At 32.7% G+C, this 72,089-nt stretch overlaps 1 pseudogene; it reads right to left on the reverse strand.

The window, feature by feature from the left end:
- Positions 1-18,807: 18,807 nt before the first annotated feature.
- LOC149561078 (putative LRR receptor-like serine/threonine-protein kinase At1g67720) lies at positions 18,808-35,335 on the reverse strand (annotated as a pseudogene).
- Between the last annotated feature and the right edge of the window lie 36,754 nt (positions 35,336-72,089).

Here is a 72,089-nt window from a genome sequence, read left to right on the forward strand (position 1 = left end):
TCTAAACTTCAATTTTGTTAAATAGAGATGAGGTCTCCCATTTATGGCCTTGTTGGTTCATGTATCCAAGTCAAAAGTGTTTCATGTGGGAACAAAAGGTATATCATGTTAGCATCACCGGTCATGTTTAAAAGTTTATAAGCCACTTATTAAAAAAAACATTAATTCTAAAAAAAAATCCATGAGATTTGGACTTCTAGTAGTCTTGAATTTAAATTTTGAAATAATAGGGCATCAAATTGAATTGATTCACCAACATCATTAAGTGATAAATTGATAAAAAACACAACATAGCACGAGTATCAAATTACCTCCTTACTATGAGGATCTAGAGCATTTAGCATCTCCATCAATACATCATATATACCTCATGCATTTGGAATCTCTATCAAGCTGTAAAAAATGGTTTTTAGAAGTGAGATAAACTCTTTTCCTTTGAAAGGAGGCTTCAATTTTCTCAACATCAAATGATCCTTCAATATAATTAAAATCTCTTAAAACACTATGTTGTTAAATGCACAACATTAATTTCAAATTTTAGTCTTCATCCATCAACATTTCAATTGTACAAGTTGCAAGAAAGTAATACCTATTCTAGTAGCATACAAAATAAGATAATAAATCCTACAACAAAGATTCATCATTTAGGATACCAGAGATTTGTTATGCTTCTAGAAATGAGTTTATGATGCTTTGAGAGATGAATTAATTTTCCTTTCTTTTTTTTTGTTAATTAATAAGCTACTTTTAGTTCCAGATGGCACTTAAGGTGTATACAAGTCTCCTTATCTCATTGATATTGTTGATAAAATGGACACATGCATTAACATTTATAAATTGAACTATGTTTTTGGAATAAGTGGCTAGGCACTTTTGATTTATTAATGTCATGATTGGTAATGATATTTCACTAAAGTGAAAGGTGTGGCAGGCATGAAATAGAAAACATGGGAAAAAATAATTAAAAAGCATGTTGACTAGAACGAAAGGCACTAAGAAATCCACAAATCAAACCAGCCAATATGATTCCCACCATTGTTAGAAGACAAAAATCAAAATATTGAAGATGCTAAAACCTCTCTTGACATGTAGACTCTTTTAAAATACATACCTTGGACCAGAAACCTCAGAAGCCATAGATGCCTCAAGTTCAACTCCATCCTCAAAACCTAAAGGTACATGGCTTTGAGTTGAAAAAGAAGCTATTGGTTGCATATGAGGTGGAGTAAATATTGGAGTAGAGCTCTTTGTATGTAGTGGATATTCTACTCATGCACGTTGTGATGAAGATAGGATGTTACATCTTATTTTATTAAAACGGATATTAAGAAGCATGCCAATTCTTTCAATAAATTAGAAAGATAGTACAAGAAAAATTACTTTGAATCCAAAAAAGTGCACAACCATAGTTAAACTAAATAGAAAGCCTCTTTTAACACAATCGTGTACCCTAAAGTTACTAAGTAAAGAAAACAACATGTATTGAACCATGTTATCTTCAAAAAAATTCAAAAACAGAAGAAAAAAATCATTTGTGTGAAAATAAAAACCTTAAAATAATCTTACTGCAGAAGATACTTGAGCAACCGTAACACAATTATTGTTGTTTTTTGGAAAGCCTTAAAACATCTACAAATGTAGCAAAATAAGGCCGGAAATCACATTTTAATATGCAATAACAAATGATTCATGATTAAAAAATATAAAATCTACCTTGTTATTGTGTAGACAATATCTGGAAGGCTAATCTGTTCGACAAAATCCTATTGGTTCAATAGTAAAGTTCATTGGCCACTCTGAAAAATCCTTCATACATTAGACCAATGGATAATGAAATTCAAGAACACATCCCCATAGGCAAGATAAAATTATCCTTTTGCTAATCTAGATCCTCTTGATTCACTACTCCACTTCTATAGTCTAAATCATATAACATTTAAGAATCAAACATCAAGGTGTGAAACAAGTCTTACAATTATCATGTATTTGGTTGTGTTTTTCCATTTTTCTTCTTTGGTACAAACAAGATTGTAAATACTAATATAGTTTCCAGGAACTACTTTAATGATATTCCAAGTCCTCAATGTCCACTAAATATGTTCAAGCAAGTAGAAGCAATAGTGATATCAAACAAAAAATATGCAAAGTCAATTACTTATAATAGAGGGAATGGAATACTAAAAATCAAACTATCACATGCATAAGTAATTGTTGTGAAATTTCCCCTTGAGAAAGGGCTTCTATTTAAGCATTAAAAGCACCAAGCATCAAACTTCTACAAAAGAATCTCTTGCATTAAAAATGAACAATTAACATTTACAATTAGAGGGCTACATTTTTTATGGGTTTGAAAGTTATTAATGTATCTTCTTTGGTGGGCCCAATAAGCATCATATACTTGACTAAAATTAGTTATATAAGGAATCCTATAGACCACAATTCTTTCCAATAGTTCACAATGGACATTGTGTTGAGATCTGAGACATTGATTTAATATCTTTCAAATAGTTATCCCTAAAACATTGTTCCACTTAATATATGGACTATGGAAATCTTAGGTCTTTTCTATCTACAATACAAAATCATAGAAAACAATGAACACCACTTGTACACACACCATTCCAATGAGACATTTACACAATAATGATTTGCCTATTGAGACAAGAAGAGCCAAAGGATGGAGATTATTGATGCAATTTCATTGAAAATGTGTCTATTTTTGGAAAGTCATCAACCACCAATCATACCAATCATGGGAAGTGAATTGAATGTATTTTAAACAATGTAGCATATACTACTCTATTCCCCAACCCTTACCCAAAATATAGAAACCTGAGATGCTTTGCCTAAATCATTGTATAATTCCCATATCAATGCTCCAAGAAATCTTGAGATTTCTCTCAAGGGTAGCACTTGATTTCATTAGAGGTCAATTTATAACAAGGACTTGCAAAATGTACCACATATCCTAACATTCCATGACTATGGCATTTATTATTCTCTGAATGTTTGCAAGCAATTTTCCGCTTGTGTTGACCTGCACTACCAACTCTCATACTAACAAGCTTCAAAATTATTTGTAGATTTTGAGAAAGGAGAAGTTTTGCCAAAGTTGGAAATTTCAAAGTGGTAAGAAAATATTCAAAGTTATATTAAATGTAAATCATGCATAATCATAGTAATACAATGTGAAATAATGTTAGTTCAATGCCAATTGGTCATAGCTTTCAAATTTTCATATACCACATTATCATACAAAATTAAAATTGTTGCACTCTCTCAAGTTACGATACTCAAGGCCCTAGAGCCATTGGGCTCTAAAATGACAAATAAAACTTCAAACTAAGAATATGCAACATGATATTAATTACTAACTAATATCATTACGCCAACATCACTGCTCCAATGCATCCTAGAATAGTTTAACAATATACACTACTTCCAAATAGAATTTAAAGTATGTGAGCTAGAAAGAAAATCTAGGTAACAAAAATGAGTGTCAATATCAAGGTCAATGTTTTAGCCTACCATTTGGCAGAGTCAGTCAAATATATTCAACCTACCCTTGAAAAACATGAAATTTTTTGAACATCCTTAAGATTCATTTTTTTTTCCTTACCTGTAACTCGTGGTATGTAGAATAATATTGTTGATATCTTCCATTTGGCCCCCAAAATGCTTATTCTCGTGTATCTAGCAGGACCAAGATCTTTTCTCTAGCATTTAAATTAGGCTACAAAATAAAATAAAAATAAAACCCACATAAAGGACTATTGAAAATATGCACTAAGTGCACAAACCGAAAATTGGTTAAGCTACAACCCAGAAAAACATGCGCAAGTTACACAAAAGCTTTTTTTCTAAACCTTTTTCTTTACTGTCTTGACCAATTCATGTAGCACATCTCTCTTGACAACTTTCACGTGAAAAGTATCACCACAATTTCTTGTAAGTATCTCTAATAGCTACAAAAATAACCAGGCAAATATTAAATCAAAGTTATCCATCAAAGTCAATCATAAATGAGTTCTTGCTACAGTATTTTTTTGCACTCATAATTCAACCAAATATCTCAATAATGATAACTTAAAATAAATCAAAATGTATATAGAAATTTATAATATTATTCAATACTAACCATCAGAGAAAGAATTCGGATCTTAGGATTCTTATTGGCAATGCATTTCTTAATTTCTTTGATTACTTCCTTTGCTTGTCTGTTCAAACACAATCATATTAATATAGACCCTTCATTAATATCACCATATCCAAATGTCCATTTATAAGAAATAATTTAGAAGAAAAAGCTATTAACCTGCTCTATAAAAACCATACCAACATCTCTTATGTGAACTCTATTCATACAACAAAGATGGGATTACATTCTCTGAGCATAGACTACCATTAATGCATAATATAGAGAAACTACTAATCAAATAATGTCAAATTGGATTTACTACAGAGGATAATAGTGTATCAATATTTGCAAAGAATAATCAAGAAATCTGAACCTAAGGTGGATTAAAGAAATTTAGCATGATTCTATGCTGTGTAACTCAGAGATGAAGGTATTTCCAAATATTTTGTATGACTTCTCATGTTAGACAAAAGATTATACAGACATGTCTTATAAATATAGCCAAAATGGAATATACAACAAAAGGAGTAAGATTTCTTTGTGCCATTCAAGGTTCTTGGATAGGATACATGAATAAAATGAAATGCTCTCATTTCCTTAAAAACTCTTGAAAAACATATTTGATTGTGACTACCATACATGTTGATCTGAGCTCGCCTGGCTCTCAGTTACTACAATGATATAGTTTAAGATTACTACTGTAACTAATAAGTGGTGATGTAAATGAGAAAATTTGGATAACAGTTTCTATATGTTAGGTGTCGAGAAGCATCACTTTACAATTTAAAAAATAGTTATACCATACATGATATTTTATTTTGTTTCATCTTGAAAAAATTGAATCATTCATGTAAACAAACCTAACAAGCTCTCCTATGTGTTTATACTTAAGTTCTAATCTTTCTTTTCCAGCTTGCACTAGAAGACTCTTTTGAAAAGTAATTCAAAATTATAACATAATTATGAGTTACAGAAGCATCAACTATACCAAATCCTTACATTTTTGGCAGAGTGAGGATGTATGGAGTTAATAAAATGAAACAGATGAGAAATGGCAAGGGGCCTGGCAAGAACTGCTTCACATGTAGCAGAATCTAAAATAAAAAAGGAAAGCACCCTGGCTGCCTCAACTTGAGTGAGTGGTGGCATGGAAGGAGAGGATAGTGTATCAAATAACTAATCGACCACTACCCTTGCACTATCAGCCACAATGGCACTCCTCTTGCTCTCATTTCCCCCCACCAAATCAGCCTGCAACGCTACCACTCTCATCTTCAACCCTAACTTGGCCTCCTCATTAACAGACGACAACATCAACTGCAAGGATTTCATTAACACCACCACCGCCACACTCATCTCCATGCACCCCCTGTACAAAGATGCCCCTTTCTCAAAAAACCTTTTCCTTTGGCTCCTCAATCCCGTGAAACTCTTCCTCCATTTTCACCCTCAACAACAATAAGTTTTTCCCACTTTTTTTTAATTTTAACATATGAAGCTTGTGTTGGTCAAAATTTCAACCAACATGGGCATGGATTTTTAAAAAGATATTTTTCCTTGCATATTCCAACCAATCTAAAACATTTTAATAGATGGTAGAAAAATTTTGTCTAAAAATGGGGTCAAATGTAGTAGTGTTTGATTCTTCTTTCACTACAAAACTCATTCAATTCATTTGAGATGAATTCCCCCCCTCTATCTGAGTTGAGGCATTTCAAATTTTCCCTATTTCTTTCTCAACTTTGGCTAAATATCATTTAAAATTTTGAAAAGCATCAGACTTATCTTTTAGTAACACTACAACCATCATTCTAGAATAATCATCAACAAATAGAATGAAATATACATCTCCATCGTAGCTTTCCGCACCTATTGGCCCACAAAGATCTATGTGAACTAGTCCCAAAACTTCTTCAAAATTGTAGGACTTACTTTTCAAACTTCTTTTACTCATTTTACTAATTTGACATTTTTTGCACATGCCCATCTTAGGTTTCTTTAGATAAGGTATGCATCTTACTTTGTTGTTCTTTCTTATGGTGATTAGGTTAACATGATACATTCTTTTATGGCATAGCCAAATTTTTTCTATCTAAGATACCAAGCATGAAATTTTAGTAATATTTACTTTTGTCTAACTGCTAGTTCCAACTAGTTTTCTATTTTCCATCCAATAGTTTATCTTTTCCATTCATTAATTCAACTTTTTATCCTATATTTTTCAACTGTGCTATACTGAGTAGATTATATCTTAATCCTTCAACCCAATAAGAATTATTATATTTTATTCTACCAGTAAATTATATGATTCATTTTCCTTTTCCTTGTACATAACATGGTTCCTTATTTCCAAATCTAACACTTCCACCATCATAGTGCTCCAAATGTCCAAAATTAGTTTTATTACCAATCATGTGATGAGAACAACCACTATCTATGATCCATGTATCATTTTTTCTAATATGAGAGATAAGTTCAATCTTTTCATTTTCCTCATTACTGGAATCATCTTTAACAACAATATAAACCTCTTCATCTTCATCATTATCACTATCATAATTTTTGGCAATGTAGCATGCTTTCTTACTTTTTCCTTTGTAGTCCTTGTAGCTTTTCAAGTCTTTCTTTCCTTTGAACTTGGTGAATCTTTTCTCATCTTTATCTTCCTTATTGGAAACCTTGCACTAATGTGGTCAACTTCTTCACATGTGAAACAAATCAATGGAATTTTACCTCTAAATTTTCCTTTTCCTTTTGCTTCTCTTTTTACTAGAAGAGTTTCAGTGACTTCAAGAGCTTCATCTTAATCATCTTCTTCTTCACTATCAACTTGTTTACCTTTTGAGTTCCCTCCTTTTCTACCAAAGGTTAGTTTTTGTATGAATGTAGATTCAAGATTGTTAGAAGAAGGAGCATAGTTATCAAAGTTATCCAACTCAAAAGAAATCAATCTTCCCACCAGAGTATCTAGTGTTACACCATGTGTTGGATTACATCTCATCTCTTGAATAGCTAAAAATCTAATTGCATAAATAGGAAGAAGAGCTCTTAGTATCTTGTTCATTACTATTTCATCATCAATTTTACCTCCTACAACTTTGATTGCACTTACACTTTCCTTGACTTTCTCACTATATTGGCTAATGTTCTCACCTTCTTTCATTTTCAATATAACAAATTTATCTCTTAAAATTTCTACCTTGGCTCTCTGCACATTATTTTTCACCTCTAAATACTTTCATTGGTTTCTCCCACATTTCAAATGTGGTAGGACAATCTTTAACTTCATCAAATTCACAATAGTTCAAAGAGGATGCAATATCAATCATAATAATATTGTGATCCTTTTCTTCTTTTATTTCCTCCATAGTCATAGGCTTGGTTGGTGACACATATTTATTTTCCATGTAGAACACACCAATATAAATAGAATGCTTGATATATGTAGCTTCATCAGCTCCTACTATGCTAAGAAGTTTTCTCTATTTAGCTTTAGAATCTGCCTTTAGTAAGACATCTTGATCTTTAGCTTAGGTCCTTAAAATCCTTTCCTATTAGAACCAACTTCTATGATACCAATCATTGGAAATGTAAGAGAGTAATTAAGAGGGGAGGGGTGAATCAGTTACCACAAAAAAAAAAAACCCTTTTCCATTAGATATCAATACGAATGTCCACTAATCATGCAATATTGAATAGCTTGGTTAACACTATAATATTACTAATTCTCAGTTTTAAAAAAATATTAAGATTTATTAAACTATTTTATCCTTTAGTAACTTAGTTGCAAAAACATAAAGCATAAGAAAATAACATGAACAAAGATAACACCATGATTTAACGTGGAAACCCAATTTGGGAAAAACCACCTTGCAACTAGTCACAATAATTTTCACTCTTCTGAAGTGAGCCCTATTAGGAGCCAACCCTATTTAACATTAAAAAACATATTATTAAGTATGACCCTATTAGAAGTGGCCTAGTTAGAGGTCCTCAAACAATTCAATCTTGAAATGATGACTTGTTAGAGGATTTACAAAATGACTATTAAGTCAACTCTTTTAAGATATTTCTTTACTACTACAATGGTTAAAAACCAACAACAATTTTACCTAATTTATGAAGCAACTATATTTATAGATTCAGATCTTTGTTTTGGCTTGACCTATGGATCCTTCCTAATCAAATATTATTTTTGACTTATCTTCAACACTTTCCTTCTCTGCCTTACCTTTGCTCACATATCCATCTTTTTCATTATATTCTTCTTACATATTATCCTCAGAACTTGAACTTTATTATATATCATAAGCAAGGAAAAGTTGGTATGAATAACCTTTCAAAATATCAATAAACATCCAAATAGTCATCCTCAATTAATAAAATATTTGACAATTAGATTATAGCATCACTCAGTCAACACTAGGACTGAACACTAGGACTAAACACTAGGTTGATACTATGACTTCTTCATTGATCAACCACTCAGTCAATACCAATCTCTTGTGATACCGGACCACTCGGTCAATACTGCAAGAAGTAATCCTTTCATTAAATAACTTCTTGGTTAATACTAGAAAGTCTTCATTACCTGACCTCTTGGTTAATACTAAGATATACAAGGTTAATACTACAAACTCAACATTGCTCGATTAATATTATTATTTGTGTGAACATCAATGAAAATATACAATTGAAGAGTTGTTTCCAAGAATTTCATACTTGATATATAAGATTACATATTATGATATGATCATACATACCCCAAAGTTAGTAGATTCTTATGTGCTCTCTCTTTCCTTGTGTTTGCATTTCACTTGGTATGCTATTCTTCTTAGGGGCATCTCATAGTGATTTTTTTTTAGTGGGTGTACGTATGCTTCCGTTAAATCCATTTCTCCTTTTAAGGTGTTTTGAATCACTTTAATATGGGGGCATACAATTTTCTCATTCCTTAATGATCATGGGGTAGAAAATATTATAGCTTGAGGTACTTTAGCCTTGTATTCTTGGTATGATTTTTTATTTGTCTTCAAATATATGCATTGTCACTTCATCTTTCTTTTAATCTCTCTTTCCTTTTATGCATTATTAGTTTGCTATATAACTATTGACACTTCCTAGAGGATTTATCTCTTTGGATCTCTCTCTAAACTACTAAGAGTCTAAGAGGCTCAATACTTTCTTTTTTATCCTTCTTTCAACTACTAACAGTCTTGGAAGCCTAATCCTATTTTTGATCCCTTAAGGAAACAAGCATCCTTATTCTTGGGTCATTTTTTTATTCTTCTTTTTGGGACATGGATTTCCTTGAAGTTCCTTGAAGTTAGACCATTCAATTCATCCTTGATGGGTTGAAAAGCATGCTACACACACTTGCTAAACCATTCAATACCATCTCCTTTTTGAGAGCTTCCCCCAATTTATCTTTTCCTTTCCTATGTGTTTACAATAATTCACAAAAACCTTTTTGGGTGAGTAAATAAAACCCTTCATTGTTTTATCTCTTTTATTTTGATTATGGATATGATAAAGACTAAAGTCTCATGGGAGCTTGATTATTTCTTTTTCTCCTAAATCATGATAATATTTTCTCTTGTATTTTGATCTAATTTACTATGAGTTTAGGGTAGTTTATACTCCCACTAAAGTGGGTGTTACATGTCCCATCTTAAAATGAACACACTTTTCTTTTAAGACCTTTGATCACCCATCTCATAGTGACTACCTAGACCATGGATGAACTTTTTCTCGATGCCCCCTTTTCCCTATTTTCTTCGACTTTCTTTCTAAATCTTTCCACCTCTCTCCTAAGTTCTATGTGGCTCAGCCTTCTCCCACCCCTTAGAATAGGTTTACCTAGTCCTAGTACATTGACCTATGTTGACCTCTTCCCCAAGGATTGTGAGGCTCGAAGCCCAAAAACCATTAGGGTTTTAATTTGTAAACTCTTGCTTTCTAGTTAGCTTGTATTATTTTCCTGCCTAAAACCTAGTATGTAAGGAGACTTAGAGGCTTCACCTTATAATATACATACTTCAAGACACTTAGAACATACTTATATGAGAGTCACACTTATAATTTTCATTCAAGGAGTTCAAGAATTGAAGGAGTTCCAGCCTTTAGACTACACTCAACTTTGAAGATAGACTACATTAAAATATCAAATTCAACATCTATAACATACAAGAATAAAAAATCCTTACTAATAAGGGTTTTTACAAGCAAGGTGAATATTTTAATTTTTTTTTTTTTAGTCACTTACTTTTACATTTCTCAATTAAGGTTGATAAATGAATCTAGGGCTTGACCATGACAATCTCTCACCCACCAAATAACAAAAACCATTATTTTTTGTGCGTAGGAAAAGGATATTGGAATTGCAATCATAGATTTTAAAATGATATCCTAAGAGGTTTCTCAAGATATTAGTTTAAATTCATTAGAGTGCCCCTAGAACATGGCAACTTCACTAGAATTATTCTACATAATTACCACTAATTTGGCTCATTCCATGATGCTTTTCCAAAAAATTAAGTTCTAATTTTTTTGGGTTTTCCATTATGTTTGAAGATCCATAGTTAGATTCCAATTTATAGATCTAGATCCAAACTTTTCAAAGATAAAATACATCTTCCCCTGTGCATTTCAAGGTGAGCCTTTCATATTGTATTTTCCTTCATAACTATAGCTTAGATCTATATCTTAATTGGTTTGATTGTATAGACTTATCATCTAGATCTAAATTATTCAATCAATTAGTTCATTTTTTGATACATATTATCACACACAAGCCAAAGAGTTCATTTCCTTATATTTCATTCTCCATTATCATTAAAATTGAGCATTGGCATACCTTATCCTTATATATTGCCTAATTTGGATTATATAGAGGAATCACATTTGTGGATTATCTAGTCTTTCCCTTCACATATCCTTTGAATTGTTTAGTGGAAAAAATTTGAGGTCTACATCGTATTAAAGCATCTCCCCTAAGTTTCCCCTAAACAATTCTATATCTTTCGCTTCCAGTTTTTGAGCTATTTCTCTCATTTTGAAATAAAAAATTGCAAGTAACAATTATCCCAATATTTGCACTTATCCCAACAATTGTAAAACATGTCATTGTGGCCTTTTCCTTTGGTTATTGTAAGTTAAGTATGACATTCAAAGTGTTTAGTGTCATTGAAGTTGTTGGGATAACCATTTCTTCATTATTTTTAGTTTTAAAGTGTTAAAAATAGCTTAAATAAAAGAAGGCAAAATATAGAATGAGTTATTTCTGTTGTCTAAATTTGGGGCTTTCATGATTGGAATGGAGTGTTTCTTTGTTTTAGTTCTAAAAATGGGTATTTTTGAGGCTACAAAGTGAATTTACTATAGAAAAAAGGGGCTAGAATATACCATTTTATAGGTGATATATAGGGATTGTGGTTGTGAACCAATAAAAATACTCAAGAATGTTTTTTGGCAAGGGAATGATTTTTAGATTGGAAACCACAACATTCCAATAATCATGACATCACTTCTCATATTTTTCCTCTCAACATTTCTTTCTTTAATTTTTTGTCAAATATTATTTTAAGTAACCTATATAAAATGTCAAAAGTTCACAACATACCCAACCTAGGTTATCAGTTTATTTCATCACAAGATCACAACTATTTTCCTTAATTGCAATATAGCCTACAAAGATGTGATAAATTATCCCATTTCTAATTGCACATGCATAATTAATTTGTTAAGAGGTTCTGGGTCCCACATACTAGTGTATCATAATATTTCTCTTGTATCCCCTCATTACCAAGGTACACTATGTCATCTAAATAGGTTCAAAAAGGTGTATTGTGAGATTTATTTACTCTTATCATGTTACCAAGTAATTTCTTTTTGTACATGAGTTTGTTGTGACATGACACATAGTGTTGCAATATAATGTTTCTCATGTATTCTTGTGTTACTGATATGTGTTATTCATTAATAAGCAAGTAAGGGGTTATCATTTTACTTCATCACAAGCTAACAAATATTTTCCTTAACAATAATTTAGGCCCATGAGGCCAAATTTATAGAAATTAGTTTTAGTACCTCACTTAATTATTTGCAACCATGCCAACTTGTTAACCACACAATAATGCAAAGATAAGAAAACCATGAAGTTCCACCTAAATATCCTTCATTGCTCAGAGTCCAAAACCTATCCCTACATGATAAGTTGTAAGATAGTGAGAAAAGACATTAGAAAAGATTCCCTTACTAACCACCGCAAATGTACATTAATACTTTTATCAGTTCCAAAAGACAACCACAAAACCATACAACCACTAGCTATAATGTGCCTTAAGCTCCATAAGGGTGCAATAAATACTTTAAGTATAAGTTAAAGCATGTACAAAATAAATAGTAAATTGTTAGGGTAAGAAGAAAGAGAAATATGGCCATAAGAACATGGAGAAATGACCAAAATATTTTGACATTGAAACAACATAGTATGCCAACCAAGAACACACTAGGAAAATCAAATATGATGACAAATACTTTAACTTAGTTCCTAATGTTGTGTCTTCTCATTCAAGTGGAATTCATTTGGGTACCAACACAAATGCCAATATTGACATAATAGACATTATATTTCACCCATTCTAGTGCTACTTTCTTTAGCTTGATGTATAAAATACCATGTGTCACACCTACCCAATGAATATAGCCATGTTTCAAAAATGGAGAAGAACATCAAAAGAATGCATGGAAGAAAAATATAGAGCCAAAAAGGGAGATAATAATAGGGAGACTTTGTACAGTGTTTCCCAATGATGTAGATAGAATTTACATTGGGTTAGGGTATAACTACAAGAATAAAATATTTCTTCAATAATATTATGTATGTTCAAGACAAGATTCCAATGTTTGTATACATGAATAAAATCTTTGTAAATGTTGCATTGTTGGGTGTTGCAAATATTGATCCATTGGAAACTAAAAATAAGGGAATAATTGATGCTAAATTTAATAAACGACAGGTTCAATAAATCATTAAGAAAGGGATGTTTATAAAGAAAGGTGCATGATAGAGAAGGTGAAGAGAAACAACAAATGTAAGATAGAGAAAAAATATATTAGAGGGAGATGGGAAAGCTTATGCAAAATAAATAGAGTGGTTTTGGTCTCATTGGACACCCTATTGGATATTAAGTGCAATTTTTTGTAACAAAACCTTGAAGGAAAAGAGAAATCACACTAGTGAAAATAGTGTATAATCTAATGGCTTGGATATTTAAACATGGATAATGCTATGATCATTCACCCAAACAAAGTTTGGAGTACATATCCTTAAACATACAAAGCCCTTAGAGAACATACTACACTAGGCGAGAGGGAGAATAAAAGATTTCATGTCCCTAAATGGCGTTAACAAGGCTAAGAATTTCAGTCAAGCAATATCAATAGTTTTAGGTAGAGTTGGTAGAAGATATAGATTGGTTATAAAAGGAAAATATAAGTGAACTTAAATCATGCTCAATAACAATAATGAAACTTTTATCCCTTTAGAGAAGTGGGGTACACTTGCTACAAATATGCCTCAAACCTTGGATGTTAGAAATGATGAGGTACATATATTCAAAACATGAAGGTGATAATACATAAATTTTATAGAAGGGAATATGTGATGCTTCATATGTACACCAATAAAATAAGCTACAAGGAGTAGGATTATAAAAACCATCTTGGATATGTTAATCTATTCTTTTTCTAGAATTTGGGGTTTGTATTATTAAGAAAAAAACTTTGTAATTAGTTGTGTATTGTCATTGAAGGATGTGTAGTTTCCTTTAGGACTATTCTTCCTTATATAAGGAATTTTATTCATAGTTTCAAGAGATATTGAATCAACAACTATTATTGTTATGAATTACTATTATCAACACCTTCAGTATTCCAACATATAAAACTTTGATATGTTATTTGCAGCATTTGATATCAAATAATAAAGAGACCTCATTGTTGTTGCACAAGAAACATTTGTGTATACTTTATTTATGCTTTCATTTATATTTGGTTAATATAATCATTATTCCTCAAATAGTTTACATTCAGTGCTATTCTCTATTTCCTTTCATTTATTCACCAAGTGGGATCTATAAGATGACCTTTGCTTGGTATGAATAGATATTTCAAGGAAATATATTTATACTTAATCATAATAATAGTAGTATAGTAGTTATAATTATCAAAGAGATCGTAGAAAGATTTACATTAGGTATAAACTCAAAAATTAATTGGCAAAGTATCATTTAAAAAAACCATCATTTGACTTCACACCAAAAAGAAACAAGACATGGTCCCACATAGATGTACTTTAGAGTTCATTTTTAACTTCACTATAGGATTCCTAGCTAGTGGATCAATTGGAAGACCATACTTAGATAAATAGATAGAAGAAATCAACTAGCTTATTTTCATTCATAGAATCTCATTCAATGGTAGGGTTACCCACCTAGGTAATATCATAGCCTAAAATATGGGAAAATGTAGCCAAGGTTAGCCCAACATGATTCATTGGTCAAAGCTATCTATTAGGCTTGAGCATAGAAGCCAAGCTATCCTTAGAGCCCAACAACCTATAGTTTTGAATTACATAAATGTTTTTAATTCATTTCTTCCTCTAGTAGTTTTGAAACATTTTTGAGAGCTCAAAAGATTTTTAATATTTAACTAAGGTAACTTGTGTTAATTTTATATCATCTAACATATAGAATCCCTATTTTTAATAACTATTGGATGATCCTAAATAAATGCCATAAATCTTATTTCAGGAAAAACTTTTAAAGGATGCCAAGTTTTTGAGAGACTTTATAAAATAAAGATATCTGCCTTACTTAGTTTTATATCATCTGATATATACTAACTAATTTTTTGGAGCCATTAAATGACCCTATATCAATAGCTTAGATTCCTTTTTAGACAAAAATTTTAATAAATAGAAGGTTCTGTTTAATGTCTTTGAGATAGAGACAAGTTTTTTGGAGATCAAAGAGGAGTAACTAAGAGGGGAGGGTTGAATTAGTTACTACCAAAATAAATCCTAGAACTCTTAGATGTCAGTACAAAATGCAAACAGATAACAAAATACCGCTAAAGCTCAGTAAACACAGAATGTTGTAACACAGTAATAACTAGATTATCTCGATAAATGATTAACATATAAACCTTTAGATGGTATCTATGATTACCATTAATTTAACTTAGTTGCAAACACATAACGGAAATAACATGAACACTTTTGAAACCAGGATTTAGCATGGAAACCCAATTTGGAAAAAACCACCAAGAGAAACTAGTTACTGATTTTCACTCTTCTGAAGTGAGCCCTGTTAGGATCCAACCCTGTTAAAGGTTACAAAACACACTATTAGGTGTGACCCTATAAAGTATTTAATCACCTTATTACAAGTGGTCTAGTTAGATGTCTTGAGAACAATTCAATGGAATTTTTACCTTGTTAGAGGATTTGCAAATAATTGTTAAGTCAACTCTATTAAGATATTTAGATCACTGCTACAATGGTTAGAGAGTAACAATAAGATGACCTGATTTGAATGCAACTAATTTTCTGATTTTAGATCTTTGTTCTAGCTTGTATTTGATCCTTCTTGATTGAATATGGCTTTGCTGCACCACAAGGATATTCTACTTATCCTTCAAATTTTCTTCCTCTTCTCATCAATATATCTTCAATCACATCACCATAATTTGCACATTCACTTCTACTTTTCACTTACACACTTTTAAATCACAACTTGACCTTATACTCATAACTTTCACTTTGTCAATTTGGCTGAAATACAACTTACAATAATCAATATTCATCCCCTTAGTTGGCTAGAATCAATAGATAAGTCAATCAAGCTTAATACAACAAAATAAGAAAATATTTCATTAGTCGACCCCGCTCGATAGAAATCAACTCTAAAATGATTTTCTTTGTTAACCAACAAAAGATTGGTTAATACTACAAACTTACAAAAATCCTTTACTAACCGAGTGAGCTCGGATAGCACTAGTTCCATTCAAATTTCCTTTATTACCCAATAGATCTTGGTTAACACTCACTTTCTACAACTTTTCCTTTGATGCCGAAGTGAACTCAATAGACACTACCTTCTAAACTAGGCAAACAGAGGAATGCTCAGCAGACACTAAGAATTGTCTTCACTACCCAAGTGAGCTAGGAATATACTGACTAATAATGATTATGACGTTTGTGTAACATCAAAGACAACTCATAATTAATCAAATGTATCCAACAAAGTGTCCATTGTTAAATGTATTTCAAGCCAACGTTTAAATGGACAAAACGTTTCATATAAAGTCTCTAGAAGAAAGACAACTATTTAAACAATGTGTTGAATTTTTTCCCTAACCTTAAATATTGACCAAATAGTGGCAAGTATAGTTGCTAATTGCAACATACTTTGGAAATTATAGGCAAAAATATTTAATTTATCATGTTGAAAGATCTAATTATATTGGAAATCTTTCAACTAGAAAAGAAATTATTTTGTATTACTATAGGAAATTTTCCTATGCATGGGACCCAATTTTTGTAAAGTGTGGACATCATGGCCACTAAAGTTATCCTTGGTTGAAATTTCTTATTCATACATTACATATTTGAACTAAATGCAAATAAATAAAATTTAAAATTTTTTGTAGAAAACATATATACAAAGAAATGTTTTTTGTTTTAGGGGAAAGTGGGAAGATGTTGTTACGAGCTAATGTCAAATATTCTTGAGGCCTTGATCAATAATTATTAAAACATAGTTGACAAGTTCACATAAGCAAAAATTGAAATCTTTACACTAGTACCTATCATTATTAGTTAATTGTGTATTATCTTTGATGTTACACAAAATTTCATATCATTACCAGTCAGTGTATCCCAAACTCACTCAAGCATTGAAGATAGATTCCTATGTCTATCAAGCATTCCATAGTTTGTCTAGTTCAGAAGACAGTGTCTATTGAGTTTACTTGAGCGACAAAGTAAAGTTTGTAGAAATTTATTGTTAACCAACCTCACTCAAATAATGAAGGAAATGTTGGATGGAACTAGTGTTAACGAAGCTCACTTGGTTATGAAAGGAACCTTTTGAATATGCAATGTTAACTAAGTTCACTTGGTTAACACAAGAAAATCAGTTTGAGTTAATGTCTACTGAGTAGGGTCGGCTAATAAAGGATTTTCTTATTTTTGTATATTAAGATCAATTGAATTATTTGTTGGTTCTAGCCAACTAAGGAGATGAATATTAATTATTCATATTCAAGCCGACTTGACAATGTGTAAGATATAAATATAAGGTCAAGGTGAGGATTAGAAGAATAAGCATAAGTGGAACATAATTGAAGATTTGATGATTCTTATAGGAAGTTAATTAGAAGGATAAGAATAATATCCTTGTTGAGATGCAAAGATACATTTGATCAGAAATAATTAAGTATACAAGCCAGAATTGACATTTGTAATCAACAATTCAGTTGTATCAAAAATTAGGTCATCTCATTGTTACTCTCTAACCATTGTAGCAATGATCTAAATCTCCTAATACAGTTGTCTTAATAGCTATTTTTAAATCCTCTAACAAGATGGCATTTCTATTGAATTGTCCAAAGCCCTCTAACAAGGCCACTTCTAACAGGGTGATTAAATCCTCTAATAGGGTCACACCTAAAAGTGTGTTTTGTAACCTTTAACAAAGTTGGCTCCTAATAGGGTTCACTTCATAATAGTGAAAATAAATAATTAATTACAATTGGTGGATTTTCCCAAATTGGCTTTCCACGTTAAATTTTGGTGTCAATTGTGTTCATGCTATTTCTTTTATGTATGCAACTAAGTTAAAAGAAGATTAACCACAGATAATATCTTAAGACTTTCATGTTGAGCATTTGCCAAGCTATTTTAGTGTTTACCGAGTTACAAGAGAGTTTAATTTTGATTTGTATTGACATCTAAGGGAACTAAAATTTATTTTTGTGGTAAATGATTCACCCCTCCCCTCTCAATTACTCCTCTTATATTTCCAACATTTCACATAAGTGGAAGTTTAAATCTTTACACTAGTACCTATCCTTATCAAACAACAAATTATGATTATGCAAACTCGTTAAGTCTATTCCCTATTCTTAAAAATGTATAGCCTAATTAATCTCAATTGAACCATTATCATGTTATTGTGGATAGAAAAAAAAACATATATATAGAGTTATAAACTAAAAATAATTCAAACACAAGAATAACTAATTATCTTTCTTTTGTATGTACTCTAAAATATCATTCTTCTAATCAATCAAATGACAATAAACAATACAATTCCTTAAAATAAAAATACAACATTCATAATCTACTAATGATTTATAGATGAACTTCATCATCCATTACTAAATTCTTAAATAATAACTCTTTAAATAGAGGTCTTCATATACATCAAAGAAAATTACATAACTAATTCTAGAAATTATAAATATTTCTAAATTTCAAATTGACTACACAAATATTTAATATTATTAATATGTCTATCCCTATCTAGAAACATGCATAAACTTTTTGTCTGGAGAAATTACAGATTTTACAAAGCAGAGAAAATAGGTACTATAAGATCTTATTATCTAAGGTTTGGCATCTCACTGGTATTAAAAGAGGCAATGGTATGTGAAGCAGAATAATTGTTATTACCACATGCAAGTGTCACTACATCTTCCAACTCTTTAACCACCGCGCTCATTTTGGGCCTTTTTGTTGACTCCGTTTCCACGCACATGTAAGCTATCTCTGCCACTTTCCAAGCTGATTCTACATTATATCGACTACCTAATGAAGGTTCCATAAACTCATCTATTTTTATCACATACAAGTAGATTGTGTGCCTGATACAATGATTTTTTCAATGCGTTGTTGATGAAAACATCCAAAATGATTGAAATCACTAAATTTGTCTATAATTAAATGGATTACCGATTGTAGTATTCCATCCTTGGGTGAAACTCCAAAAATAATCTCTAGTAAAACCACTCCAAAACTGTAGATGTCACTTTTATCATTTAGTGATGATGTTGCAAAGTATCTACAATACCATCCACATTTGTAGTGTATTAGTTATTTCTTCCCAATATTTTTAATTAGATGAAAAATGCACCCATATTTTAAACTAAGAAAACATAAGAAAAAAGTAATATAATGTTGTTATGTGAAATACTCAAGATCGAGATAACCCAATGTCCCTTTCACTTCAATTGGTATATAACCACTGGAGCTCTCTATCAATTTTGATCGGCCAAAGTCAGCTAGCTTGGTAGACATTTTGCTATCCAATAGTATATTACTGCATTTTATTTCTCTATGTATGATTGGAGGATAGCAACCCTAATGAAGGTAGAGAAAACTTGTATAATGTGTGGTTTTTCCCATTTATAAAAAATAATTAAAAATAAAGCAACTGGTCGAACCACAAACACCTTACCATCTGCAACCTATCTAGCAATATTCAATCTCGTAAGCCAATCAAGTGGACATTCCAATTTGGCCATGCCTTAGGAATTTATAAGCAGTAGATGTGTTTCATAGTAAGTTAAATTATGATATTAATAGAATTCAATTGTGTAATTTGTTTGTCTAACTCATTACTTTGTATTTTGTGATACTAGTTCACATGAACCCATCTCTTATCAAAATAAATGATATACTTAACACTCATTACATCTAGATGATGTTAGAAATAATAATTTCTACTCTAACCCATCATTGAATGTTTCTAGAAGTTTAGGTTTAGGTTAGGTTTAGGTTGTCGGCTATAGTAGTTTCTAGAATCTTGTAGATTATTGTCTTGTCGACAAATGTCAGAGATTTCTAGAGAATGTAAACTTGCCTATAAAAGGAGTGTTGTGTACTCATTTTTAATCAATCAAGAAAAAGATAATCAAATATTATGCCATAGCACATTTATTGCGTTTCATATTTTACTATGCCTCTGCCCACCTAACAAGTGGTATCAAAGCATTTATTTCTTAACATTTATTGATGACTTTACTAGAAAGACATGGGTTTACTTTCTTAAATACAAATCTGAAACTTTTGGCAAATTTAAAGAATTTAGGGATTTTGTTGAGAAAAAAAGTGGTTTACCTATCAAGGTAATGAGATCTGATAGAGGAGGACAGTATAAGTCAAATAAATTTTTAGATTATTGCAGGGATCATGGAATCAAAAAACAATTTACTACCAGTTACACACCACAGCAAAATGGTGTTGCAGAGAGAAAAAATAGGACAATAATGGAGATGGCAAGGAGCATGTTGAAAGGTAAAAATCTTCCTAATGAGTATTGGGCTAAGGTAGTTTCTTGTGTTGTTTATATTTTGAATAGGAGTCCAACAAATATTGTGAGGGACATGGTTCCACAACAAGCATGGAGTGGTAAGATTCATAATGTTTCTCATCTCAAAGTATTTGGTTGTATTGCATATGCACATGTTCCTAAAGAAACTAGAAGTAAGTTAGATGATAAGAGTGAGAAATGCATTTTTTTTGGCTATGATGAGCAATCTAAGGAATATAGGTTGTTTAATCCTATCACTAGAAAAGTCATTGTGAGTAGGGATGTTGTATTTAAAGAAGATGAATCTTGGGATGGAAATATAGATACAAATGTTACAAGTGCTAGAACAATAGCATATGATGAGAAGGATAAAAAGGATCATGAAGATAAAGAGGATCAACCAAGTGACCAAGAAGGAACTCTACCACAAAGTCCACAAGGAGATCACTTAGAAATTGAAGTTGAGCATGGAGAATCTTCAAATTCACAAATAAGTAATAATTCAAACCTTATACTTGCACAACTGAGATCAAGCAAGAAAACTAGAAGGTTGAGTGAGATTTATGAGCAAGGAAGTAAATTAGATTTGCAATCAAATTTATTTTTATTTACTCAAAATCCTATATATTTTGAAGATGCAATTAAGGAAGAACATTGGATTAATGCAATGAATGATGAAATAGAATCAGTTGAGAGAAATGATACATGGGAATTAGTTGATTTGCCTAAGAACAAAGATTCTATTGGTGTAAAATGGGTTTATAAGACTAAGTTTAAAGCTAATGGAGATGTAGACAAATATAAGGCAAGGTTAGTTGCTAAGGGATTTTCACAAAAATATGGGGTTGACTATAATGAGACATTTGCACCTGTAGCAAGACTTGAAACTGTCAGCATAGTATTAGCTATTGCAGCTCAAAACAAATGGATGTCAAATCAGCATTTTTGAATGGATATTTGGATGAAGAAGTCTATGTGTAGCAACCACCAGGATATGAAATAAGAGGACATGAAGAAAAAGTTTATAAGTTGAAGAAGGCTCTCTATGGATTGAAGCAAGCTCCAAGAGCCTGGTACAATAGAATAGATTCATACATAATAGAGAATGGATTCAAGAGAAGCACCAATGAACCCACATTATATACCAAGATCAATGAACAAGGTCAGATTTTGATTGTTTGTTTATATGTTGATGATTTGATCTTCACAGGTAATTTATCTATTGACATGTTTAAATCAGCAATGAAAAGGGAATTTGAAATGACAGATCTAGGATTGATGAAATATTTTCTTGGCATTGAAGTTACTCAAAATGACAAAGGAATTTTTATTTTCCAAAGTAAATATGCAAAAGATATTTTGAAAAGATTTAGATTGATAAATTGCAGTTTAGTTTCTACACCTGTGGTAGTAGGCACCAAATTAAATAGAGAAGATATTGAAAAAGATTTTGATTCAACTATATTCAGAAGATTGGTTGGTAGTTTGATGTATCTCACTACTACTAGACCAGACATTATGTATGGAGTGAGTTTAATCTCTAGATTCATGGATTCACCAAAGACCTCACATTGGCAAGCAGGAAAAAGGATTTTGAGATATATTGCAGGAACTATGAATCATGGCATTTTATATTCCACTTCAAATGATTTTCAGTTAGTTGGATATACAGATAGTGATTTTGCAGGGAATATTGAAGATAGAAGGAGTACATCTGGATATGCATTTCATCTTGGGACAGGTGATGTAGCCTGGGCATCAAAGAAGCAACCTATAGTAACTCTCTCATTAGCTGAAGCAAAGTATGTAGTAGCAACAACAGCAGCATGTCAAGCAGTATGGATGTGAAGGATTTTGAAAGACTTAATACAATCTCAAGATGGACCTACTACAATCTATTGTGATAACAAGTCTGCTATTGTACTTTCAAAGAACCATGTGTTTCACAAGAGATCAAAGCACATTGACACAAGGTATCACTTCATTAGAGAGCTGGTTAATAGGAGAGAAATTAATCTACAACATTGCAGATCAGAGGAGCAACTTGCAGATATCTTCACCAAGGCCTTACTACAAGTACAATTTGAAATTTTGAAGGAGGCTCTGAGAGTTGTAAATATTAAAGAAGTTTTGTAATAATTGATAGTAGAAACTAGGGGGGAGTGTTAGAAATAATAATTTCTACTCTAACCTGTCATTAAATGTTTCTAGAAGTTTAGGTTTAGGTTAGGTTTAGGTTGTCGGCTATAGTAGTTTCCATAATCTTGTAGATTATTGTCTTGTCAGCAAATGTCAGAGATTTCTAGAGAATGTAAACTTGCCTATCAAAGGAGTGTTATGTACTCATTTATAATCAATCAAGAAAAAGATAATCAAATATTGTGCCGCAGCACATTTATTGCATTTTATATTTTACTGTGCCTCTGCCCACCTAACAGATGATGGTCACAAAGGTGAAACACCATAACTTCACTAGAGATCACCCATCCCATTACTACTCATAAATCACATATAATTAAATTTAACTCAAAAAATTATATAGTTAACAACATCACAACATAAAGTACCATATAGATGATCAATCAATGTTCTGCATGGCATTTACTCATAGACCAATGCCATAATGGGTTGTCTGCAATGCCCAATAAGATTTACAAGATTCTTGTGATATATTCTTGACAGCATAGCTACCTAAAACCACAGATAACACTTGTTAAAAGAGAATTTGGTACTGAAGGGAAACAAATGGTAATCTTCATAGAAAATTTGTTCTTGAATCTATGCAGGAATACTAACCTCATTCTGGAATTCTTTTTGGCCTTGATTAGAATCAATCTTGTGTATTTCGACTGCGACCTCATATCTTGAAAGTCTGCTATAAAATACACATCCAAAGCTTCCCTTACCAATGAAAGTGGAAGAGTTATTGGTAGAAGTTTTAATATCCTCCTCTCTGTATTCTACAGAAAGCGTGTGATAATTGTTTTCATTTTCCTCATCCGAGCAAGAACAAATAAATAAAAATTATGCTCTCTATAAAGGTCCCGACCAGGGGAAAAGAAGAAGAGAAAAGCATTTCTATGCATGTTTTTTTAAGCAGACCACAAATTGCAGAAACAACTGCAATTACATGTTTTTCTGATGGAGTTGGAGAAACATTTGTGTTTGGAAATGGGTGAGAAAGGTGTTTGTGCCTCCACAAGAAAATTCTAGAGAAGATGACTAAAACTAACAACACCGAACATCTAATTGGTGTTGGAAATATTAATTTCTACTAATTGTTCAATGCTTCTAGATTATTAGGTTTAGGTTTAGGGTGTGCCGGCTAAAGTATTTTCTAGAAGTTGGGTCAGCCGTAGCATTTTCTAGAAACATGTAGATATTTGGCCCTTGTCGGCTAATGTAGATGTTTCCAGAAATAAATTAAGACCTCTATAAATAGAGGCATCATGTAATGCAATTGGCAATGGGCAAATGATGAATAAAATATAATATATTTTATTGTGTGGCAGCACATTGTGTTCTATGTTTGGTATTTTGTATTGTTTTGTGTTTTTGTTATTTTTCATGCTGCCCACCCAACAATTGGAAGTCCGATCACCCAGCCTTTAATTTTGTGGCTGCCTGCCGGACGAGCATTTTGGGGATCAACACTGAATGTACAGTGAATAATAAGAATGTATATGAGATATTAACAATTCAGTCTCCTTTTGGAAGATAACATACAAGAACATGAAACATCTATTGCATTGATGACGAGGAAAGAAAATTGGTATACCGAAGTTCCAAGTTGGTTCTCACTAATTCTTTTGAGACTGTTCCGTCCAATTTATTATCTTGTAAAAATCTTTTCAATAAACCGAAAAAGCTCTATAAAAACACCTATTTAATAGCGCTAAGCTATATCAGTTATATAGTGAAATGTGAGGATGTAATTAGATAGAGTAGCTGGTAACCATACAAATGATTTAGCTTTTGAAGCTTCTCCAATGATACTGGAATTTGTCCAGTAAGTTGATTATTCTGCAGTTGCCTTTGTGAGGCCAAGATAAAATATTAGCAAAGATACAGATAATTCTGGCTCTCTAGTCATTCACACAAGGTATTTCAGAGGTGTCTTACAATATTGTGAAATTGTTCAATGAACCGAGGTCTGGAATATGGCCAGAAAACTTATTGTTTCCTAGCAACTATAACCAAAAGCATAGAGTTAGCAACAGTACATAAACCACAATTATTTGTATCAAAAGATCGATTAGCCTTCTCACGAGAAAGGAAGTTAGTGAACGACAAGGTTGCATGGGTATCCATATGCAAATTCTTAAGTATTCAGGTATATGTATTTGGGTATATGTACTTAAGTACTGGGTACCCGGTGAACAACACAACATCATAGTTAAAGATGTTGATTAAGAATTTTAGTATTTGTTAGTGTTTTTTGTTATCATATTAGCTTGTTGTTTATCAAATTTAATTCAGTACTTAATCAATTTGACACTCTTATATAACAGTGATTTCCAGTAAATTTTATCACTGTTCAAGTCAGAATATTATCATTTGCAATATGTCATTGTTATATGATTTTTTATTTTCTTATTCATGTTTAAAGTCTACCTTCTCTATTATACATCTAAACATTTAATATATATTATTATTACATGCATATTGCAAACATATGAAAACAATACATTACATCTCCGAACTGTATCACTACTAACAACTAAAAGTCCCCTATTTTTGGAAAAGGCGTACTCACACCAATACCCAAAGTACCCATATAGCCCCATCCCATGAAAAGTCTTACCAGCTGTTATATTGCTATTAGGTTCGCTATATTTGAAGGTATTGTACCTTCCAGATTCATGCTTGTTAGATCTCTACAAACAGAAACAAGGTTCTTCAAATCATTATAGAAATTAATAGTAAGGTACATGTTCGAGTGAACTGTAAAAATACATTATGATGACTCTGGGAGGATCATCTTGGCTACAGGTTATCCCCGTTGATTGATAACCAGCTGGCAAACACGGATCTCCTCCTGTCCAGTCGTTTGAAACATTTATTGTCTCTGTTTTGTTTCTGATTGCAACAACTAGGTTCACAAAATTAAAATTTGAAAAGAGAGTAAACATTTATTAAGACAGAAAAGATTACAATAAGGAGAGCTCCATAAAAAATTCTGTTCTGATCAACAAGTTCATCAAATTCTTAAACAAATTAATAGAAGTTACCATCTTCTGAGTTCATGTCCAATTTCATGTACACTTTTGCTCCATTGATGAATGGTTCCAACTCCAATTGAGAATTGGGTTTCAATGTTATGTAATGGGATAAGAAGTCACAAGTTTTAAATCAACTATATGGTTACCAGCTACTTGTTGGAATATTAAATGAAGCGTACATTTGCCCCTTGAGCCAAATGCTCACCTACCATCTCTGATGCCTAGAACAGACAAAAACATAAATACGGTGGGTGAGATCTTTTCGAAATTAGAAAAGAAGGGGGAAATGGAATGTGACAAAAAGGAATGTTTATTCATTCATTCAGAGAGTTCAAGCAGATCAAGCAGATCAGAGAGAAGTTGTAGAACTGAGTAGAGAAGGAAGAAGGAAAGAAGTTTGTGCCTGCAATTGCACGTGTTTCCCCTATTCACTTTGTAAGTTTTTCATTGTTAGATTTGTCCTATTGAAGTAGTGATTTCTGCAGGCACCATTGTATATAGCCATTAGAGTTGCAAGTTTAAAAGTTTATTGAAGTTTGAAGTATTATCAATTTAGGGTTATTTTAGGGTTTTCTAGTTGAAGCCGAATGCTCCCAAATTTTGTAATAGTTTAATGAAAGATTAAATAGAAAGAAAGCAAACATACTTGAATCTATCTTCCTCTTCTATTCATTGCATTTGACAAGTTTGTTTGAAAGGTTAAAGCTTTGGCTTTCTGATTTTAATGGTGAAAGCATTCATGTTGAATTTCTCTAAGTTATAATATTTCAGTTGAAACAGAACACTCGACACCTACTGCAATTTTGTGTGCTGAGCTCTTCAAGTGCCTAGCATTTTCTTTGTGAGCCGAGCTCACTCGGCATCCATTGGTGTTGAGCTTTCTCCTTTGTGTGCTGAGCTTACTCGGCACCTGTTGCCTGTCCCTCAGCACCATCAAGTGTCGAGCAAGTGCTGGAAAAAATTGGCACTCGGCACCTTCATGTGCTTAACAGTTTTCAAGTGCCGAGCAAAGATTTTAGGTTTAGGGTTGTGATTATTAAATTAAATTTTAATATATTTCTCACATGGTATCAAAGCTTTGAGGCCCCACATCCAAAGTGACTTAGGGCATTTTTTTCTTGAGATATTTATCATGGCAGGAGATGGAGGAAAGATATGGTAGCAGCCACCATCCTTTAATGGGCAAAATTTTGATACATGGAAAAAGAAGATGAAGACCATAATAGTTGCAAATGATTTGTGGGAGTTTGTGGTAAACAGATTCAATGATGTCACTGATCCAACTCAGTATGCTGCCCTCACAAATGCACAGAAGACTCATTTGAAAGAATCAAGGAGGAAAGATGCAAAGACATTAAGTCTTATTGAAGCAGCAATGACAGAGACAATTTTTCCAAAGATTGCAGCAGCAAATTATGCAAAGGATGCATGGGATATCCTTGAGACAAACTTCAAGGGGACTGATAAAGTCCATACAGTAAAGCTACAGAATATAAGGAGGGAATTTGAGAACCTTCAGATGAAGGAAAATGAATCAGTTGCAGAATTCAGTTCAAGGACCTCCAATGTAATTAATCAATTGAAGTCAAATGGAGAAGACTATCAAGAGCAGAAGATAGTGGAGAAGATATTGAGGAGTTTACCTCATAAATATGACAATTTGGTCATGACCATATAAGAGGCAAAAGACCTCACTGTTTTGACAATGGATGAGTTGATGGGTTCTCTTCAAACCCATGAGCATAGGATCAATAGATCTACATCTTCTACTTCCCAAGAGAAAGTATTCAAGTCTTAGTCAAATCCAAGAGGAAGGGGGAGAGGAAGAAATGGCTCAGGTAGCAACTCAAGAGCTAGAGGCCGAGGAAATGGAGGACAAAGAAATGCTACAGCAGAAAGCTCAGGAAGAGCAGATGGAGCAAGTAGCTCATAAAATACTTCAAGAGGAGGTAAGAAAAACTACAACTCAAATAAGAGTAATGTAGAATGCTACTACTATCATAAATATGGGCATTATGCAAATGAATGCTGGAAGAAGCAGAATGATCAGTCCAGACAAGCAAATGTGGCTGATGTGAACATGGGAAGTGGACCCAATGTTGCTGCCTTCATCATGTGTAATGTTGGTGAAGAAGGAAGCTCTGATGTTTGGTACCTCGATAGTGGATGTAACAACCACATGAGTGGCAATGAAACCTTGTTTTCATTCATTGACAAGAGTTTCAAATCTGAAATTAAAATTGGTAACAATGGAACCCTACCAGTTGTGGGTAAAGGATCTATTATGGTCCGCACCAAGAAAGGTGAGAAAAAGAAAATACAAAATGTGTATTTCACCCCTAGTATGAAGCACAATTTGATGAGCATTGGTCATCTCATTCAAAATGGATACAAAGTGCTGATGGAGAATGACACGTGTGTCATTCATGAAAAGGATGGGAGCAAGAACCTACTTGCAGTAGTTCAAATGACAAAGAACAGAATGTTTCCCTTGAGGATAGAGACATGTTTCTCATCTCAAGTTTGTGCTGCACCTCATACACAATCACCTCTAAGGAGTGTGATTGAAGACCCTTCGCGGTTGTGGTATCTCAGGTATGGTCATCTCAGCTATGCTGGTTTAAATTTATTGTCAAATAAAAGAATGGTAGATGGTTTGCCATGTGTAGGAAATTCTTGTGACAAGTGTGAGACTTGTATTTTGGGTAAGCAACATAGGCTTCCCTTTAATTTTGGAAATTCTAGGAGGGCTAGATATCCATTAGAATTAGTGCATACTGACCTAGTCGGTCCTATGCAAGTTACTTCCATTGGGGGGAGTACTTATTTCATGATATTTATTGATAATTTCAGTCGTAGGACATTGGTGTATTTCTTAAAGAATAAATCTGAAGCATTTGATAAATTTGTAGAATTTAAAGCGGAGGCTGAAAGAGAATGTGGACACTATATCAAGGTCCTAAGATCAGATAGAGGAGGGGAGTATACCTCCAATTCTTTTGTAAACTTTTGCAGGAAACATGGCATAAAGAAAGATCTCACAATCAGCTATACACCATAGTAGAATGGAGTGGCTAAAAGAAAGAATAGGACCATTGTTGAAATGGTAAGTAGCATGATGAAAGAGAAAGGTCTCCCAACTGAATTTTGGGGAGAGGCTATGGCAACAACAGTTTATCTAATTAATAGGTGTTCTACAAAGGTAGTTCGTGATAAAATTCCAATGGAAGCATAGTCACGAGGAAGATGGACAGTTGAACACCTCAGGGTGTTTCAATGTGTTGCATATTCACATGTGCCTAAAGAAAAAATGCAGAAATTGGATGACAAAGGTGTGAAGTGCATCTTCACAGGGTACAACTTAGAATCAAAGGCATACAGATTGTATGACCCATTGAACAACAAGATGACTCTTTCAAGAGATGCGGAATTTCTTGAAAATCTGTCTTGGTATGGTTCAACTGATGAATCACTGGGCACATCAAGTAAAATGCCAATTATGAGTGAAGAAGATGCTGATGAACAGCAAGAAGAAGGAGCAAATAGAAGAAAAGGCAAGCAACCTCAGTCATTGCCGAGCTCCTCTAGGCATGATCGAGTGTCAGTGCTGAGTAACAGTGAAGACCGAGTTGGTCGGCAAAGTAGTAGCAGTGAAGATTCTGATCCCACACTCTCCTCCTTATTACCAAGAAAGACCAAGAGTCTTAGGGAGATATACCAAGATGAAAGTTATGAAGATTATGATGAGAGTGTTAATTTTGCATTATTTTCTCATAGTGATCCAGTATATTTTGAGGAAGCTATTAAGGAGAAAAAATGGTGTAATGCCATGGATGAGGAAATAGATGCCATAGAAAGGAATGAGACATGGGAGCTAACTAAATTTCCACCAAAGAAGCAAGTGATTGGACTGAAATGGGTGTATAAGACCAAATTCAATGCTGAAGGAAAGATTGATAGGCATAAGGCAAGGCTGGTAGTCAAGGGCTACAAATAGCATTATGGAAGAGATTATGATGAGACCTATTACCCAGTTGCAAGAATTGAAACCATGCGTGCTGTCATAGCAATTGTAGCTCAGCACAAGTGGAAGGTATTTCAAATGGATGTGAAGCCTGCCTTCCTTAATGGTGTATTGAAAGAAGAAGTGTATGTGGAGCAGCCACCTAGTTATGAAGTTGTAGGTGAAGAGAACAAAGTATATAGGTTGAAGAGAGCTCTTTATGGGCTCAAGCAAGCTCCATGAGCATGGTACAGTAGGATTGACTCATATTTGATGAGAAATGGCTTTAGCAAAATCAATGGTGAGCCTACTCTCTACATTAAGGCATGAAATGGAAATTTGTTGATTGATTGTAGATGAGTTCAAAGAGGCCATGAAAAGTGAGTTTGAGATGACAGACCTAGGTCTCTTGAAATACTTTCTAGGCATAGAAGTAAAACAAATGCATGATGGCATTTTCTTCTCTCAAGATAAATATGCAGGGCAGATCTTGGAGAGATTTAAAATGCAGAATAGTAAGGTAGCCCCCACACCAACAACAATAGGTCTGAAGTTGAGCAAGGAAGACTCAAGCAAGAGAGTGGATCCAACACTATACAGGAGTATGGTTGGAAATTTAATGTATTTGACTGCAACTCGGCCAGACCTAATGGATGCAGTAAGTTTGATTTCTAGATTTATGGAAACCCCAAAGGATTCCCATTGGCAAGTAGGAAAAAGGATCCTAAGGTATGTGAAAGGTACCAAGGGATTTGGGATTTTGTATACTGCAAATGATGATTTCAAGTTGTACACGGATAGTGATTGGGCTAGAAGTTTAGATGACAGGAAGAGCACTTCTGGATACATGTTTCATATGGGATCGGGTGCAATTTCATGGGCATCCAAGAAGCAACCTATTGTTGCTCAATCTACAACAGAGGCTGAATACATTATAGCAAATGAAGCATCATGTCAAGCAATTTGGCTAAGGAGGATCTTGACAGATTTGAATGAAAGGCAAGAGGATGGAACCACAATTTATTGTGACAACATCTCATCAATTGCATTGTCCAAGAATCCAGTCTTCCATGGGAGAAGCAAGCATATTGAGATTAGATATCACTTCATCAGAGAGTTGGTGGAGAATGGGGATATCAAGATGGAATTTTGCAAGTCTGAGCAGTAGCTAGCAGACATTTTCACCAAGCCATTAGGCATTGGAAACTTTGTACACCTAAGAGAGAGTCTTGGTGTAATTGATTTGGATCAGCACTGATCCTTGTTTGTTTGGCTCGGGACAAAGGTTGAGTGTTGGAATATTAAATGAAGCGTACGTTTGCCCCTTGAGCCAAACGCTCACCTACCACCTCTGATGCCCAGAACACAAAGAAACATAAATACGGTGGGTGAGATTTTTTGAAATCAGAAAAGAAGGGGGAAATGGAATGTGACAAAAAGGAATGTCTATTCATTCATTCAGAGAGTTCAAGCAGATCAAGAAGATCAGAGAGAAGTTGCAGAGATGAGCAGAGAAGGAAGAAGGAAAGAAGTTTGTGCCTGTAGTTGCATGTGTTCCCCCTATTCACTCTGTAAGTTTTTCATTGTTAGATTCGTCCTGTTGAAGTAGTGATTGCTCCAGGCACCATTGTATGCAGCCATTAGAGCTACAAGTTTAAAAGTTTATTGAAGTTTCAAGTATTATCAATTTAGGGCTATTTTAGGGTTTTTTGGTTGAAGCTGAATACTCCCAAATTTTGTAATAGTTTAATGAAAGATTAAATAGAAAGCAAGCAAGCATACTTGAATCTATCTTCCTCTTCTATTCATTGCATTTGACAAGTTTGTTTGAAAGGTTAAAGCTTTGGCTTTCTGGTTTTAATGGTGAAAGCATTCATGTTGAATTTCTCTAAGTTATAATATTTCAGTTGAAATAGAACACTCAACACCTACTGCATTTTTGTGTGCTGAGCTCTTCAAGTGCCGAGCATTTCCTTTGTGAGCTGAGCTCACTCAGCATCCATTGGTGTTGAGCTTTCTCCTTTGCGTGCCGAGCTTACTCGGCACCTATTGCTTATCACTCAGCACCATCAAGTGTCGAGCAATCTCTGACTCGGCACATTCAAGTGCCGAGCAAGTGCTAGGAAAAACTAGCACTCAGCACCTTCATGTGCTGAGTAGTTTTCAAGTGCCGAGCAAAGATTTTAGGTTTAGGGTTGTGAGTATTAAATTAAATTTTAATATATTTCTCACACTACTCTATCTAATTTTACATTACAAAAACTTAAGCTGTATGAAATCTGATGATTGGGTCTCGTTGATGTAAGAAGTAAATTTCTAAGTGAGGCTTGTCTAGTTGAGGTTGCAGAAATACCTGTAGAATTTTCTACTCATGCTAAATCTGAAATTTAAAGAACGATCTTGCTAAAAGATAAAAGAAAAAAATTACAAAACATACAGGAAAAACAGACTGGTTAATAATGAAATCCTATTATTCATTCATTGTCTATCAATTACAAAATGTGAGCATTTATGCAAAACCGATTACCCTGTAGAATAGGAAATCACGGTCAAATACCCAGCAATAACTGACAGATGTAAGTTTTATCTCTAACATAATGTAGCATGGAAATAGTCTAGTTTCACCATCTAGACTAGAAGTAAACTAGAAGTTAAGATTTAGAGGAGTATGATCTATTAGTTTGAATTAATCACCAACACCCCCTCTTAATTCTAACTAAGGAGAAAAGAAAGATCTAAGAAGAGGAAAGAGGGAAAACCCAGTAGGAATAAACCCACCCCCCAAAATAGATCCTAATAAAGCAATAAAACTAACATTCTACCACTTCTATGCTTCCTCCTCTCACAGATCTTGAAGATGATGGAGATACCACAAATCTAATTTTAGATTCATCTGAATCTAATGAATATGAACATGCAAGTCTCAATTGGGATTTTAGTGATGATTTAGCATCTCCTATGAGAAGACAAAGAACAAGGAGGTTGGCTGATATATATGATGCTTCTCATGCATTTTCAACTACCGATTCCATTATTCCAATGCATGCTTATCTTCTTAAAGTATTAGATCCTCTAACTTATGTAGAAGTTATAGGGAATCCACATTGGGAATCTACCATGGATGAGGAGTACAATTCTCTTATTGCAAACCAAATTTGGGAGCTGGTACTACTTCCATCCAATCGCATGCTTGTCAGGTGCAAGTGAATCTATTGAACAAAGAAATCAACAAATGGTCAAATGAGTAGATACAAAGAAAGGTCGGTAGCCAAAGGTTTTCAACAACTTCAAGGTATTGATTATGATGAGACTTTTTCTCCCGTGGCAAAAATGGATTCCATTCGATTGGCTCTAGCCATTGCAGTAGCAAAAAGGTGGGAGATTCATCACATGGATGTGAAAAATGATTTTCTTCATGGTGATCTTGAGGAGGAGATCTACATGGAGTAGCCACAAGGGTATGTATATAATTCCTCACTAGTATGTAGGCTCAAGAAATCACTTTATGGTCTCGAACAAGCACCTCGTGCTTGGTATGCTAAAATGGATTCTTATCTTCTATCTCAAAAATTTGTGAGATGTAAATCTGATCCAAATGTTTATATGTTGAGAAAATCTAACTCATTGTTACTCATAGTACTTTATGTAGACGATCTACTAATCACAAGTGATTCATGCTCAATAATTGCGGAAACCAAGGCAACTTTGTATGATACCTTTGCTCTGATACCATATAGAATTTTCTATTCATGCTAAATCTGAAATGTAAAAAATGATCTTGCTGAAAGATAAAAGCAAAAAATTACAAAAATAGAGGAAAAACAGAGCTGGTTAATAATGAAATTCTATTATTCATTCATTGTCTATCAATTACAAAACATAAGCATTTATGCAAAACCAATCACCCTATAGAATAGGAAATCACGATCAAATACCTAGCAATAACTAACACATGTAAGTTTTATCTCTAACATAATGCAGCACGGGAATAGTCTAGTTTCACCATCCAAACTAGAAGTAAACTAGAAGTTAAGATTTAGAGGAGTATGAGCTGTTAGTTTGAATTAATCACTAACATATCTAATGAGCTGTTAATTTGAATTAATCACCAACAGATGTAATGAGCTATTAGTTTGAATTAATCACCAACAATACCCTGCCTCCAATGCATAACAGTGGCCCCAAGCTATTGGCTAAGAGTGGCTAGGCCCACTGGAAGCCACTATTATTCAACTCTTCTACTGTGTCAGATAAGTCTGGCCTGCTAAAAGTCTTAAATAATAAAAGTTGACTTATTTTTTGAAGCTTTTTTATTTATTACTATGTGATGTTTAAGGCACACACATAAACATCACACACTAAAGCTTGATTTTCTTAATAGTCAAATTTTACTTATTTTTCCAAACTTAACATCTTCCTTTATGCCATTTAAAGATTCCATCTTATTGTTTTCTATCAAATAAAAACATATTTGATAACAACAATTACTTAAGTTAGAAAATGTACCATAGTCTCTGCGATCTACGAGACTCAAGGCTTGCTTTTGTAAATCCATTGAGCTATACATGGATGGTTCGAGTTGGTGCAGCTCAATGCTTGAAATGAACACAAAAGGATTTTGTTCTATCTGAGCATTGCAAGTGAGTTATAAACCGATTCCCACTTTTGGCAGCCAAGATGATCTCGTAATCATAAAATGTTGTATTGTCTAAATGAGATAAGTTGAGACTCGTCCACTTGATTCCCTCGATAAGTAAATCGAAGAATCTTGCCCAGGGAGTTGTGGAATCAGGAGCAAAAGATTCTCTTACTAGATAATTTTGTTGGGGCTTCACAGGGATCATGTAGCAATATTTTTTCACTAATAGATCTAGAAAATAGACCAGTGTCAAATAGTGCACGTAGTGGGTATCACTTGAGTGCACCATATAAACTTTTCCATCCCCTTTAATGAAAGGGGAATCAGAAATCCAGTGTTGAAAGTTATCATCTGTGAGATTACCATCAGCAGCAGATCTGATGTTAAGGAAACCTGTACAGGATTAAAACAGATTATAAGCATCTATATTTGAGAGTGTGAAATATGGAGAAGAAGTGAGAAAAGAGGACTACCATCTGGATCTGACTGTGTGAAACTCAATAATCTAATGAATGATGTGATGAGCAGCAATCACATGTGGCTTTTTAATTCTATTGAGATATTAAATGCTATAGTCAGTTGCCCCTAGAGCCAAATGTCCACCTACTACCTGACGGCCTATAGAATAGTTAGAAACAATGAATGCAGGTAGGTGAATTTTTCAAATTTGGAAAAGAGGGGGAAAATATTTTGGAAGAAAGACAAAAGGAATGAATATGGTTCATTTGAAAAAGTTTAGCAGATCGGCATTGAAGAGAGTTGTAGAGTACAACCAAGAAGGAAGAAAAAGAAGTTGATCAATAGATCTAGTCATCAGAGTTTAGAAGACAGAAGGAAGTTTGTTCTCGTGTCTGCAGTTGCACATGTTTCCTCTATTCATTCTGTAAGTTTTGTTATTTGTTGGATTAAACCTGTGAAGCAATGATTGCTCCAGACATTGTTGTATGTAGTCATTAGAGCTGTAAGTTTAAAGTTTAAAGTTTTAGGCTTTACCAGTTTGAAGATTTTAGGGTTTTTTGGTTGAAGTCAAATGCTCCCAGATTTTGTAATAGTTTAACATATTTGAATAGCATGCAAGCAAGAAGGCATACTAAATCTATTGTTCCTCTTCTATTGTTCATTGCATAATATATTGCATTTGATAAGTTCATCATTAAAATCTTCATCCTTTGGCTCTCTACATTTTAATGGCAGTTTGTTATTTTGCTCACACAGCCTAGTCTTGGACTAAATTCCATCTTTGTAGTTATTGCCGAGCTCACTCGCATCGCTTGTTGTCGAGCTCACTTCGCATTGTCTTGTGCCAAGTCACCCTTTGTTTGCCAAGTTCACTCGACTTCCTCTTGTGTCGAGCTTACTTGGCACTCTCTCGTCACTCGGCAATGTCGAGCAAAACTGCCACTCAACACCTTCATGTGATGAGAAATATTTTTAGGTTTGTGATTTAATTTTTTCACAAATTCCATACTCACCATCTTTCGGACCTTCTCAATTTGGAGAAACAAATTTCTTGTTAAAAACATTAAAAATAAATAAAAAATCAATGCCAATTTGAACACATAATAGTTCAACAACAATAAGTTTACTCTTACAAAGATAGTTTCAAAGAAAACTTTTTGCCTTGCAAGTTGATAGAGTGAGGTCTATAAATGAGAAAACAATTATTGTTTTATTCCTTGTTGGGTGAAAATTGGAAATTGCCTCCAAGATGTAGGAGAAGATTCCATGTTATTTCCAAGTGATAATAATTGCTAGAAAACAAGTGGGGTATGATTTGAAGAATAGTCTAGAAGAGCTCATTTTTCTTCCATCATTATTTACTTTAAAATGTATAGTTTTAGTCAAACATATTGTTTAATAAGACATGGATAAATAAGATTTTATATTTTTATTTTTATTTTGAATATTAGAAATCAAATGTATACTTTTTAGTCAACTGTACTGTTTAATGATATATGACCTCATTAAATATATCATAATTTCTATTTTTTCAAATATTTGTTTGATAAGGAGATCAGATTTGATCTAAACATAAGTAGAATAAGAGAGAGCTATATGACCCAACAAATGTGCTTCACTTGACCATTTTTTAAATCTATCAATTACTTTAAAATTCAAAAAACTATTGTTACACGACTTTTAAATTAATTAATAAATTCACAAAATACTCATGTTAGGGATTTTTTTAGGTTCTATAGCCACTCCTATAGTACCTAATCTAGTGCCTATTCCAATACTCCTAGATTGGAGTAGGGCACCTAATTGACCATGGGGCTAGATATAAAGGACCCAATTTTAAACATTGTAATGCCACCCTTGTGACATGCTCTAAAATTTATTATGAGATACTTGATCTATGCTTATGACAAAGATTGCAGAAATGATAGAGATTGAATTCCTTGAAAAGGAATTGATGGGGGATTCTCAACTTGGAGATTTAGCCTACAAATTATGAGGACTACACTTGATTGTACCTATTCTAGAAATTTAGTTCCTAGCATTGTGTGTGTGTGTGTGTGTGTGTGTATAGATAGATAGATAGGTAGATAGATAAGTCTCTAAAGTAAATGTGCATGTATCCTTTACATTTTAACAAGTATATGAAAGATATATATAGCCTTGCATATAATCATTGTTGTTGACCTGCATACTTAAATGGATTGCACTTCTTGATAAATGTGATGCTTAAACAAATGTATAGATTTGCAAAACATATGCGCCATTCTACTATGTGAATGCATTGCTTTACAAATGCATTGATCTACTTAATATATGCACAATTCTAATAGATGAATGTGAGGCACTAGTTGAGAATTTACAGATGCACAATTATAAAAGAAATATGTGCCATACTTCTTGATATATGGACATATACAATCAAAGTGTGACAATCATGGTCAAAAGTGTAGTTATAAATGATGAATGCATTGCTTCATAGTTACCGACCTCAGTACTATTTTGATTTTATATTTTGGATGGCTCACCAAGTTATTTCCCATACAAGTATGTATTTTTTATTGTTCAACTAATCAGGGGCCTAGTTGTGTTTGTATGGATGCTTGTATTCAATTTTTTTGAGTAGGGTAGAAACCCTAGGTGAGTGACCTATCATATGTAATTGGGCTTAGAAATTTTAGCTAGGGATCCTATATTTGAATTTGAAAGCCCTACATAGGATGACACTATTAGAAACTATGATTGGAACAATTATTATGTTGTCATTGATGTCAAACCTTACTAATAAGAAATTTAGTAATAGAGTAGATTTCCATATCAATCAATTGATGAAGAGGATTTGAAAAGAGAGATCACAAGATGAACTAGTGAAGTGGTTGAGTAAAGAGAGTTGAGAAGAGTTAAGAATCATGGAATTACAAATGGCACTTTATAAGTTTGTACTTAATGAGATAAGGTGTTGTTTGATTATTATATTAAGGGAAGAAGATAGATGGATTGAATTGTAAAAGAGATGAGTAATATAAGTTGAAAATTGAAGATTTCTAAGCAATGATGAAAAGAAGATTGAGCAACTTAAGAATTACACTTAAGCATTACGAAACACAACAATACAAGCTAAGTGTTATTTGTAACTAAGTCCAATGGATGCTGAGTAATAATAATCGCCAAGTAAGTCAAAATAAGATGAGAAAGTTAAAATTAGTGATGAGCAATTAATCGAGTGATGATCAAGTTTAAGAACACAGTGAAGGCCAACTGTCATAAAAATAATAGTTTCTTAAAGAATCAAGATTTGAGGCTGACATAGTTGAATCTACAAAAGAGTCCAAATGTGTAAATGATAAGGACTAATGAGCTGGCATATTTAATGTATGAATTAGGTTTAGAATATAATCTAAGGAAAAGATTCAAGAGAAGTTTCCAGAAGTTTGATGAAAAGAAAAAAAATGACAAATGATGGACAGATTCAATGAATTCTATCACATCCTAAGATGTACGGTCATGTTTAGGTAGTGAAAGATTAAACCTTCTATTTAATAGACATAAGAGAATTTTTATGTGTTTGTTGAACTAGATAATCTATGAAAAAGGAGAATAACATAGCTTTAGGAGAAGGGATGAGAGTGTGATTTGTTGAGGAGTTTTCAACAAGATTAGATATCAGAGAATAAAGATTAGAGATGGAGAATATGATGAATCCTAGTCAATGAACCATAAAATGAACTGAATGAAGATCTAAAAATTGTTAAAGTGAGTTTTGTTTTACTAGATAAACCTAGCCATTAATTTCTAATCTTTATGTTAGTAAAATACTTTAATCAAGGTTTACCTAATAGTCATATATAAATCCTTTAATCAAGGTGACATTCTAATGAAATGATCTAAAAACCTCTAACCAAGCCACTCCTAATAGTGTGATTAAATCCTTTAATAGGGTCACACCTAATAGTGTATTTTGTAACCTTTAATAGGGATGGCTCTTAACTGTGCTCACTTCATAAGAGTGAAAAATTAGTAGCATATTACTTGGAAGATATACCCAAATTGGGTTTCCACATTAAATCATTGTGTCATACATGTGTGAGTGTTAATTTTATGTTGCATGCAATTTACTATTATATATTTATATTAGTCAACATATACTAAACACAGAGTTAGGTGGTAAATAAGTTAAATTACTAATGAGATGTTATATTGACTAAGTGGATTTATGAGTTTGATTAAGCTACTTAAAGTTGCTAATTACAGATTTGGTGCATTTGGACTTGAACATAATTGACTTACCTCCTCCTTGTAGCTGTTTTAAACATTCTAACTACTGGTATCAGATCTTTGTGTCTTACAAGGAATGTTAAAAGGGACTCAAGCTAAAAGATCAAGATGCTCTAGAGAGAGGTACCTTAGCTAAACAATGAGAACTTCCAAATATGGAAACACTTGACGAGATTGTATCTATTTGGAGTTGGATACTCTATATTCTACTACTTGGAAAATGAGTACATAGAAGTTCTTAGGCCCATGAGAATTGAGAAAATCAAAGAGAAGTAGGAGCATTATCAAATGATGATAGATTTGGCATCTTCCCCAAGTAATGTTGAATTTGATGATGTGTAGGATTGCACTACAACAAAGAAAATGTGGGTTAAGTTGGCACAAATCCTGGTTTTGAGAGCTAAAGCTAAAAGTATGAGAGACAAGTTTGATGACATGAAAATGAAAGGAGGAGAAACTATTGCATAGTATTGTGGCCAAATCAAAGAAGTTGTGAATTCTATTAGAGGTGTCAAAGGAGCCATAACTAAAGAGTCTATGATAAGAAAGGTATTGATAGTTTTACTTCATGTTTATGCTATAAGAGTTTCTACAATACAAGAAATGAGATGTACACCTAGTAATGATTAGACTATAAATAGTCTCGTTGGTAGACTCACTGCATTTGAGTTGTCAAAATTTGATAATTATACACTTCCTACTATTGAGTCTACTTTCAAGGCTCAACTTATCCTTGGTGGATCTAAAAGAAGGAAGAGTTCAAAGAGTAAGTATGTGGATAGTGACAGTGAATCAGATGATGACCTATGGAATACAGGATACCAAGAGCCAAAGCAAAATTCAAAGGTAAACTTCTTATAATATGGTTTACATGTAACAATGTTGGTCATATTGCTACAAGGTGCCTTGACAGAGAAGATAAGGATGAAAGGAAAGAGAATGGATATAGAGGAAGGAGAGATGATAGAGACAATAGACATAACAAAAACTAAAAATGAAAAGGTAAGAATTCTTGGGGTAAAAGCACAAACTTGTGTTACCCTTTTGTAAAGGAAAATGCTAAGAAAAGTATAACTATTCACCTTCAATGACATAAAATTGGTATTATTATTTAGAATTTGAAAATGAAGTAAACTAATGAAATGTGTAGAAATGGATAAAGTTTAGTATTATAATTTTTAATAATTATTTGGAATAACAATTAATATATTTTCATAATTTTTATAGATAACTTTTTAGTTGCTAAAAAACACTAAAAATTAGGGGTTTAGTTCCCACTACAAAACTATATGGAAATAAACATATTTCATTTTGAACTTCGACTATGTTATAGTTAATATATATAGCTAGAACGATTAGAAATAAAAATTTACTTTAGGCCTATATTTTCTCTTTTATAGTGATTCAAATTTCAACTCACCTAAAATCAATAGTTTTCATCTCCCACCACATTTTTCAAAAAAAATATATTCTAAACAAAAGAAAAATTATACATTCTAGAAGAGGGCTCTCTCCTCTAGAACATAATATAATTTTAAAATTTTTTTGATATGATTTAATATTTTTTTCTTTCTCAAAATCCACATCTTTTCGACTGTTAAAATACGTGCTTGTAGAATTTTTTCATTACAATATACTCTATCTAATTAAAAGACTATAAACTCTATATGAGAGTATTCTTGACTTTGAGATCTATAAAATGGTATTTATATGTTAGTAAAAAAAATCATAAAAAATAGTAAGAGTTATTGAAATGTCAGTTTTCTAAAATAATTTTATTTCTTTAGTAATTTGATACAAACTAGTATAAAACATGCATTTAATAAATATTTCTAATTGGGAAAGTGTGAGGCCATATATAAGTTAGCTAGAATGAATTTATCTATGTCATATGTTTGAACAAAACTGATTTTTGGATAGAAATACTCAAATTCATTCATTTTGATAAGTTAGCCTAAAAGGTGACATAGCTTTATACTTTTACCCCTTGATACATTTCTAAAGAAGATGGTTTTGAAACTGATTCTAATAAACATGATATAGAAGTTGTTTATGTCACAATGAAAGATGAATTTGATGAATAAGGAAAGATTAAAGAAACTATCATTATTTCACATGTTAGTAAGAATGATAGGTGGATAATTTATAGTGGTCATTCACATCATATGGCAGGTGATACAAGTAAGTTTGAAAAGCTACAACATCATAATGGAAGTAGTGTTAAGTTTTGTAATGATGTAATGTGTAATGTGAAAGATAAATGATAAATTATATTGAATGACAAGATCAAATGTGACAATGCATATTTGGTTAATGGAGTAAAATATAATTTTTTGAGCATGCCACAATTGAACAATTTAGTCTACTGATTTGAATTCCAAAACATGAAAGAAAAATTCTATCATGCTACTAGTGTACTAATTGTAAAAGGAGACAAAACAAGAGGTAACTTGTTCTATCTATAACTATATGAAGATGCATATTTATTGCACAATGTGAAGAAGTTTGGTTGTAGCATAAGAGGCCACATCATGTGAACTTTGATAATTTGGTAGATATTAGTTAGATGAAAAGAGTAAGAGGATTACTAAAATTGAGAAAACCTAAGAAAGTGATGCATTAAGAATGTTAAATGGGAAAACTAACAAATTCTAGTCTCAAGAGAAAGACTTCTTCTTCTAGTGATATTTTGGAGTTGGTTCATATTGATTCAGGTGGACCTATTGGAGTGTAAAGTTATTGTGGTGACAATTACTTTACTATATTTGTTAATGATTTCTCTAGAATAATGTTTGTGATGTTTTAAAAGGAAAAATATGATGATTTTAAAAATTTTAAGTGGTATTTGGCTAGAGATGAAAAAGAAACATGTAGAAGTCTGAAATTCTTGAGATTAGATAGAGGAGGTGAATTCATATCACACGAATTCAATGCATTCTACAATGATAGGTGAATCAAGAGATAAATGTCTACACCAAGGAATTCACCAAAGATTAAGATAGCTTAAAGAAGAAAGAGATCAATCATGGATTGTGCAAGAATCTTGATGATGGAAATGAGTGTTACACAAAAGTACTAGAGAGAAGCTCTAAGTAGTGTTGTGTATACATTTAATGGAGTTCAAGTCAAGAAAGGTACAAACAAAAACCCTTTTGTACTATGGTATAGCTATACACCAAACATCAATTATTTTGAAGAATTTGGAAACAAGTGTTACGTAGTAAAAGATGCAAGGAATGGAAAACATGATGCTAAAAGTGATGAAGGTATATTCATAGTTTATTCCACTAAAAGAAATGAATAAAAGAATTTGAATGCTAACACTAACAAAGTTGTGGAATGTGAAAACATTAGAGTTGATGAATTTGTAGAAAATAATGAAGTGGAATGCAAAAAAGAACTTGAAGAGTACATAAAATTTGTATACATCTATGAAGGAGAAACAAAAAATTTATCTGAACCACTGATGAAGACTACTAAGAAACAATAGTAGTAGTAGTAGAAGCAAATAATTATTGCTAAGTCATAGAAACAAGGCCTTGGCGAGGCTTAGCAAGTTGTCAAGCATCAAACTACAATAGTTTAGTCCTACATATAGACTTCTAAACACCAGCTAGAGGAACCTAAGTTACAAAAGGTATTTCTTGAAGAACCTAACCAAGATAAACCAAGTGAACCAAAATAAAGGGCAAGAAAATTTGAACTTTTACTAGAAAAATATGTGAGAAAGAACCAAACACTTGATTAAATCATTGGAGAGAAAGCTTCAAGAGTCATGGCAAGAAATAGATTGAAGAATGATACCGATCTACTATGTGAGTTAGACACAAAAATTACTAAAGATGCATTAGAGAATGAAGATTGGATTGAAGAAGTGAATGAGGATGTTGATCAAATAGAGAAGAACAAAATATGGACATTTTTACTAAGGCTAAAGAAAAAGAATGTAATTGGAACAAATAGGGTAGTAGAAACAAATTGAATGATAAAAGTGAAGTCACAAGGGAAAAAAAAAAATTGTTTCTAAGGTATATTAACAAGGGGAATCTATTTATTATGGAGAGAGATTTAATTGAGCTACAAGATTGGAAGGAATAAAAACATTACTTGCATATGTTGCTTATGAAGAATTCAAGGTACATCAAATGGATGCCAAATCTACATTTTTTAATGATATCTTGGAAGAGGAAATCCAAATTGAACAACCTGAAGGATTTATGGAGCCTAGAAAGAGAAACATGGTATGTAAGTTGCACAAACCATAGTATGGTTTGAAACAAGCCCCTAGAGCATGGTACGGAATATTACATGCATATATGATAAAAATTGGTTTTGAGATGACTAAAGGAAATATAAATTTGTATCTGAAATGTGAATATGAGGATAGGATACTTTTGGTTGATATATTTTTTGATGATATCACATTTCAAGGAAACAATTTAATGTGAAAATCATTTTCTAATGAAATGAAAAATTAATTTGAGATGTCAATGTTCGAAGAGATAAATTTTTACATTGGTTTGCAAGTTTATCAAATAAAAGGAGGTATATACATAAAACAATAAAAGTATATCAAGGACATACTAAAGAACTTTGGAATGCAAGATTCAAGGCTAGTTGGAACAGCTATGACCAATAGACACAAACTTTCAAAGAATGACGATTCTTCAAAAGTAAACTAGACATTCTATTATAGATAAATTATTAGAATATTGTAATATGTTATTCATAATAGAATTGACATTACATTAGCTATTAGAATTGTCGCAAGATTCTATGCTAATCCTAAGGAGAATCTTCTCATGGTTTTGAAAATAATAATGAGATATCTAAAATGAATATAAGAATATGGCTTATGGTATAAGAAGATTAACAAGTTTAAACTAAAAGTCTCTATAGATTCCTATTGGGATAGAAACTTTGATGATAAAAAGAGTACAAGTGGAGATTTTTTCTTTCTAGGAAAAAGATTGATTTCATTGACAAGCATGAAGAAAGAATATATTTCCCAATCTATAGTAGAAGCTAAATACCTTGTAGCAATATTTAATTATTCAAACACATTGTGGATCAAGAAATTGTTGAAAGGTATAAACAAAAAGATTATTGAACCCATGGTGAGATTGTGATAAAAAAAGTTCTATTAACATATCCAATAATCTTGTGACACACACAAAGATAAAACATATTGAAATCAAGTATCATTACTTGAGGGAATTAGTCGAGGACAAAGAAGTGAGACTAGAACATGTGAATACAAAAGAATAGATAGTTGATATATTCACTAGGTTATGACCTAAAGATGTGCATATGTATATAAGAGGTAAGTTAGGAGTCATTCCCCTATCTGAAGTAAACTAAGAAGAGATATAGAATTGCATCATTTATTGTGATTAGAATATCTTATAGAATGATGCAGGAAAGCATACTTTAGGAGTTTCCTAAAGATGTAAAGAGGGGGATAATAGTATGAGCAGATGAAGCTATAAGTATAAGATGAAAGAGGCAAAAGTGATTAAAAGATTAGCCAATAAGTGACATTGAAGATGGAGCCTTTGGAATTTTTGTTAAAGAGGGAGATTTATAGAGTTATTATTCAATGAGAGGGAGAGATATGCTAAGTTACCACCTAGTTACAGTAAGAGGAAGATAGGGGTCACTGTAATGGTGAATATTCACAAAATGACGATTGTTGCCCAATAACCAACTTCAATTTGGCAAATATTTTACACATATGTAGGTTGTCGCATCGCCCCAAGTTTACCAAATATAAGTCAAACCCCTAGGCCCACTGCTATAGGATTTATGTCATCGTATCTTGTTTTGAAATGAAATAGCCAATTAGAAATATTTTTGGCACATGACAAATTAAATACATTAGCCTATGATTTCCCAAGTGGATAGTTTTGGACAACATTAATTCACCCTTGGTTTTAAAATAATGTTTTAGGAGAGGGACAAAATTTCCCCCCCAAATATATAGATGTGTGTCCACACAAATTCATTTTTTCAATCTATATTATGCATGGAAATATAATGGACGAACCATATTCTCCTTGGAAAATCCAGAATATAGGTTTTTCTTATGCAGGCTTCGCCAAATATTTCATACACACATTAATATTCCCATGGATTTTTCCACAAAAGAGTTGTATAAATACATTGACAGATCAGTAGGTTGTCTCAATTCTAATTAGTATTTAGTAGTAAAGTCTCAATTTCTCATATTGTTGATATCATTGTTAGGTGAGTCGTAAGGGTGATGACTGAATTTTAGCCAATGGTAACTAACCTAGACCCGTATGTTTTTGTTCTCTATAATTTTAGTTCATTCTTATATATAGTATATACAAGCTAGACTATTAGTGGTTAGTTATCAACTAGGACTAGTGACCAGTACCACTAAGTCATAGTGCATGTAGTAGACAAGGAGACTTAGGACATCTATATTTTAAAGTATAGGTTGTTAGAATTCTCTTAGAATAACTGAGGGGGGGTTGAATCAGTTATTCAAGATCCACTAATGTCCAATACAAATTTTTAATAAAACAGGGGTGAATCAGAAGTACTAGCCTTTTTAATTTCTTGCCAAATCCTTAATGGCATATAATTGAAATTATCATGCATGCAATTAAACATTAAACAATCATGAAAAGTAAACATGCATCACCACATAACACAAAGGATTTTGGTGACTCAGAAACCCTCCAGGAATAAGAAGGTAAAACTGGGGTGGGGATGACACCCACAAAATTTTTGTGCAATTGATTTCAACCACTTCCGATGGTTTTCCTTGTTAAAGGCTTTACACACTGTCAGATGTGACCCTGTTAAAGGATTTCTACACCCTGTTAGGAGTGTGCCCTATTAGAGGACTTAAGAACATTCAACTTAGAATTCCACCCTATTAAAGGATTTATATAGAGCTTTTAGGCCCACCCAAGTCCATGGGATTTACAGTCACCTTCTCAAAAGAATCTTTTTCGCTCTCTAAAGATCTCCTATTCTTCTCCCGAGGATCTATTATCCTTCTCCTAGGGATCTTTTATCCTTTTCTTGAGGCTTATCCACCTATTTATTAAGCTAACCTAGCAATGTAGGATTTCAATATCTAATACAATGGTAAGAAAGTATTAGAAAGGTTTTGACCTAATAAAGATTGCAACTCTAACCTTGTAGATTTCATATCACTCTTCAATTCGTTTCTTTGCTTGGATTTTCTTCCTTGTAGTGCTGACAGGTTGTCCACCCTTCAAGATCTGTCTCCTTGAGTTCTTCCACTCATTATGCCAATGCACTCTATGGTCACTTGATCAGCTTAGAGTCTTGATGCTCTGTGCTTACTCCTCAATGTGTCCTCCTTCTGACACTTCACACTAGCCTTCTGTTGGCTTCTTCACACGACCACACTTATGACCAACTCCCTCCTCACTTTTGATCTCTAACCTGTAACTCCTTATAAAGAAGTTATGTTCTTCATTTCCCACTCAAATATTCCTGCTCATCAATTTGATTTGATCTGAGTGAATGATATTGTTTTCCCTCCAAATTATTTCTTCCAAAAACTTCATGATAAGTCCATCAGTATTCGCTCAAAACTGGTTTGTGTGGTTTACATGAAATTCTATGACATCTAGTCATCATCCTTATCATCCAACTAATTCAAAAAATTCAATGTAACAAACTTATCATTACTAATCTGGCGAATCTTTTTGTCTTATCAATAATGTAGCAACTCGGCATTATTGGTTTACTGATGCTCGACACCTTCCGTGTTACTCAACTTCTACTACATTTACTGATGCTTGGCACCTTCTATGTTAGTCAGCTTCTACTACATTTACTGATGCTCGAGACCTTTTGTGTTACTCAGCTTCTACTACATTTACTGATGCTCGGCACCTTCTGTATTACTCGGCACCCAAAGGATTGCTTGGCACCTTCTGTGTCTTAGAGTATGTCATCAATACGCTATTTCATCAATGGCTTAGCTGATCCTTATACTTCATTACAACATCATAACTTAAACCTTTCTCTAGGTGCTCTAGTTACGTCTTATTGATTGCCTCCTCCTTGTCAATCAACCAATTGATAGTATTTGAATCACTTGAGCAATTGTCATTCCTGCAAGTAGCAAGTTTGACATCAATGACAAAACATTGATTGAAAACATTCTTTACCAATTCCATCATTCTTCATTCATGATCTTTTCAATCATCTCCAACATGGGTCATACAATCAATGAATACTATTTAGATAAATATATGCAATAGACTATAGATGATTGTCACATTTTGAATAACTTGAATTTTATGGCAGCCTATATTTCTTCAGAGATGTCAAACATGGACAAGGGTATGAGTCTTATAGTTAACAATTGTTCATTCATGTGATGTACAATGTACCCAATGTAATTATATATTATAAGTTGTTTTAGACAATGAATATTTAAAATCATTTCCAAAATGTTGGCAATTACTTTCTCATTACTTTACAAACCTAAAACATAGACAACAAAGATAAAATATCCTATTCCCACTGTGAAAACATATCCAATCCGTAGGGAGGTTTATGATCATGAGGAAGGTTGAATGCATTTTCTAACCATCTGATACAATAATGTTTTTTATCTAAACCTAACTTGTCATATGTTTCTACTAGTTTTCCAAGTAAATGTGGGTTGGGTTTTTTCCTTCAAACCCTAGGTCCAATAGTCTACCAAATTCACTCTACGTGATAGACAAAATTACCTCCTGTGTATTTTGATTAACAATTGCCTTTATGTTTTCATCATAGTTTTTAGTAAAAACTATTACAATTTAGGACAAGGGAATACTTGAGGGAACCCCAAGCGGGCAATTCTACCAGTCCATGTTGCAAATTTGTTTACAATGCACCCTATCATGTTGTTTGATTTAGTATATTTTTAATCTTTTTGTACATCATTTCACTTATCTTCAATTATCTATTTGATTTCCTTAATACTCCTTCAATAGATAAAAGGATCCAAAATATCATGGAATTCATTAGTAAAACCTAGCTTTTTAACAAGTATGTGCATGCTAAAAAATATGTTGTCGGTCCTGTTTATTTTCTTTTCTGTTGCAATTCCACTGCTAGTGCCACTCCTTTTGTATGTTTTCTTCATCATTGAAATTTTTTTGGAACTATACACAAATATAAAGTACAATTTATAGAGATGAATAACATTTAAACCCTAAATTGCATTTGTTATTTTTAACTTTTTAAGTTATCTAGCTACTAAAAAGTTAACAATTTAGGCTTATAGTGCATGATAAATTAGAAATTAAACCCTGAGTTTTAGAGGTGATACTAAATGCTAAACTATCAGTAAAAAATGTGTTCAAGAATCTGGATCTTACCTAGAAAGTTGAAACTCTAATTGATAACTATTTTTTGTGACACTGTGAGTTGTCAAAGAAGGCTAGGTTTCTGATACTAGCTGCCCCACTGATTTTACTTAATCTTGGTCCTTGGATTGGTAATTTGTGCACGCTACAGAAATCCACATTTAAATGATGAAAACTAAACCTTATGGTATGCGCAAAAGAAAATTACTCGAGCATGTGTTTGATATTAATTCTAACATACATTGTATAGTGGACAATTAGTATTATAATTATTCATGAAACCATAGGCATATGATGTTACAATATAATTTAGGATAAACTCTAGTAGTTATCACTAATTTGTGAAGACTTATTTTTGAAGACTTCTTTTCTAGGGAAATTTTGAAAAATAATTGAAGGTAGCTAAAATTGGACCCAAAATAAATCTTGAGTCGTCAATCTTTGATGCTCCAATAGTGTTAGCCATCAATCTTTACATGTATCATTACCACACCATGGTCTACGTCAATGGAAAATTCCATGTGTCTTGTTTCTAACCTGATTCGCGTATGACACATGTCTTCCTTTTGAAACATTTGAGAAAGCAAGATCACTCTAGCCAAAATTGGCCTAAAATACAACTAAGGCCATTTGATCATTGTTTATCAAATGGTATGTAACATTGTAAAGGACACAAATGTTGCAATAGATGTTATGTCAAGTATGCCACATGTCCTCTTTTCAAGGAATATGTGAATACAAATCAACTGTTATCGAAATTGACCAAAAATTCATTTGGAGTTGTTGATCTAAGTTGATTAAACATTGGTAAGCTTGATTCCTTATCTCATGTGTTAGTATGATATCCATCGTCCATGTCAAAATGATTATTAAATAGTCACTGGTATTACATGTTTGCCACATGTTTTCTCTCTAGAGTGATGTGGGGAAATGAGTTGAGTGTTTCCCAAATCGGCCTGAAATACATCTCAAGCCATTGATCCTTTCTCATCCAATAGTAGTGGTACTAGTGGCATCTACTTTACTATATTAACACTTGCATTATCATATTAAATTATAATTATGCTATTGTTGGTTAACAGTTTGTTCTCCTATAGCTTTAAGTTTCCATCATTGATCTCAAATCAATGGTCAAGATTAAATCTCGATAAACCTTCTTTCTTTATCCTTTTGAAATTTCCTCCATGGGTTCCTCTATGTATACATGTCATGCGATCACTATGTTTCTTTCGTTATTCTTCGCACAACTCTTTTATAGTGACATAGTGAGCATCGTTGATCTCCTAAAATTGGATGGCTGAATGCATCTTCCCTTTTCATGTTATATGTCTACTTATCCAATGCCTTCATTTGATGTGATGATGCAATGATTGATTGTCACTGTTTCACTATCTTGACCCATAGTTATTCTTAACCATATGTGATTGTGTGTTTCCTTTGTTTTTGCTTCTTTGTAACTTTAACCAAGGCTTACCCTTTACTCCTTGTGATAATATGATTCTTTAGTCTCCATGCTATCACTACCTTAATTATGGTTTGTTTCAACCTACCTATGATGATGTGTTTACTAGCTTTCTCCCTATCATTTCCTTAAGTGTATGTTTTCATTAATCATCAATGACCATGCGATCTTCATTTCCTTCATCGCTTTGCAACTTAAAGACTCTTAACTATTTGATTATTGGTGATGATGCAGTGACTATCTAGTTAATTGTTACTATTCCTCATAACCTCTTAATATTATATTTAATTACCTTTAACCATGTGCGACTATGTGACTATCATTGATCTTAAGGATCAGATGATTGAGATTTAGGAAACTCAAGACATTGGCACTCTAATATGACTCTAACTTAAAGATAAAAGATACGAATTAAAACTTGGGTAACAAATATTAATTATTATTATATTATAATAATAACAAGATTCTATTAATAGGTATCTCAATAATGCACTTCTATCTATGTAGGTATGGCATATATTTAATAGTATTGGGGAATGGAGGGACATTTTTGGAGGGAAAACATAGGCATCTCAATAATGCACTTCTAGCTAAGCAGGTATGGCATATATTTAACAATACTAGGGAATGGAGGGTCATTTTGGTGGATAAGTATATTAGGAGACCGTCTCTAAAGTATTTTCTCAATGACTCTAACATCCTAAATGATTCAATTATTTGGAATGTGATCTTAAAGGCAGGAAACCTAGCTAACTCTAAGGCTAAATGGAAAGTGGGAAATAGAAAGAACATCCTCTTTTGGTATGATAATTGGCTGATTTAGGGTCCTCTCATTAATAACCCTACATATGATAATTGAGCCAATACATGTATAAGGTTGTTTGAAAGGAAATTAAGAGACTATAGAATAGACTAGGGATGGAGGGACCCGTATTTGATTTTGAATGATCTTAAGCCAATAATGATGATGTTGAATTCTTTGATTTTGAATAATAATAAGGATTAACTGATATAGGAGGGTAATCCTAGTGAATCATACTCGATGGCCTTAGGGTACAACTCCCTTTGGAGCCCAAAGGAGAAACCTCTTTGGGCTAAGGCCTAGTTGCTTGACCTTACCCCTAAAATTAACATTTTCTTCTGGCTGATGCTTCAAGATAAAATTCTCACTCTGGATTATTTGTCAAAAAGAGGTTAGTATATCCCTAGTAGATGTATTCTTTGCAAGCATCACTTGGAGATGTTTAATCACATTTTCATCCATTGCCCTTATTTAATGGAGGTCTAGGAATATCTCACCAAGAACTATGGGGTAAGTTGGTGCAAGCCAGGAAATGTTTTAGACTTCTTTTGTTAGTGGGATAACATGTACAAAGGCACAAAATCACATAGTATTAGCTTATGGACTTTTCCCTACTTCTGTAGGGGAGTTTGGAAGGAGAGAAACAATAAAATTTTAAGAGATAGGGAGGCTTCTACTTATGTGCTTTCAAATAAAATCAACAACACTATGAGTGAAAATTTTATTATAAGAAAAGGTGAAGATATTGATGGAGGTAATAGTAAGGAAAGAGAAAAGGATGAGAGATTGAAAAGACAAGAGGTGAAGTGGAAAAACCCTCCCAAAGGATGGCATAAGGCCAATTTTGATGGAGTGGCTAAAGGTAACCTTGGTCATTAGGGATGTGGAGGCATCATTAAAAATAGCCATGGTGCGGGTGTTGCTACTCTTTCCTAAACCTTGGGACATCAGACAAACCACTATGCAAAAGCCTATGCTACTCTCCACACTACTAAACTGGCTTTGGAGATGGGAGTCAAAAACCTATGGCTGGAGTGGGACTCATACAATATCATCAGATGCATTAAAGGAGTCCTCCAACCTGCTTGGACTATTGCAAACATAGTGCAAGAAATCCATATAATACTTGGGAAATTTGAGAGTGTTCATCTAAGCCAGAAGTATAGGGAGTCTAACTCGGTAGCTGATTGGTTTGTCAATGGGGTAGTCAAGAAAGAAATGATGATGATATGGAACACCAGAGGGAATATTACATCAATTGTAAATGGCCTAATCAATCAAGAGAGGATCCAGGGAGGTATGAGAGAAATCCATAGTTAACAATGGGAACTAATGCAAACATGTGAGAAAGCCAATGCATTTATGGAAAATATGGGAGGAGTTGGTGGATGAAACATTTAGGGTCTAATCACCATGCTTTATGGATTTTTTATTTTCTTTACCATTTCACTGGAATTGAAAGAACAAGTAGTTTTTGACTGAACTAATAGAGGACAAAGGAAGGGTACGAAAAGACTATGTTTAGGAAAAAGGTATCACTCATTTTATTGAGATGGTGGGAGAATAGAGTAGAAGAGAATCATTGGGGGAGGTAGAAAAATGGAAACAAAGAACCAAGGTTTAGAAGAAGCTTGAAAATGGTGGCATTGCAAACTACATCACCAAGCTTCATGGGTATGATTCAACGATTACCAATCTCACAGTAGAGTCTTAGAAGGATGGTAGGGTTAAGATTTATGGGGTGTCACATCATGTAAATGTGGAGGTCATTGCCCATGTCCTAGAAATACCTGATGAGGGTATAAAGTCCTATAGAGACAAAAAAATTCTATGAATGCAGTAAAGGATTTTTCCTAGAACACGGATGAGAAGAAGGAGCTGGTGAAGAGGGAGACCTACTATGAGATGGACTCAATCAAGAAGGTTTCGAGGTATGTGCTGAGGGCCATCATTGATTTTATCTCTTTGGACAAGAGGTTTGATAGGGTTAGAACCCATCATTTTGTTTTGCTCAATAATTTCCATTATGGGGCTAAGATTTTTTCCTTCTTACCTATATTCTTCCATGAACAAGATTTTTTAGGGTATAAGAGAAAACCTAGTGCTAACCCTGCCCTACATGAGGGTCTACTTCTTTTTCTCTATAAATATTTTAAAGCTCAATCTAGGAGAAAATCTCTAGCTCATGTAGTGGTTGCTTCAGAGGTGATAGGGAGCTTTAATTTCTCCTCAAACATGGAGGAAAGATCTAGAGCTTAAGTTCAGAGGAGGAGGAAGAATATCATTCACCGGGGAAGAAAACTAGGGGAAGAGACAAAGATATTCCTACTCCAAGTAAAGTTCCCTATAGGAAAATCCCTAGGGGTCATGTGCCCAAAATAGCTGGTTAGGGGGAAGAGGAGTACAATGAGGAAGGAGAAGATATGGACATGGAGGATGAGAAAAAGGTAGAGGATGTAGAGATTATAGAGGAGATAGCTACTAACCGCAAAAAGAAGTGGAAGAGGAATAAAGAGGAGGACATGCCTCTAGAGAGAAAATATGATATGGGTCTGAAGATCTTTGTGCTTCCTCCCCTTCCCATTCTCCCATAGGAGCAAGAGAAGGAGAAAATGAACGAGGGAAGTAGTGAGATTGTTATAAAGGGTAGTAGTATGGCTTGGAGAAATTTTGATGGAAGAACATCAAAAATGGGGATTGTGAGAGAAGTTGTGAATCCTCAAATCCTTGAAGAAAAAGAGGGCAAGATCCAATTGGAGGAACTAATAGAACTGGCACTAGTGGCCATCATAGATAATGCAAGGGAGGTGGATATGAATTTTCTCAATAATGCCAAAAATAACATGATTGATGACTTTCAATTTTTAAATGGCTTTTTCATGAGTTGGAGGAGATAAAAGATAGAATGGGACAAATGCAAAGCTAGGGGAAGAGTAATGAGCAAGGGATCCCAACATACCAAGGGGATTGAATAAGGTTGGTTGGAAAAAGGATGCAAAATCTAGAGAATTACAACAATAACATGGCTAATCAGATGCTCACTATTCGGAATTCTCTCAATGAAAACATTGTCAATTTTGGTAGTAAGCTGAAAGCTAGGAGTTGTTTTGTGGAGAAGGATGAGAAGGAAAACATTGAAGATATGATGGAAGAGGATACCATAACAGACATAACCCAAAGCCACTTGGATTGGACCTATGAAAAAATCTAGGAGCTCATGGCAAAGGAGAATTAGAGAGCCTATGAAGTAGCACAGACTATTCAAGACCTCAAAAGGAAGGCGGGGAAGTAAGTGAAGAATTTTCAAGTTTCATCCTTCAATTTTGTAGTCTCTGTAGGTCTTTGTCACTTTGGTTTTTCGCCTATTTTTTGTTTTGGCCTTTCTATTAGCCATTGTTTTGTTGCTGGTCTTGTTTTGTTAATTTGCAACTCTTTATTATATAAGAACTTTGAAGTTTTAGAATCCCTATAAAAAATATTTTTCTTAATCAAAAACAAGATTCTACTAACACTTGTGCATTTGTGCAATGTTCATTGAATTTCAAACTAAAGCATTTACATTAACAAAATATTTATCTTATTTTATTATTTCAAGGATGCTTAAAAAATAATTAATAACCTAATACAATATAGTTAAATTATTCTAATTCATATAGCATACTGAAAGTTTTGATTAAAATTAAACTTTTAATGAAAAATTCATTACAATATGAATAGTTGAGTGTTCTTTTATAGCATATTTAACACTTATTAGAGACTAGAGATGGCAGGCATCTTTTTTTTGGTTGCATTTATAAAAGTGGTTGCGTGTGCCCCATATTTTCTTGAAAATCATCTCTGATCATTGATCTAATGGTGTTACTATGAGCATAGTGATTTCACACTTGATCATGTTTGTCACATGTCTTCTTTCTGGGTTTTTGGAAAAGCTAGTTGGTTGTTGCCGAATTCAGCCCAAAAATCATCTGAAGTCATTGATCTTTGTTCATCCAATAGTCCTCATGGCATGACCTTTATAATATTACTAACATTTATCTTAAATATATTAGAATATTTCTAATTTTAAAATTAAATAGTTTTTCAATGATACATTAAATTTGATTATAAAATAAGCCTATCCAATGGAATGTTAAATCTAATTGTAAAATTAACTATCGATTATGTTCCACATATTTTGTTATTCCATATTGCTAGTGCTTAAACCAAATACTAAAGTAAGTTTCAAGTGATTTATTAATTAAATTCATTATTTTGATTACGTAAAAATAGGTTTTAAAGGACCCAAAACCTTTAACAAAGTATTAAAGAGAAACTAACTAAAGAGTTCAAAAGAAAAAGGCCTCAGTAAACAAAAAAACTAACACAAAAACATGAGGCCAAGTACAACTATGCATAAAAAGATAGCAAAAAGAAAGCAAAAGGATACCGCTTGGATAACTACAGAGTTTTTGATAGGTTCACTACTTGATCTGCCAAAATTAAATTTATTGTTAAATGTGAAACCTCAATAAGTTAATTTAATTTCAATTTTATATATTTTTTGTTTCTTAAGAATTTAGTAGAAAAATTGGAAAATGACAAAATATTCCATAAGCATAACAATGGAATACAATTTTATATGGAACTCAAAAAATTTCATTGATATTCATTGTCACTTGAAAAATATAATCTGAGATAGAGTCTAGATGCATGTAAAGTGATTGTAATTTAATTAAACAAAAATAGAAAATGAGACCATACTTCAAGGGAAATCCCTAGTACTACTGTACTAGTCATTGTAGAAAGCACAAGACCAAACTAAGGTTGTGAATTCTTCTAGCCATGGGTTGTCCTATGCCACTTCATCCAGGTTATACAATTTTCAGAGAAAATCCAAGCCCATTTCTTATGGTGCTTCAACTTCTCGGTAGTCAAGCCCAACATAAATGGTTACAAGGCCACATTCTAGCTAGGTTCCAAAAGCTTGCAGATTTCACCCACCCAACGAATCCCCACCCCTATTTCTGCATGAGAAACAACATCAATGTCATCGCCCAAGTACTCTACTTTAAAAGTCTTCCTCAAAAGCAACAAAATGCTGACCCTTGCTTCTTCAAGGTCAAGCAAAGAGGTTAGAAAGTAGGACATAATGTCAGTTTTGACATGAAACCCATTCTCATTCTCCAAAAAATGATGGCCCAAAACCATTTTCATATCATGAATAATGAAGTTCATAGTAGTAGTAGGAACAACCTCATTACAGATTGACAAAAGGTCTTTTTAGGGACTTTACAAAAAACCCCTTCTCTTCCTCTTCCAATTTGCATTTTAGGCAAATTGGAGTGGCCATCTTGACTATAGAGCAAGGCCTACTACTCTACCACCAAGTAAACCAAACCAACATCGAACAAGCACTAAAAGTATATGCCTATTACCAGACTATTGACTACCAAAAATGAGATGAGCAATGATGAATGCAGCAACTCAATTGCCTATAAATAAGCTAAGTGGCTGAGAAATGGTCTTGACTCCGTACATATTTGTTTGTCTAAATTCTAGTGAAATTGTTTTAAATTATTAAATCTTCGCAAATCTTTAACATAAATGCAAGTTCTTGCCAAAAAAAATTTAATGCATGCAAAGCCGATGGAAGAGGGAATGCCTCAAATAGTGACAAGACGTGTATTTACCATCCACTATAAGTTGTACATGTTGGAAGGAAATGTGTCACCATTTTGGAGACTTGAACAAGGTTGAGGCTTCATTTGAGACATTTCACCTAAAATAAACCTTCAACTATTGATATATTATCATCCAAAAAATGATAGTCTATAAATGGATGTTACTTATTACAAATGTATTTTGGAGATATTAAATGTTATTAGAAACATTTCCCAAAAAGCCATTACTACATACATCAATTTCAAGTCACATGCAGCATGTGTAGTATGTACTATGTACTACTACTAACTATTAAGTACTTACTAGAAACTAAAATTACAATTCACAAAAATTTAGACAGTAAATTTACAATTACTATAAAATAACTAGAGCCCAAAAAAAACACCATGCCTACTGAAATATCAAATGTCAACAAAAAGGGTTTTACTTCACATTATATTCTTTGCATCTACTTTACACTTTATCTTCATCTATATATATTTATATATAATATGAATAATGGTTGTGGTTTCCCTCAAAAAGGGAAGTGACAAAGCTTTGATCCATTACATTTTAGATTCGTACACATTTGATAATATCTTTTTAAAAATAAACCCTAACTAAACTAATGATTTTTTGTGTAACACTTCTTTTATCCTTCAAAACATCCCAAAAGCATTGAAGTTCCAATTTTGTTGTTCCACCACATTTTTAATTTGATCTTCAAAATTAGTAGGGTCGAGACCCATTTCAATAAACATCAATCATAGGTCTTCCTTTTCCTTCTCATTTTCAAGCTCTTTGATGGTGTCCTTGAGATTAGTACAGAGAACTTGTGAAGCTACAATAAGCCCACGTAATAAGAGCACTTTATTTCTCATCCTCCTCCATAGAAAAATCTGGGTTGACAATAGGGCTTGGATCTTGATTTGACAATCCCTCTTCCACAAGTAGTCCCATTCTTGGCACTCAGCTACTTTTCTGATAATGGCAACCATTGAGCAGGATGTATGCAATTTAAAGAATGTTTTTTCAACTAGATTTAACCATTCCATAAATGCAATATGACATTCCATATGCATGTCATCCAACTACATTCGGCAACGCATTATATATGTCTTTTCAAAAGATAGGAAAAATTGCCTAATCAAATACTTTTTTTTTCCAATAAATGAGAAAAATCGCCTAATCATATATTGTTTTTCAAAAAAAAGGGAAAAAGAACCTAATGCAATATATATATATATATATATACATACATGTATACATGTATGTATATATACATACATGTATATATATATGTATGTATATATACATATATGTATAGATGTATGTATATATACATACATATATGTATAGATGTATGTATATATACATACATATATATATATATGTATGTATATATACATATATGTATAGATGTATGTATATATACATACATATATATATGTATATATACATATATGTATATATGTATGTATATATACATATCTATATACATATATGTATATATACATATCTATATATACATATATATATATATATATGTATATATATATATATATATACATATATGTACATACATATATATATATATATATACATATATGTATATATAGATATATATATACATATATGTATGTATATATATATACATACATATATGTATATATACATATATGTATATATATATACATATATGTATACATATATGTATATATACATATATATATGTATATATATATATATGTATACATATATGTATATATATATATACATATATGTATATATAATATATATATATATGTATACATAGAAAAATCTGGGTTGACAATAGGGCTTGGATCTTGATTTGACAATCCCTCTTCCACAGGTAGTCCCATTCTTGGCACTCAGCTACTTTTCTGATAATGGCAACCATTGAGCAGGATGTATGCAATTTAAAGAATGTTTTTTCAACTAGATTTAACCATTCCATAAATGCAATATGACATTCCATATGCGTGTCATCCAACTACATTCGGCAACGCATTATATATGTCTTTTCAAAAGATAGGAAAAATTGCCTAATGAAATACTTTTTTTTTCCAATAAATGAAAAAAATCGCCTAATCATATATTGTTTTTCCAAAAAATGGGAAAAAGAACCTAATGCAATATATATATATATACATATATGTATGTACATATATATATATACATATATGTATATATATATATATGTATATATATACATACATATATGTATATATATGTATATATGTATATGTATATATATACATATATGTATGTATATATATATGTATATACATATATGTATGTATATATATACATATATATATATATATACATATATATATACATATATATATTTATATATATATATATATGTATATATATACATACATATATGTATATATATACATACATATATGTATATATATACATACATATATGTATATATATACATACATATATGTATATATATATATACATATATGTATATACATATGTATATATGTCTATATATATATATATACATATATGTATATATATAGATATATATATATACATATATGTATACATATATGTATATACATATATGTATAGACGTATGTATATACATATATGTATAGATATATGTTTATAAATATATGTATAGATATATGTATATACATATATCTATACATATATGTATATACATATATGTATACATATATGTATATATGTATATACATATATGTATACATATATATATATATATATATATATATATATATCACCATATACAATATATACTCTTTGTATCAAAAGGGAAAAAATCACCTCAATTTTATAAAAAAATTTAATGATCAAAGAAAATTTGCATCTAACATTAAACTTTTTGTGACATTGAAAAAAAATTTTCAACAAAAATTAAAATTTCCCCCCAAAAGTAATGTTGGATTTGCCACAAATTTATATATTTTTTCAGGAGGGGGTTTCTTAAATTTAACCCTAGAGGAAGAATATGTATTGAAGATATATCAATGTGGGAGCCAAGTCAACTGGTATTAGCGTGAAGAATAATAAGTTACATGGATGAGAATCATAATGAAACTAAGAATATTCATGATGATATGACACAAAGGGAGTTGATAATGGAGAAAAAACTTTTGGACTGCACAGTAACTAAAGGTGTTGCCATCAATTCCAAAGAGGGAGATCATTGGAAACTATAATTATAACAATTGTTATGTTGTCATTGATGCCAAACTTTATTGGTAGGAGGTTTACTAATATAGTAGAGTGTCATATCTATTGATTGTTGAAGATGATTTGAAACGAGAGATCACAAGATGAAGTGGATGAGTAAAGAGAGCTAAGAAGAGTAAAGAAAGATGGAATTACAAATGGCACTTTATTAGTTGGTACCTAACAAGATAATGTGTTGATTGACCAGTATATTAAGTAAAGAAGATAGATGTATTGAGTTGTGAAAGAGATGAGTAATATAAGTTGTAAATTTAAGATTGCTAAGAAATTATGAGCAGAAGATTAAGGAGCTTAAGCATTTTAGAGAACAAAAGTACAAGTTGAATGTCACTAGTAATCAAGTGCAATGGATTCTAAGTGATTTTAATTGTTGAGTAAGTTAGTACAAGATGAGGAAGTCAAGATTAGTGATGAATGAGTAATCCAATGATGATTGAGCTGAAGAACAATAATGGTTCAGTGTCAACAAAATAAAAGTTTGTTAAAGAATCAAGATTTGAGGCCAAAATAGTTGAATCTATGAAAAAGTCAGAAATTGTAAATGATAAGGATTGATGAGATGACATATTTAATGTGTGAATTAGGTTTGAAAAATTATCTAAGGTGAGGATTCAAGAGAAGGTTCTAGAAGTTTCAATAAAAGAAAAAGGAAGAAAAATAATGGAAAAAATCAATAAATCTAATCATACCTTAAGATCTATGATCATGTTCAAGTGGAAAAATATTAAAATTTTCTATTGAAGGAGAAATAAGAGAATTATTATATGGTTCTTGAAATGGAAAATTTTTGAAGAAGGGGAAGATAAGAGATGAAGGATCAGAGGTGAGAGTGTGATTGCTTGAGCAGTTTCCAAGCATAACAGAGAACAAGGATGGAGATGAATAATATGATGAACCCCATTCAATGAACCATAGAAGAAGGTGAATGAAGATTTGAATTTTCAAAGTGAGTTTTGTTTTACTAGATCAACACAGCTATTACTTTCTAACTATTGTGGTAGTAAAATCCTTTAATCAAGGTTGACCTAACAATCATTTGCAAAATTTTAATCAAGATGGCATTCTAATGGAATGGTATGAAGACCTCTAATTAGACCACTCATAATAGGGTGATAAAATATTTTAATGGGGTTATACCTAATAATGTATTTTGTAACCTTTAATAAGGTTGGCTCTTAATCGAGCTCACTTCAAAAGAGTAAAAAATGCGGTAGTATGTTACTTTGTGGTTTTCCTAAATTGTTTGTCCATATTAAATCCTTGTGTTGTACATGTGTGAATGCTATTTTTAGGTTACATAGTATTTACTTTGATATATTTATGTTAGTCAACATATACTAAACAAAGAGATAATAGGTGAATAAATTGAATTACCAATGAGATGTTCTATTGACTAAGTGGGATTATGAATTCGATTCTATTATTTGAAGTTGTTAAAGGATAAAATGATACATTAAAACAGAGGATAATTGATTCATATCCCGTCTAAGTTACTCTAAAAATTCTAATAGAATCTAGTGTGGGTTAATTAGCAATTGGTAATATTTAATAAAAATGCATTTGGATTTGGGTTGGTTTTCCACACATCAATAAGTTAATTGAGGTAGTATTACTATAGTTTTAAGGGAAGGGACATCTTGTGTAGATTATAAGTCTCTAACCCATGTGGTTGATCCTAACATTATTTGGGCCTGCCTATCCTCAATGGAGTACTCAAGGAAAATGTGTACTATGCAACATGATGACCTTAAGTCCACATAGTTTATCTCAACACTTTGGGAAGGTATGATGACACTCACCTAGATGAGGTTATAACCCCTTACTCAAATATTCTCCCTTGATGGTTCTTTGGGTCATTTTATTTTGTGTCATTTTCTTGATTTCCTTAGTAATTGAGACTATCATATTTAATCTTATTGAGATCATGGTTTTATCTCCTAGCTCATGGGGTGGTTCCTTAGTGTCCACATGGTTGGGTGGAAAAACTTAAAGCTTGTTTGTGGCTTGACAATGGAGCTCTTTCATGAAGATGCTTAGATAGTGCTTATGAGGACATTTGAAGATATTCTTGATTACTTGTACTTGATGTAAATTTAAAATGATGTATATTGGAAAAGGGAAAATTATTGATGTATTATAGAAAAAATCCATGTAAAAGGGATGGGTAGATAGAAATATGAAATGTATATTGAGATCTATGAAATGTAAAGGGTAGGGTTTTTGTCTCTCTCTTTTGTAATATCAATATTGGTATAGTTCTATGATAATTCCTTGAAAATAAAATATAATGTTATGTTTCACTTATTCAATGAGATTCATACATTACTTGTACTTATGATCCCTATTTATTGAGTGTATCATTTTATGGTTAATGCATTTTAATAAGGATAACTTATATGTAGGAAATGATTTTAACATAGATGTTTAAAGGAGTCAATATAAGGAGTAATCATAGGGAACATGAAACATATTAAAAAAAACTTTAAAAAACTTAACCAAGTTAGCAGATTTAGGATTAGTCATGTCAAGTTGTCTGATTGTGCATTACATCAAGTATCAAAGCCCTATGTCTCTACATTGTGACCTCCAAGGCTTACTATGTTAGGAAAGCTTAAGATCAAGAACATCTCTTACCTTACCTATAAACTTTTGAACTTCACAATGCCTCCCAGGACACAAAGAGCTACAAGGGGGAGATTAAATGACACATCCATTAGATGTGAACATGTAAGCTCTAAAGGAGAGCTAGGGGAATGAAATAAGCACGAAGGGAGTGGGAGTCAAAGATTCACAGGAATAAATAAGTACAACAAAGGAGATTAATGGAACTAATGATGTAAAGACTAGATCAAATGGAAAATAGGACGAATCAAGAAGAACCCCTAAACATTCTCATACCGGTCTTCATATAGAACATAAAAAGAGAGCTATGAGAATAATTGTAGAAGATAATAAAATACCTTTTTCTACCTAGATGAAAGATTTAGTCAAGTTGAAAATACCTAAGTTATATGGAAATGAAGGAGGATTAGTAGCATAAACTTGCCTTTTTGACCTAGAAAGATGTTTTACAATGCACCCTTTCAATATAGTAATGTGAAGGCAATATGTATCGTAATACACTTAAGAAATAATGCATCTAACATGTCACATTAGGAAGAATAGAGGTTAAAATTATGGACATATCACATATCTTGGGAACTATTCTTAGCATCCTTTAAGCCTAGATATCTCTCCATTTAATGGAGACATGCTAGAGAACAATAGGTCCAACAATTGACACAAAAGAATATTACTATAGAAGAGTATGAAAGGAAAATTTATGCGCTCAAATTTTTTTCTAGTGATAAGGAAGATGGTCCTATTTCAGTACAACACTTCATTAGGGGCCTTTGTGACTGTATATAAGAAGGATTAGCAATTTTTGAGTCAAAAACCCTAACGAAGCTAGTCGATATAACCTTTTTAGTTGAAATAAATGTATTCATAGGAATAGAAATCCATGATGGTAATCAAACCACTCAAAAAAATAATAAGAATAATCAAGGGGTTGCATATTCTCAAGAAAACTCATCCTTTATGAGAGGTAAAAAAATTAAGAATAAAAAGGAAGTTCCAAAACCATAAAGGTAAGCAATCAAATGAAAGGTCAACTAGAAAATAAAATGCATTGCAAAACTCTCAGAATGACAAATGGAGTGTTTAAAAATCTAGGGCTCTTCCCTCCTAGAACTTTGGTAGGAGTCCAAGTTGTTTATCCAACGTGAAACAAAGACACTATGCATTAAGTTTCCCAAAAAGAATGAACTAGAAATGCTCACAAAATAATATAGTATTGTAACCCGTGGTAGGAGATGTTAGGTTCTCACATCACATATTTGCATCCATGGACCAACATCTAGAAAAATTTAAATAGGGAATAATAATGGAAACCTCAGGTGTGTTAAAGAATAAAGAAATTTCCATCTTTTTTTATTTAGGAGCTTGAGATTTGTTCAATTTTCTTAGTGTAGTATTTTTTTGTGGATTAGAGGCTAAGGGGCAAGGTGAAAAGTGAAAATCTTAATTGGCTTTGGGAGCTAAAATATCCACAAACCTAGTGGTAGAAAATACTGAAATAAACCTATGACCTTTCTCAAGAAAGGTAGACCTTCAAGTTATTCCTTTAGGTTCTTATCAAGTGATTTAGGGAATGGATTGGTTAGATTCATGTGAATCAAGTATAGATTGTTTAAAAAAGGAGACCCTTTGTATATATGATTGAAGAAAGGAAAGAAAAACAATAGGAACACAAAGATCCATTCCTTTACAAATTTTATTAGCAATATAGTTAAAACAAAACACAAGGAAAGGATGTTAAATTTTAGAAGTAACAATTAACAACATAGAAGGAGATAACTATCCTTTCTTACGAGAATTTTTGGATGTGCTTCTAAAGTAAATCACAGGGACGTAATAAAAAAGGGACATATATATTTATATTGATTTGGTACTAGGGGCAACATCAATCTTTAAAGCACCCTATTGAATGACTACCCAAGAGTTAACTAAATTAAGACTTTTACTAGAGGAATATTGGATTAAAAAAGATTTATTGGGCCCAATGTATCTCCTTGGAGAGCACCAATAATATATGTCAAGAAGAAGAATGGAACATTAAGGTTGTGCATTGACTATAGGTAACTTAACAAAGTCAACATTAGGAATTGATATTATTTACCTAGAATTGATGATTTGTTTGACTAGATGCAGGTGGATAAGATCTTTAAAAATATTGATTTAAAGTTTAGGTATCATCAACTCAGAATATATGAAGTTGATATTCACCAAAAAAAATTTCTCTCCCGATATGGGCACTATGAATTCACAGTGATGCCATTTGGATTATCAAATGTGCCTCCAATATTTATGAGTTTGATGAATAGAGTCCTTAGGACTAAGTTGGAAAAAAGAAATATAGTATTTTTGGATGACATACTTGTATATTCCAACACATTTGAAGAGCATGAACAACATTTAAAGAAATTCCTTTAGTGCCTTAGAGAATATCTATTATATGCAAACTTTTAGAAGTGCAAATATTTCAAAATAGAGGTTAAATAATTGGGACATGTAATTTATAGGGAAGGAATATCAATGGATCCCACTAAGATACAAGTGATAGTAGACTAGCCAACCCCTACCAATGTCTTAGAAGTAAGAAGTTTTATGAGATGGGTTGGGTATTATTGGAGGTTTGTGATGGGGTTTTCTAATATTTATCATCTAATGATGTTTCTCCAAAGAATAGGGATACATTTTTTTGGTCAAAAAGGTACAAAGAAGCTTTTTAACACCTTAAACAAAAATTGATCAATGCCCCAATTCTTGTAGTACCCAATCCTACAAGGGATTTTTTAGTATGTACCAATGCATCTTTAGAAGGCATCGAGATAGTTCTCAGGAAAGAGGGATGGGTGATTTCTTATGAGTCTAGAAAACTAAAAGATCATGAGCTTAACTATCCCACCCATAACTTAGAACTCCTAGAAGTAGTGCATGCTTTGGTCAGATGGAGACATTTCCTCCTCGGACATAAGTTTGAGTAGCATACAAACCACATGAGCCTTCAATACATCTTCACTCAACCAAATCTCAATGCTAGGCAACAAAGCTAAATGGAATTCCTATGTGAATATGACTTTGATGTAAAGTGTATCTAGGGGAAAGAAAATGTTGGAGTAGATTCCCTTAGTAGGTGAAGACATGAAGTCTCCTTCCTTAATCTCAATGTTGATATGCATAGATAAAAATTTCTAGGTTTTCCCTTCAATAGGTGGTATCAACAAGTGAATTCAGTAATAGAATCTAGTAAGAATGCAAAAGGAAAATTTTCTAGTTACCACTTAGAGAAAGATGGGATATTAAGACATCAACAGTGAATAAATATGTCCCCAAACAACTTAGGAGGTTCATTTGACCAAAAAAACATAATATACCATAGCCATCCCATGCAGGAGTTAAGAAAATATATGTGTACTTGTAATAACAATATTTTTTGATCAGCCTCAAGAGAGATATAGTTGAACTTATAGTCAAATGCTTAGAGTGTCATAGGGTGAAAGTAGAGCACTAGCACTTGACAAGTCTCTTACAATGTAACTCTATACCCAAATGGATATGGGACATTATCTCTATGGAAATCATAGTTGGGTAACCCATGACACCTCGAAGATATGATGTTATCATGGTGATTGTGGGTAGGCTCGTGAAGGTAGCACAATTTACTCCCATTTACTCTTCTTATACAACTAGTATAGTGGTCAATATTTTCATGAAGGATATTGTCTTCCTCCATGGGGTATAAAATAAGGTCATCCCAAAAAGAGATATGGTACTTACTTTATATATTTGGATGTCACTTAATAAGGCTTTGGGCATGCAATTGAACTTTAGTTCACCTTATCACACAGAATGTAATGTCCTGCCTAATAGGGTTAGTTAGGAACAAGAAATACCTACAAAATAGTTAGAATCACAATAATAATAAATCTAACTATATTATTCTACCCTCTAAGTTAACCCCAATCTTAAGGATGTCTCTAGATCTGGCAGCTTAGCTCATAGCTAGCTCACCATCATCCCAGGATTGAACCCCTTAAGATTCTTCTTGGATGGGCTTCCTCTATCCAAGACCAAGCACATATGCATATGTTTGACAACATCAGAATATTCTAGCACATCAATTATTAGCCATGGCAGACAATGGAGATCTTAATATCTCCATGGTCCATGCTTCAATATTGATTCTCGTCCATGGTAGACAATGGAGATCTTAATTCTCACATGCTCCATGCTTTGATTTCACATTGAGTCCTAGCCATGGAAGACAATGGAGATCTTAATATCTCCATGCTCCATGCTTTCAGTCTCATTAATATCCATGGTGTTGACTCCATGAGCTAACACAATACTATCCACAAGTGTGATTCATAAATATAAATAAATACATAAACACAATTAAACAAATATAATCCATAAAGATGCCTTTCTTACCTTCTTTTTTTCCAAGAATCACAACCTTTCATAATACAAATCCTTTGGAAAGTCACAACACTTCATAGTTATAATTGTTCTTTCAAAAAGCCACTTCCTTATTTTCTTCATGATATTACTTTACTCTTCCATTTTTTTCCTTTTGAATTCCTCTTTTCTACTCTTGCTTTTTTTCCTTCTCTAAAATAAACTCTCCTCCTTTTTATATCTCAATTTTAAGGAGTCATGTCTATTTGTTAAATATCTCTTGAATTTTCATTAGATTTATTTAATTTATATTATTCTATTTTATATTATTTATTTACTTACTCATTTGTGTTTATTATTTATTATTATGAAGTTCTATTTAGAAAGTTAACATACTTTCTACAATATAGTCTCTTGTATTTAGTTTTATTTCTTTATTTATTTTTGAAAATTTATTATTTTTTAATTATTTAAAATATCATACTAAATATTATTTCATTAATAATATAGATTAAATAACTATTATTTCCTAGTTTTATAAATATAAATTTATTATCACTATTTTTTAATAACATTTTATTATCTAATTATTATTAAAATTCTATCTTAAAAAGAGGATATGAAACTTACTTTTAAAACTAGATTTTTTCCATCTTGCCTAACTCACATTGTTTACAAATTGTATTATTTGGTTTCTTCAGTTTTGGCAATCCTCTTACTCTCTTCATCTTACTAATACTAACCAAATTATCTATTGATCAAATAAATAAGATTGACAAATGAGTGTCAACATACTTAATCATTTTTACTATACATGCCAAGTACACAATGGAAGCCGAGCTAGAATTTCTTTATGTGCCGAGTTATAGATAGTGCCAAGCAAACTACTGTTGATGCCAAGCATGACACATTACAGTATATGCTGAGCTATTCATGTGTCGAGCATTGTGAAGTTAATAGGAGCCGAGTGATTCAAGAATCAGTAGAAGCCGAGCAATGCAGGAAAACTAACAGGAGCTAAGTAATGAAAGAAACACAGTGGATGTCAAGCAATCCATAATAGATGTTGTTGAGCATCAGTATTACTTCATGTGCCAAGAAATGTAGGATTAGCATAAGAGTTTGTGCCAATACAAACCAAGATGTAAAACGGTTATGCATGACTCATGACAAGATAAGGAGATAAGATCAAATCCTCCCATCCACCTATGTGATCCTCATGTAGCCAATCAGAAAATTGGAATTGCACGCAGCCAATGGGTGAATTTCAAGGGTTTGAGCAGGAAAATTTTATCCAAGGATGCATAATGATCCACTAACCTTTATAAGGGAATCCTAATGCCATTGAACTAGAGTTGGAGAAAAGGAGGAATAGCAGAGCCTTTTATTGAGGTCATTGTAGAGCATTGGTGTCAATGATTTAGTGGAAAGGGCATCATTTACACATCTAGTTGATCAAAATAGAACAAGGAACATAGATCTAGTAGAGATAAGGGATAGACAAGCAGATCAAGAGCCTGAGATCAGCATTAGAGATTGTATTAGTTCAGGTGTATTATTCTAATACTCTCTCACAATTGTATTAGGAATTTGGAAATCCTATTGAGTTAGGTGGGTTTAATAGCCTTATGTAAATCCTTTAATAGAGTGGCATTCTAAGTTGAATGTTCTTAAGTCCTCTAACAAGGCACACTCCTAACAGGGTGTAGAAATCCTTTAACAAGGTCACATATTAACAATGTATTGTAGCCTTTAATAGGGAAAACCATCAAAAGTGGTTGAAATCAATTGCTGCAATAATTTTGTGGGTATCATCCCCACCCCAGTTTTACCTTCTTATTCCTGGAGGGTTTCTAGGTTACCAAAATCTCAAGTGTGATGTGGTGATGCATGTTTGCTTCTTGTGATTGTTTAAATGTTTATATGCATGCATGTTAATTTCAATTATATGTTATTAAGGGTTTAAAAGTGATTAAAGGCCAATACTTCTGATTCTTCCTGCCCCCTCCCCTCGCCCCACCCCCCTCCCCACACCCCCCCCCCCCCACTCTAAGAAGATATCTTCCCATTAAGACATTCCAACAATTGGTATCAGAGCCAAGTTCTCTCAAGGAGAAGCTTAACAGCTTAGAGGAAAAGATCTGAAGATGGAAGTCTTCAAACTTGGGAAGATCATTGAGAACTAGGTGATAGATGTGCATCTCTCTCTACACAAGGTAGAGGAAGCTAGAGAGGAATTAAGAAAATCCTTGAAAAGAAGGAAGGAAATAGCTATAGCCGAAAATGATATTCACTACAAGGATATTGACACCACACAAGTATTTGCCAAAGGAGATTCCAAAGAATTTGATGCAACCATAGTAGAACTAATGGAGAAAAATAGAGCTCAAAAAGAAGAGATAAGAAATGTTAAGATAGAGCATGAATCACAGGCCATGATGCTTTGTGAAATCACTAAGAGAAGTTGAGGATAGAGTCATGATGGAAGATGACAAAAGAAATCTTGCAAACAAACTTGAAGAAAAATGTATTGAATTAACAAGGATCTCAAACATGCAGATGGATACACATGGCCAAATGATGAACCTTCATCATGAACTCAATATGAAAGATATTGAGATCTCTACTTTAATGATGCATAATGAACAACTATAGAATGAATTGAACAGAGAAAAATAAATAGTAGAGAATCTCAACAAGTCAAGTGAAGCCATCAAGTACTTTGAACAGCTACTGAAATCCCCAAGATCAGCCCATGACACATTAGGACTTGGATACAATAGCACTAAAGTTGTGGAATCATCAAAGATTGTTGAGCAAAGGAGTGAAAAAGGTAAGGATTCTAAACCCACTTGTCATTATTGTAATAAAAAGAGGCATACTGCTAATGTTTGTAGGAGTAGAAGGATCAATCAGCCTAACACACCCAAAAACAAGGATTACTACCACAAGTGCAACATGCAAGGAAATATGACACAAGACTACAGGTCTAAAGTCAAAAGGACACAAATATTTGATGGACATTGCCATAATTGCAAGAAGTATGGACATAGAGCCTTTGAATGTAGATCAAAGCATATTTGGACACCAAATCAGCATGCAAGAAGGGACAACTATGAACACCATTACAATTGGGACTACAATACAAGGCAAAGTTGTCACTATTATCAAGAGTACGGACATATACCCCAAAACTGCATAAGAACACATTTTGAGGGAAACTATAAAAGATGGTTGAACCAAACTACTTGCTTTAGTTTCCTAAAAATTGGACATGTCAATAGGAATTGTCCAACAAATGCCAAGGCACCCAAGACTGAAGTAAATAAGTGCAAAGAAAAGATTGATGTGCAACACATCAGAATAGACATGAAGAAGCCATGGCAAAAAAAGGATGGATCAAGTACATCCAATGGAAGGGTCACTTCACCCACGAGGTCAAGTGATCATTTCTCATCCAATTAATCACAAGATGAATCTACGGGGCTGATACATATAAGGAAGTATCATACATCAGCCCTAAACCATGAAGAAGCACTACAAAGTATAAATCTACATGAGACAAGATGCTAAGACAAAAAAAATAATTTGAATGATGATGTCGAGCTGTCTTTGGATGCTAAGTGAAACTGCAGTGGTGGCCGAGTTATTAACAAAGTCAATAGATGCCGAGTGAGAATAGCTGTTGAGTGGATGTTGAGTTGAAAAACCTTTGGAAGTCAAGAGACAAGTAAAGGTAAAAAAATGCATTAAATGCAAGGTTTTTGAGTCACTTGAAGGTGAAAATCGATTGAGTGATTTTCAAGCTTTCAACCAGCAATTTGCAGTGATTCAACATCTACCCAAGTGATCTAAGCATTTAACCAGGTATTTTCCTTCAGGCGATGAGTTTTATGGTTTGTGAAGTTTTCTGTAATTGTCAAACCCTAGTTTAGTTAAAAATGGTGTCTAGTTCAAAGATGACCGAAGGGAAAGAGAGCCATGAGATTCAACTTGTTAGCAATGAGGTTAAGCAACCTGAGTTTAGGCCCATACCAAAAGTTGCATATAAAAACAATCCCATTGGTGCCTTATTTGCCATCCCTAAAAAAGTTGTTATGGTTCAGGATGTGCGAAAGTGTTATAACTACAAAATAGGAGCCATAGGAGACTTGGAAATCTTTAATGCCTTTGACAAACTCTGTGATAATGGTATATTGAAAGATGAGTTTTCTATCATAGAGAAGAAGGGTTTGACCAAAGCCCTAGTTTTTCCAATCGTATTCAAAACTAAGTGGATACGCATAATACTTAGCAAAATCCATGATGGATCATTCTGGCTAGAGCAAGGACTAGTCAAGATTACCAAGAAGATGGTTCATAGGGTTACAACATTTCCAACCCTAGATCGGCCCAAGACACTGAGAAGTGAAAAGAAGGAAACAATAGAGAAAAACACCGGTGCAAAATGGAATAACAGGGGGATGACAATTGACACAGTAAAAGACCCCCTATTAGACTTTGTTGTAAGGATCATATCACATAAGTTTTATCAATCCAACAGGTTGAGTAGTGTACGCTGCATAGTAGTGGATGTGGCATATAAGCTTGTAAAGAAAGACCACACCTATGACCTTGCAGAGCTCATGTTGTAGCAGATTAATGAAAATCTTGGAGCTATTAGAAAGTCTAAAGGAGCACAATGCAAATTTGGGTCAGTGCTAGTTTGTATGTTCTTCTATGTGATGAACGAATTCCCTTCATTTGGCAAAATCAACTGGAGTCAAAATAAAACCATTGTTGATCAAATAAATGATTTCATTGCACAAATGGGAGATAGCTTTGATGATCAAATGTCTATCTATTTTGATGATTTCAAGAATGCAATGAAGAAAAGAATGAGGATACCAGTCTCACTGGTGGAAAAACATGTAAATGACATATGCTTTCTAGTCGACATTGATTATACTTACATTCAAGTAGTCCTTCCAAGAACAAGATGGCTTAGACCATTGGAATATGAGCTTGATGTTGACCAAGCTTCTATAGCCATCACAACATTACTTGCAAAGGAAATGGAGAAATCTGCAAAGGCATTTGGGACATATGAGACTGTCAAATCAAGAGTTGTTACACAACTCAAGAGAGCCACAACAGTATAGAAAAAGGAAAAGTTAGTAAAGAAAATAAAGAAGAAGTTTGGTGTTGGAGAGACAAGTGCAGCAGGCGAAGCAAAGGAGATTAGTGAAGGAGAAGAAGAAGGTGATGATGAGAAAGATGAAGATGAGCCAGAACAAGGGCCACTTGAATTATCACAAGGCCAAGGTGAAGACAAAGATGAGAATGCGGAGGAAGTAGAAACCAAGGAAGCACCCATCAAAGGAAGAGTTGTCAAAAGGAAGGAAAAGATACCTCCTGCTTCTCAACCTTCACCAAAGAAAGCTTCCACACCAACATCCAAGAAGC

The sequence above is a fragment of the Cupressus sempervirens genome, chromosome 4 (assembly GCF_028749045.1).
Source record: "Cupressus sempervirens isolate cs-2001-9-10 chromosome 4, ASM2874904v1, whole genome shotgun sequence".
Taxonomy (NCBI): Eukaryota; Viridiplantae; Streptophyta; class Pinopsida; order Cupressales; family Cupressaceae; genus Cupressus; species Cupressus sempervirens.